Genomic DNA, 66,734 nt, shown 5'->3' with positions numbered 1-66,734 from the left:
CTTTAAGGCTGGCCCTTTAAGCTGGCCCCTTAAGGCTGGCCATCTAAGGCTGGCCCTTTAAGCTGGCCCTTTAAGGCTGGCCCTTTAAGGCTGGCCCTTTAAGACTGGCCTTTTAAGGCTGGCCCTTTAAGGCTGGCCCTTTAAGCTGGCACTCTAAGGCTGGCCCCTTTAAGCTGGCCCTTTAAGGCTGGCCCTTTAAGCTGGCCCTGTAAAGCTGGCCCTCTAAGGCTGGCCTTTTAAGCTGGCCCTTTAAGGCTGGCCCTTTAAGCTGGCCCTCTAAGGCTGGCCCTTTAAGGCTGGCCCTTTAAGGCTGGCCCTTTAAGCTGGCCCCTTAGGGCTGGCCCTCTAAGGCTGGCCCTTTAAGCTGGCCCTTTAAGGCTGGCCCTTTAAGCTGGCCCTTTAAGGCTGGCCCTTTAAGCTGGCCCTTTAAGGCTGGTCCTCTAAGGCTGGCCCTTTAAGACTGGCCCTTTAAGGCTGGCCCTTTAAGGCTGGCCCTTTAAGCTGGCCCCTTAAAGCTGGCCCTTTAAGCTGGCCCTCTAAGGCTGGCCCTTTAAGCTGGCCCTCTAAGGCTGGCCCTTTAAGGCTGGCCCTTTAAGGCTTGCCCTTTAAGGCTGGCCCTTTAAGCTGGCCCTTTAAGGCTGGCCCTTTAAGCTGGCCCTTTAAGGCTGGCCCTTTAAGGCTGGCCCTTTAAGCTGGCCCTTTAAGGCTGGCCCTTTAAGCTGGCCCTTTAAGGCTGGCCCTTTGAGGCTGGCCCTTTAAGCTGGCCCCTTAAGGCTGGCCCTTTAAGCTGGCCCTCTAAGGCTGGCCCTTTAAGCTGGCCCTCTAAGGCTGGCCCTTTAAGGCTTGCCCTTTAAGGCTGGCCCTTTAAGCTGGCCCCTTAAGGCTGGCCCTTTAAGCTGGCCCCTTAAGGCTGGCCCTTTAAGCTGGCCCTCTAAGGCTGGCCCTTTAAGCTGGCCCTTTAAGGCTGGCCCTTTAAGGCTGGCCCTTTAAGCTGGCCCTTTAAGGCTGGCCCTTTAAGCTGGCCCTTTAAGGCTGGCCCTTTAAGGCTGGCCCTTTAAGGCTTGCCCTTTAAGGCTGGCCCTTTAAGCTGGCCCCTTAAGGCTGGCCCTTTAAGCTGGCCCTTTAAGGCTGGCCCTTTAAGGCTGGCCCTTTAAGGCTGGCCCTTTAAGGCTGGCCCTTTAAGCTGGCCCCTTAAGGCTGGCCATCTAAGGCTGGCCCTTTAAGCTGGCCCTTTAAGGCTGGCCCTTTAAGCTGGCCCTTTAAGGCTGGCCCTTTAAGCTGGCCCTTTAAGGCTGGCCCTCTAAGGCTGGCCCTTTAAGGCTGGCCCTTTAAGCTGGCCCCTTAAGGCTGGCCATCTAAGGCTGGCCCTTTAAGCTGGCCCTTTAAGGCTGGCCCTTTAAGCTGGCCCTTTAAGGCTGGCCCTTTAAGCTGGCCCTTTAAGGCTGGCCCTCTAAGGCTGGCCCTTTAAGACTGGCCTTTTAAGGCTGGCCCTTTAAGGCTGGCCCTTTAAGCTGGCCCCTTAAGGCTGGCCCTTTAAGCTGGCCCTCTAAGGCTGGCCCTTTAAGCTGGCCCTCTAAGGCTGGCCCTTTAAGGCTGGCCCTTTAAGGCTTGCCCTTTAAGGCAGGCCCTCTAAGGCTGGCCCTTTAAGGCTTGCCCTTTAAGGCTGGCCCTTTAAGCTGGCCCCTTAAGGCTGGCCCTTTAAGCTGGCCCTCTAAGGCTGGCCCTTTAAGCTGGCCCTTTAAGGCTGGCCCTTTAAGCTGGCCCTTTAAAGCTGGCCCTCTAAGGCTGGCCTTTTAAGCTGGCCCTTTAAGGTTGGCCCTTTAAGCTGGCCCTCTAAGGCTGGCCCTTTAAGGCTGGCCCTTTAAGGCTGGCCCTTTAAGCTGGCCCCTTAGGGCTGGCCCTCTAAGGCTGGCCCTTTAAGCTGGCCCTTTAAGGCTGGCCCTGTAAGCTGGCCCTTTAAGGCTGGCCCTTTAAGGCTGGCCCTTTAAGCTGGCCCTTTAAGGCTGGCCCTTTAAGGCTGGCCCTTTAAGCTGGCCCTTTAAGGCTGGCCCTTTAAGCTGGCCCTTTAAAGCTGGCCCTTTAAGGCTGGCCCTTTAAGGCTGGCCCTTTAAGCTGGCCCCTTAAGGCTGGCCATCTAAGGCTGGCCCTTTAAGCTGGCCCTTTAAGGCTGGCCCTTTAAGCTGGCCCTTTAAGGCTGGCCCTCTAAGGCTGGCCCTTTAAGACTGGCCCTTTAAGGCTGGCCCTTTAAGCTGGCCCCTTAAGGCTGGCCCTTTAAGCTGGCCCTCTAAGGCTGGCCCTTTAAGCTGGCCCTCTAAGGCTGGCCCTTTAAGCTGGCCATCTAAGGCTGGCCCTTTAAGGCTGGCCCTTTAAGGCTGGCCCTTTAAGGCTGGCCCTTTAAGCTGGCCCCTTAAGGCTGGCCCTCTAAGGCTGGCCCTTTAAGGCTGGCCCTTTAAGGCTGGCCCTTTAAGCTGGCCCCTTAAGGCTGGCCCTTTAAGCTGGCCCTCTAAGGCTGGCCCTTTAAGCTGGCCCTCTAAGGCTGGCCCTTTAAGGCTTGCCCTTTAAGGCTGGCCCTTTAAGCTGGCCCCTTAAGGCTGGCCCTTTAAGCTGGCCCTTTAAGGCTGGCCCTTTCAGGCTGGCCCTTTAAGGCTGGCCCTTTAAGGCTGGCCCTTTAAGGCTGGCCCTTTAAGCTGGCCCCTTAAGGCTGGCCCTTTAAGCTGGCCCCTTAAGGCTGGCCATCTAAGGCTGGCCCTTTAAGCTGGCCCTTTAAGGCTGGCCCTTTAAGCTGGCCCTTTAAGGCTGGCCCTTTAAGCTGGCCCTTTAAGGCTGGCCCTCTAAGGCTGGCCCTTTAAGCTGGCCCTTTAAGGCTGGCCCTTTAAGCTGGCCCTTTAAGGCTGGCCCTTTAAGGCTGGCCCTTTGAGGCTGGCCCTTTAAGCTGGCCCCTTAAGGCTGGCCCTTTAAGCTGGCCCTCTAAGGCTGGCCCTTTAAGCTGGCCCTCTAAGGCTGGCCCTCTAAGGCTGGCCCTTTAAGGCTTGCCCTTTAAGGCTGGCCCTTTAAGCTGGCCCCTTAAGGCTGGCCCTTTAAGCTGGCCCTTTAAGCTGGCCCTTTAAGGCTGGCCCTTTAAGGCTGGCCCTTTAAGGCTGGCCCTATAAGCTGGCCCTTTAAGGCTGGCCCTTTAAGGCCGGCCCTTTAAGCTGGCCCTTTAAGGCTGGCCCTTTAAGCTGGCCCTTTAAGGCTGGCCCTTTAAGGCTGGCCCTTTAAGCTGGCCCCTTAAGGCTGGCCCTTTAAGCAGGCCCTCTAAGGCTGGCCCTTTAAGCTGGCCCTCTAAGGCTGGCCCTTTAAGGCTTGCCCTTTAAGGCTGGCCCTTTAAGCTGGCCCCTTAAGGCTGGCCCTTTAAGCTGGCCCTTTAAGGCTGGCCCTTTAAGGCTGGCCCTTTAAGCTGGCCCTTTAAAGCTGGCCCTTTAAGGCTGGCCCTTTAATGCTGGCCCTTTAAGCTGGCCCCTTAAGGCTGGCCCTTTAAGCTGGCCCTCTAAGGCTGGCCCTTTAAGCTGGCCCTCTAAGGCTGGCCCTTTAAGGCTTGCCCTTTAAGGCTGGCCCTTTAAGCTGGCCCCTTAAGGCTGGCCCTTTAAGCTGGCCCTTTAAGGCTGGCCCTTTAAGGCTGGCCCTTTAAGGCTGGCCCTTTAAGGCTGGCCCTTTAAGGCTGGCCCTTTAAGGCTGGCCCTTTAAGCTGGCCCCTTAAGGCTGGCCATCTAAGGCTGGCCCTTTAAGCTGGCCCCTTAAGGCTGGCCCTTTAAGCTGGCCCTCTAAGGCTGGCCCTTTAAGCTGGCCCTCTAAGGCTGGCCCTTTAAGGCTTGCCCTTTAAGGCTGGCCCTTTAAGCTGGCCCTTTAAGGCTGGCCCTTTAAGCTGGCCCTTTAAGGCTGGCCCTTTAAGGCTGGCCCTTTAAGCTGGCCCTTTAAGGCTGGCCCTTTAAGCTGGCCCTTTAAGGCTGGCCCTTTGAGGCTGGCCCTTTAAGCTGGCCCCTTAAGGCTGGCCCTTTAAGCTGGCCCTCTAAGGCTGGCCCTTTAAGCTGGCCCTCTAAGGCTGGCCCTTTAAGGCTTGCCCTTTAAGGCTGGCCCTTTAAGCTGGCCCCTTAAGGCTGGCCCTTTAAGCAGGTCCTCTACGGCTGGCCCTTTAAGCTGGCCCTCTAAGGCTGGCCCTTTAAGGCTTGCCCTTTAAGGCTGGCCCTTTAAGGCTGGCCCTTTAAGCTGGCCCTTTAAGGCTGGCCCTTTAAGCTGGCCCTTTAAGGCTGGCCCTCTAAGGCTGGCCCTTTAAGACTGGCCCTTTAAGGCTGGCCCTTTAAGGCTGGCCCTTTAAGCTGGCCCTTTAAGGCTGGCCCTTTAAGCTGGCCCTTTAAGGCTGGCCCTTTAAGGCTGGCCCTTTAAGGCTTGCCCTTTAAGGCTGGCCCTTTAAGCTGGCCCTTTAAGGCTGGCCCTTTAAGCTGGCCCTTTAAGGCTGGCCCTTTAAGGCTGGCCCTTTAAGCTGGCCCTTTAAGGCTGGCCCTTTAAGCTGGCCCTTTAAGGCTGGCCCTTTAAGGCTGGCCCTTTGAGGCTGGCCCTTTAAGGCTGGCCCTTTAAGCTGGCCCCTTAAGGCTGGCCCTTTAAGCTGGCCCTCTAAGGCTGGCCCTTTAAGCTGGCCCTCTAAGGCTGGCCCTTTAAGCTGGCCCTTTAAGCTGGCCCTTTAAGGCTGGCCCTTTAAGGCTGGCCCTTTAAGGCTGGCCCTTTAAGCTGGCCCCTTAAGGCTGGCCATCTAAGGCTGGCCCTTTAAGCTGGCCCTTTAAGGCTGGCCTTTTAAGCTGGCCCTTTAAGGCTGGCCCTTTAAGCTGGCCCTTTAAGGCTGGCCCTTTAAGCTGGCCCTTTAAGGCTGGCCCTTTAAGCTGGCCCTTTAAGGCTGGCCCTTTAAGCTGGCCCTTTAAGGCTGGCCCTTTAAGGCTGGCCCTTTGAGGCTGGCCCTTTAAGCTGGCCCTTTAAGGCTGGCCCTTTAAGGCTGGCCCTTTAAGATGGCCCTTTAAGGCTGGCCCTTTAAGCTGGCCCTTTAAGGCTGGCCCTTTAAGGCTGGCCCTTTAAGCTGGCCCTTTAAGCTGGCCCTTTAAGGCTGGCCCTTTAAGGCCGGCCCTTTAAGCTGGCCCTTTAAGGCTGGCCCTTTAAGCTGGCCCTTTAAGGCTGGCCCTTTAAGCTGGCCCTTTAAGGCTGGCCCTTTAAGCTGGCCCTTTAAGCTGGCCCTTTAAGGCTGGCCCTTTAAGGCTGGCCCTTTAAGGCTGGCCCTTTAAGGCTGGCCCTTTAAGCTGGCCCCTTAAGGCTGGCCATCTAAGGCTGGCCCTTTAAGCTGGCCCTTTAAGGCTGGCCTTTTAAGCTGGCCCTTTAAGGCTGGCCCTTTAAGCTGGCCCTTTAAGGCTGGCCCTTTAAGGCTGGCCCTTTAAGCTGGCCCTTTAAGGCTGGCCCTTTAAGCTGGCCCTTTAAGGCTGGCCCTTTAAGGCTGGCCCTTTGAGGCTGGCCCTTTAAGCTGGCCCCTTAAGGCTGGCCCTTTAAGCTGGCCCTCTAAGGCTGGCCCTTTAAGCTGGCCCTCTAAGGCTGGCCCTCTAAGGCTGGCCCTTTAAGGCTTGCCCTTTAAGGCTGGACCTTTAAGCTGTCCCCTTAAGGCTGGCCCTTTAAGCTGGCCCTCTAAGGCTGGCCCTTTAAGCTGGCCCTTTAAGGCTGGCCCTTTAAGCTGGCCCTGTAAAGCTGGCCCTCTAAGGCTGGCCCTTTAAGCTGGCCCATTAAGGCTGGCCCTTTAAGCTGGCCCTCTAAGGCTGGCCCTTTAAGGCTGGCCCTTTAAGCTGGCCCCTTAAGGCTTGCCCTCTAAGGCTGGCCCTTTAAGATGGCCCTTTAAGGCTGGCCCTTTAAGCTGGCCCTTTAAGGCTGGCCCTTTAAGGCCGGCCCTTTAAGCTGGCCCTTTAAGGCTGGCCCTTTAAGCTGGCCCTTTAAGGCTGGCCCTTTAAGCTGGCCCTTTAAGGCTGGCCCTTTAAGGCTGGCCCTTTAAGCTGGCCCCTTAAGGCTGGCCCTTTAAGCAGGTCCTCTACTGCTGGCCCTTTAAGCTGGCCCTCTAAGGCTGGCCCTTTAAGGCTTGCCCTTTAAGGCTGGCCCTTTAAGCTGGCCCCTTAAGGCTGGCCCTTTAAGCTGGCCCTCTAAGGCTGGCCCTTTAAGCTGGCCCTTTAAGGCTGGCCCTTTAAGCTGGCCCTTTAAAGCTGGCCCTCTAAGGCTGGCCCTTTAAGACTGGCCCTTTAAGGCTGGCCCTTTAAGGCTGGCCCTTTAAGCTGGCCCCTTAAGGCTTGCCCTTTAAGCTGGCCCTCTAAGGCTGGCCCTTTAAGCTGGCCATCTAAGGCTGGCCCTTTAAGGCTGGCCCTTTAAGCTGGCCCCTTAAGGCTGGCCCTCTAAGGCTGGCCCTTTAAGCTGGCCCTCTAAGGCTGGCCCTTTAAGGCTGGCCCTTTAAGCTGGCCCCTTAAGGCTGGCCCTCTAAGGCTGGCCCTTTAAGCTGGCCCTTTAAGGCTGGCCCTTTATGCTGGCCCTTTAAGGCTGGCCCTTTAAGGCCGGCCCTTTAAGCTGGCCCTTTAAGGCTGGCCCTTTAAGCTGGCCCTTTAAGGCTGGCCCTCTAAGGCTGGCCCTTTAAAGCTGGCCCTTTAAGGCTGGCCCTCTAAGGCTGGCCCTTTAAGGCTGGCCCTTTAAGGCTGGCCCTTTAAGGCTGGCCCTTTAAGACTGGCCCTTTAAGGCTGGCCCTTTAAGGCTGGCCCTTTAAGCTGGCCCCTTAAGGCTGGCCCTTTAAGCTGGCCCTCTAAGGCTGGCCCTTTAAGCTGGCCCTCTAATGCTGGCCCTTTAAGGCTGGCCCTTTAAGGCTTGCCCTTTAAGGCTGGCCCTTTAAGCTGGCCCTTTAAGGCTGGCCCTTTAAGCTGGCCCTTTAAGGCTGGCCCTTTAAGGCTGGCCCTTTAAGCTGGCCCTTTAAGGCTGGCCCTTTAAGGCTGGCCCTTTAAGCTGGCCCTTTAAGGCTGGCCCTTTAAGCTGGCCCTTTAAGGCTGGCCCTTTAAGGCTGGCCCTTTGAGGCTGGCCCTTTAAGCTGGCCCTCTAAGGCTGGCCCTTTAAGCTGGCCCTCTAAGGCTGGCCCTTTAAGCTGGCCCTCTAAGGCTGGCCCTCTAAGGCTGGCCCTTTAAGGCTTGCCCTTTAAGGCTGGCCCTTTAAGCTGGCCCTTTAAGGCTGGCCCTTTAAGCTGGCCCTCTAAGGCTGGCCCTTTAAGCTGGCCCTTTAAGCTGGCCCTTTAAGGCTGGCCCTTTAAGGCTGGCCCTTTAAGCTGGTCCCTTAAGGCTGGCCCTTTAAGCTGGCCCTCTAAGGCTGGCACTTTAAGCTGGCCCTCTAAGGCTGGCCCTTTAAGGCTGGCCCTTTAAGCTGGCCCTTTAAGGCTGGCCCTTTAAGCTGGCCCTTTAAGGCTGGCCCTTTAAGGCTGGCCCTTTAAGCTGGCCCTTTAAGGCTGGCCCTTTAAGCTGGCCCTTTAAGGCTGGCCCTTTAAGGCTGGCCCTTTGAGGCTGGCCCTTTAAGCTGGCCCCTTAAGGCTGGCCCTTTAAGCTGGCCCTCTAAGGCTGGCCCTTTAAGCTGGCCCTCTAAGGCTGGCATTCTAAGGCTGGCCCTTTAAGGCTTGCCCTTTAAGGCTGGACCTTTAAGCTGGCCCCTTAAGGCTGGCCCTTTAAGCTGGCCCTTTAAGGCTTGCCCTTTAAGGCTGGCCCTTTAAGCTGGCCCTTTAAGGCTGGCCCTTTAAGCTGGCCCTTTAAGGCTGGCCCTTTAAGGCTGGCCCTTTGAGGCTGGCCCTTTAAGCTGGCCCCTTAAGGCTGGCCCTTTAAGCTGGCCCTCTAAGGCTGGCCCTTTAAGCTGGCCCTCTAAGGCTGGCCCTCTAAGGCTGGCCCTTTAAGGCTTGCCCTTTAAGGCTGGACCTTTACGCTGTCCCCTTAAGGCTGGCCCTTTAAGCTGGCCCTCTAAGGCTGGCCCTTTAAGCTGGCCCTTTAAGGCTGGCCCTTTAAGCTGGCCCTGTAAAGCTGGCCCTCTAAGGCTGGCCCTTTAAGCTGGCCCATTAAGGCTGGCCCTTTAAGCTGGCCCTCTAAGGCTGGCCCTTTAAGGCTGGCCCTTTAAGCTGGCCCCTTAAGGCTTGCCCTCTAAGGCTGGCCCTTTAAGATGGCCCTTTAAGGCTGGCCCTTTAAGCTGGCCCTTTAAGGCTGGCCCTTTAAGGCCGGCCCTTTAAGCTGGCCCTTTAAGGCTGGCCCTTTAAGCTGGCCCTTTAAGGCTGGCCCTTTAAGGCTGGCCCTTTAAGGCTGGCCCTTTAAGCTGGCCCCTTAAGGCTGGCCCTTTAAGCAGGTCCTCTACTGCTGGCCCTTTAAGCTGGCCCTCTAAGGCTGGCCCTTTAAGGCTTGCCCTTTAAGGCTGGCCCTTTAAGCTGGCCCCTTAAGGCTGGCCCTTTAAGCTGGCCCTCTAAGGCTGGCCCTTTAAGCTGGCCCTTTAAGGCTGGCCCTTTAAGCTGGCCCTTTAAAGCTGGCCCTCTAAGGCTGGCCCTTTAAGACTGGCCCTTTAAGGCTGGCCCTTTAAGGCTGGCCCTTTAAGCTGGCCCCTTAAGGCTTGCCCTTTAAGCTGGCCCTCTAAGGCTGGCCCTTTAAGCTGGCCATCTAAGGCTGGCCCTTTAAGGCTGGCCCTTTAAGCTGGCCCCTTAAGGCTGGCCCTCTAAGGCTGGCCCTTTAAGCTGGCCCTCTAAGGCTGGCCCTTTAAGGCTGGCCCTTTAAGCTGGCCCCTTAAGGCTGGCCCTCTAAGGCTGGCCCTTTAAGCTGGCCCTTTAAGGCTGGCCCTTTATGCTGGCCCTTTAAGGCTGGCCCTTTAAGGCCGGCCCTTTAAGCTGGCCCTTTAAGGCTGGCCCTTTAAGCTGGCCCTTTAAGGCTGGCCCTCTAAGGCTGGCCCTTTAAAGCTGGCCCTTTAAGGCTGGCCCTCTAAGGCTGGCCCTTTAAGGCTGGCCCTTTAAGGCTGGCCCTTTAAGGCTGGCCCTTTAAGACTGGCCCTTTAAGGCTGGCCCTTTAAGGCTGGCCCTTTAAGCTGGCCCCTTAAGGCTGGCCCTTTAAGCTGGCCCTCTAAGGCTGGCCCTTTAAGCTGGCCCTCTAATGCTGGCCCTTTAAGGCTGGCCCTTTAAGGCTTGCCCTTTAAGGCTGGCCCTTTAAGCTGGCCCTTTAAGGCTGGCCCTTTAAGCTGGCCCTTTAAGGCTGGCCCTTTAAGGCTGGCCCTTTAAGCTGGCCCTTTAAGGCTGGCCCTTTAAGGCTGGCCCTTTAAGCTGGCCCTTTAAGGCTGGCCCTTTAAGCTGGCCCTTTAAGGCTGGCCCTTTAAGGCTGGCCCTTTGAGGCTGGCCCTTTAAGCTGGCCCTCTAAGGCTGGCCCTTTAAGCTGGCCCTCTAAGGCTGGCCCTTTAAGCTGGCCCTCTAAGGCTGGCCCTCTAAGGCTGGCCCTTTAAGGCTTGCCCTTTAAGGCTGGCCCTTTAAGCTGGCCCTTTAAGGCTGGCCCTTTAAGCTGGCCCTCTAAGGCTGGCCCTTTAAGCTGGCCCTTTAAGCTGGCCCTTTAAGGCTGGCCCTTTAAGGCTGGCCCTTTAAGCTGGTCCCTTAAGGCTGGCCCTTTAAGCTGGCCCTCTAAGGCTGGCCCTTTAAGCTGGCCCTCTAAGGCTGGCCCTTTAAGGCTGGCCCTTTAAGCTGGCCCTTTAAGGCTGGCCCTTTAAGCTGGCCCTTTAAGGCTGGCCCTTTAAGGCTGGCCCTTTAAGCTGGCCCTTTAAGGCTGGCCCTTTAAGCTGGCCCTTTAAGGCTGGCCCTTTAAGGCTGGCCCTTTGAGGCTGGCCCTTTAAGCTGGCCCCTTAAGGCTGGCCCTTTAAGCTGGCCCTCTAAGGCTGGCCCTTTAAGCTGGCCCTCTAAGGCTGGCATTCTAAGGCTGGCCCTTTAAGGCTTGCCCTTTAAGGCTGGACCTTTAAGCTGGCCCCTTAAGGCTGGCCCTTTAAGCTGGCCCTTTAAGGCTGGCCCTTTAAGCTGGCCCTTTAAGGCTGGCCCTCTAAGGCTGGCCCTTTAAGACTGGCCCTTTAAGGCTGGCCCTTTAAGCTGGTCCCTTAAGGCTGGCCCTTTAAGCTGGCCCTCTAAGGCTGGCCCTTTAAGCTGGCCCTCTAAGGCTGGCCCTTTAAGGCTGGCCCTTTAAGCTGGCCCTTTAAGGCTGGCCCTTTAAGCTGGCCCTTTAAGGCTGGCCCTATAAGGCTGGCCCTTTAAGCTGGCCCCTTAAGGCTTGCCCTCTAAGGCTGGCCCTTTAACCTGGCCCTTTAAGGCTGGCCCTTTAAGGCTGGCCCTTTAAGCTGGCCCTTTAAAGCTGGCCCTCTAAGGCTGGCCCTTTAAGACTGGCCCTTTAAGGCTGGCCCTTTAAGGCTGGCCCTTTAAGCTGGCCCCTTAAGGCTTGCCCTTTAAGCTGGCCCTCTAAGGCTGGCCCTTTAAGCTGGCCATCTAAGGCTGGCCCTTTAAGGCTGGCCCTTTAAGCTGGCCCCTTAAGGCTGGCCCTCTAAGGCTGGCCCTTTAAGCTGGCCCTTTAAGGCTGGCCCTTTAAGGCCGGCCCTTTAAGCTGGCCCTTTAAGGCTGGCCCTTTAAGCTGGCCCTTTAAGGCTGGCCCTCTAAGGCTGGCCCTTTAAGACTGGCCCTTTAAAGCTGGCCCTTTAAGGCTGGCCCTCTAAGGCTGGCCCTTTAAGGCTGGCCCTTTAAGGCTGGCCCTTTAAGGCTGGCCCTCTAAGGCTGGCCCTTTAAGACTGGCCCTTTAAGGCTGGCCCTTTAAGCTGGCCCCTTAAGGCTGGCCCTTTAAGCTGGCCCTTTAAGGCTGGCCCTTTAAGCTGGCCCCTTAAGGCTGGCCCTTTAAGCTGGCCCTCTAAGGCTGGCCCTTTAAGGCTGGCCCTTTAAGGCTTGCCCTTTAAGGCTGGCCCTTTAAGCTGGCCCTTTAAAGCTGGCCCTTTAAGCTGGCCCTTTAAGGCTGGCCCTTTAAGGCCGGAACTTTAAGCTGGCCCTTTAAGGCTGGCCCTTTAAGCTGGCCCTTTAAGGCTGGCCCTCTAAGGCTGGCCCTTTAAGACTGGCCCTTTAAAGCTGGCCCTTTAAGGCTGGCCCTCTAAGGCTGGCCCTTTAAGGCTGGCCCTTTAAGGCTGGCCCTTTAAGGCTGGCCCTCTAAGGCTGGCCCTTTAAGACTGGCCCTTTAAGGCTGGCCCTTTAAGCTGGCCCCTTAAGGCTGGCCCTTTAAGCTGGCCCTTTAAGGCTGGCCCTTTAAGCTGGCCCCTTAAGGCTGGCCCTTTAAGCTGGCCCTCTAAGGCTGGCCCTTTAAGGCTGGCCCTTTAAGGCTTGCCCTTTAAGGCTGGCCCTTTAAGCTGGCCCTTTAAAGCTGGCCCTTTAAGCTGGCCCTTTAAGGCTGGCCCTTTAAGGCTGGCCCTTTAAGCTGGCCCTTTAAGGCTGGCCCTTTAAGCTGGCCCTTTAAGGCTGGCCCTTTGAGGCTGGCCCTTTAAGCTGGCCCCTTAAGGCTGGCCCTTTAAGCTGGCCCTCTAAGGCTGGCCCTTTAAGCTGGCCCTCTAAGGCTGGCCCTTTAAGGCTTGCCCTTTAAGGCTGGCCCTTTAAGCTGGCCCCTTAAGGCTGGCCCTTTAAGCTGGCCCTCTAAGGCTGGCCCTTTAAGCTGGCCCTTTAAGCTGGCCCCTTAAGGCTGGCCCTTTAAGGCCGGCCCTTTAAGCTGGCCCTTTAAGGCTGGCCCTTTAAGCTGGCCCTTTAAGGCTGGCCCTTTAAGCTGGCCCTTTAAGGCTGGCCCTTTAAGGCTGGCCCTTTAAGCTGGCCCCTTAAGGCTGGCCCTTTAAGCAGGCCCTCTAAGGCTGGCCCTTTAAGCTGGCCCTCTAAGGCTGGCCCTTTAAGGCTTGCCCTTTAAGGCTGGCCCTTTAAGCTGGCCCCTTAAGGCTGGCCCTTTAAGCTGGCCCTTTAAGGCTGGCCCTTTAAGGCTGGCCCTTTAAGCTGGCCCTTTAAAGCTGGCCCTTTAAGGCAGGCCCTTTAAGGCTGGCCCTTTAAGCCCTCCCCCTTAAGGCTGGCCCTTTAAGCTGGCCCTTTAAGCTGGCCCTTTAAGGCTGGTCCTCTAAGGCTGGCCCTTTAAGACTGGCCCTTTAAGGCTGGCCCTTTAAGGCTGGCCCTTTAAGCTGGCCCCTTAAGGCTGGCTGTTTAAGCTGGCCCTCTAAGGCTGGACCTTTAAGCTGGCCCTCTAAGGCTGGCCCTTTAAGGCTGGCCCTTTAAGGCTTGCCCTTTAAGGCTGGCCCTTTAAGCTGGCCCTTTAAGGCTGGCCCTTTAAGGCTGGCCCTTTAAGCTGGCCCTTTAAGGCTGGCCCTTTAAGCTGGCCCTTTAAGGCTGGCCCTTTGAGGCTGGCCCTTTAAGCTGGCCCCTTAAGGCTGGCCCTTTAAGCTGGCCCTCTAAGGCTGGCCCTCTAAGGCTGGCCCTTTAAGGCTTGCCCTTTAAGGCTGGCCCTTTAAGCTGGCCCCTTAAGGCTGGCCCTTTAAGCTGGCCCTCTAAGGCTGGCCCTTTAAGCTGGCCCTTTAAGCTGGCCCTTTAAGGCTGGCCCTTTAAGGCTGGCCCTTTAAGGCTGGCCCTTTAAGGCTGGCCCTTTAAGGCTGGCCCTTTAAGGCTGGCCCTTTAAGTTGGCCCCTTAAGGCTGGCCATCTAAGGCTGGCCCTTTAAGCTGGCCCTTTAAGGCTGGCCTTTTAAGCTGGCCCTTTAAGGCTGGCCCTTTAAGCTGGCCCTTTAAGGCTGGCCCTCTAAGGCTGGCCCTTTAAGACTGGCCCTTTAAGGCTGGCCCTTTAAGCTGGTCCCTTAAGGCTGGCCCTTTAAGGCTGGCCCTTTAAGGCTGGCCCCTTAAGGCTGGCCCTTTAAGCTGGCCCTCTAAGGCTGGCCCTTTAAGCTGGCCCTCTAAGGCTGGCCCTTTAAGGCTTGCCCTTTAAGGCTGGCCCTTTAAGCTGGCCCTTTAAGGCTGGCCCTTTAAGCTGGCCCTCTAAGGCTGGCCCTTTAAGGCTGGCCCTTTAAGGCTGGCCCTTTAAGGCTGGCCCTTTAAGCTGGCCCTTTAAAGCTGGCCCTTTAAGCTGGCCCTTTAAGGCTGGCCCTTTAAGGCTGGCCCTTTAAGCTGGCCCTTTAAGGCTGGCCCTTTAAGCTGGCCCTTTAAGGCTGGCCCTTTGAGGCTGGCCCTTTAAGCTGGCCCTTTAAGGCTGGCCCTTTGAGGCTGGCCCTTTAAGCTGGCCCCTTAAGGCTGGCCCTTTAAGCTGGCCCTCTAAGGCTGGCCCTTTAAGCTGGCCCTCTAAGGCTGGCCCTTTAAGGCTTGCCCTTTAAGGCTGGCCCTTTAAGGCTGGCCCTTTAAGCTGGCCCTTTAAGGCTGGCCCTTTAAGCTGGCCCTTTAAGGCTGGCCCTTTGAGGCTGGCCCTTTAAGCTGGCCCCTTAAGGCTGGCCCTTTAAGCTGGCCCTCTAAGGCTGGCCCTCTAAGGCTGGCCCTTTAAGGCTTGCCCTTTAAGGCTGGCCCTTTAAGCTGGCCCCTTAAGGCTGGCCCTTTAAGCTGGCCCTCTAAGGCTGGCCCTTTAAGCTGGCCCTTTAAGCTGGCCCTTTAAGGCTGGCCCTTTAAGGCTGGCCCTTTAAGGCTGGCCCTTTAAGGCTGGCCCTTTAAGGCTGGCCCTTTAAGGCTGGCCCTTTAAGTTGGCCCCTTAAGGCTGGCCATCTAAGGCTGGCCCTTTAAGCTGGCCCTTTAAGGCTGGCCTTTTAAGCTGGCCCTTTAAGGCTGGCCCTTTAAGCTGGCCCTTTAAGGCTGGCCCTCTAAGGCTGGCCCTTTAAGACTGGCCCTTTAAGGCTGGCCCTTTAAGCTGGTCCCTTAAGGCTGGCCCTTTAAGGCTGGCCCTTTAAGGCTGGCCCCTTAAGGCTGGCCCTTTAAGCTGGCCCTCTAAGGCTGGCCCTTTAAGCTGGCCCTCTAAGGCTGGCCCTTTAAGGCTTGCCCTTTAAGGCTGGCCCTTTAAGCTGGCCCTTTAAGGCTGGCCCTTTAAGCTGGCCCTCTAAGGCTGGCCCTTTAAGGCTGGCCCTTTAAGGCTGGCCCTTTAAGGCTGGCCCTTTAAGCTGGCCCTTTAAAGCTGGCCCTTTAAGCTGGCCCTTTAAGGCTGGCCCTTTAAGGCTGGCCCTTTAAGCTGGCCCTTTAAGGCTGGCCCTTTAAGCTGGCCCTTTAAGGCTGGCCCTTTGAGGCTGGCCCTTTAAGCTGGCCCTTTAAGGCTGGCCCTTTGAGGCTGGCCCTTTAAGCTGGCCCCTTAAGGCTGGCCCTTTAAGCTGGCCCTCTAAGGCTGGCCCTTTAAGCTGGCCCTCTAAGGCTGGCCCTTTAAGGCTTGCCCTTTAAGGCTGGCCCTTTAAGCTGGCCCCTTAAGGCTGGCCCTTTAAGCTGGCCCTCTAAGGCTGGCCCTTTAAGCTGGCCCTTTAAGCTGGCCCCTTAAGGCTGGCCCTTTAAGGCCGGCCCTTTAAGCTGGCCCTTTAAGGCTGGCCCTTTAAGCTGGCCCTTTAAGGCTGGCCCTTTAAGCTGGCCCTTTAAGGCTGGCCCTTCTAGGCTGGCCCTTTAAGCTGGCCCCTTAAGGCTGGCCCTTTAAGGCTGGCCCTTTAAGCTGGCCCTTTAAGGCTGGCCCTTTAAGCTGGCCCTCTAAGGCTGGCCCTTTAAGCTGGCCCTCTAAGGCTGGCCCTTTAAGGCTGGCCCTTTAAGCTGGCCCTTTAAGGCTGGCCCTCTAAGGCTGGCCCTTTAAGACTGGCCCTTTAAGGCTGGCTCTTTAAGGCTGGCCCTTTAAGCTGGCCCCTTAAGGCTGGCCCTTTAAGCTGGCCCTCTAAGGCTGGCCCTTTAAGCTGGCCCTTTAAGGCTGGCCCTTTAAGCTGGCCCTTTAAGGCTGGCCCTTTAAGCTGGCCCTTTAAGGCTGGCCCTTTAAGGCTTGCCCTTTAAGGCTGGCCCTTTAAGCTGGCCCTTTAAGGCTGGCCCTTTAAGCTGGCCCTTTAAGGCTGGCCCTTTAAGGCTGGCCCTTTAAGCTGGCCCTTTAAGGCTGGCCCTTTAAGCTGGCCCTTTAAGGCTGGCCCTTTAAGGCTGGCCCTTTGAGGCTGGCCCTTTAAGCTGGCCCTCTAAGGCTGGCCCTTTAAGCTGGCCCTCTAAGGCTGGCCCTTTAAGCTGGCCCTCTAAGGCTGGCCCTCTAAGGCTGGCCCTTTAAGCTGGCCCCTTAAGGCTGGCCCTTTAAGCTGGCCCTCTAAGGCTGGCCCTTTAAGCTGGCCCTCTAAGGCTGGCATTCTAAGGCTGGCCCTTTAAGGCTTGCCCTTTAAGGCTGGACCTTTAAGCTGGCCCCTTAAGGCTGGCCCTTTAAGCTGGCCCTTTAAGGCTGGCCCTTTAAGCTGGCCCTTTAAGGCTGGCCCTCTAAGGCTGGCCCTTTAAGACTGGCCCTTTAAGGCTGGCCCTTTAAGCTGGTCCCTTAAGGCTGGCCCTTTAAGCTGGCCCTCTAAGGCTGGCCCTTTAAGCTGGCCCTCTAAGGCTGGCCCTTTAAGGCTGGCCCTTTAAGCTGGCCCTTTAAGGCTGGCCCTTTAAGCTGGCCCTTTAAGGCTGGCCCTATAAGGCTGGCCCTTTAAGCTGGCCCCTTAAGGCTTGCCCTCTAAGGCTGGCCCTTTAACCTGGCCTTTTAAGGCTGGCCCTTTAAGGCTGGCCCTTTAAGCTGGCCCTTTAAAGCTGGCCCTCTAAGGCTGGCCCTTTAAGACTGGCCCTTTAAGGCTGGCCCTTTAAGGCTGGCCCTTTAAGCTGGCCCCTTAAGGCTTGCCCTTTAAGCTGGCCCTCTAAGGCTGGCCCTTTAAGCTGGCCATCTAAGGCTGGCCCTTTAAGGCTGGCCCTTTAAGCTGGCCCCTTAAGGCTGGCCCTCTAAGGCTGGCCCTTTAAGCTGGCCCTCTAAGGCTGGCCCTTTAAGGCTGGCCCTTTAAGCTGGCCCCTTAAGGCTGGCCCTCTAAGGCTGGCCCTTTAAGCTGGCCCTTTAAGGCTGGCCCTTTAAGGCCGGCCCTTTAAGCTGGCCCTTTAAGGCTGGCCCTTTAAGCTGGCCCTTTAAGGCTGGCCCTCTAAGGCTGGCCCTTTAAGACTGGCCCTTTAAAGCTGGCCCTTTAAGGCTGGCCCTCTAAGGCTGGCCCTTTAAGGCTGGCCCTTTAAGGCTGGCCCTTTAAGGCTGGCCCTCTAAGGCTGGCCCTTTAAGACTGGCCCTTTAAGGCTGGCCCTTTAAGGCTGGCCCTTTAAGCTGGCCCCTTAAGGCTGGCCCTTTAAGCTGGCCCTCTAAGGCTGGCCCTTTAAGCTGGCCCTCTAAGGCTGGCCCTTTAAGGCTGGCCCTTTAAGGCTTGCCCTTTAAGGCTGGCCCTTTAAGCTGGCCCTTTAAAGCTGGCCCTTTAAGCTGGCCCTTTAAGGCTGGCCCTTTAAGGCTGGCCCTTTAAGCTGGCCCTTTAAGGCTGGCCCTTTAAGCTGGCCCTTTAAGGCTGGCCCTTTGAGGCTGGCCCTTTAAGCTGGCCCCTTAAGGCTGGCCCTTTAAGCTGGCCCTCTAAGGCTGGCCCTTTAAGCTGGCCCTCTAAGGCTGGCCCTTTAAGGCTTGCCCTTTAAGGCTGGCCCTTTAAGCTGGCCCCTTAAGGCTGGCCCTTTAAGCTGGCCCTCTAAGGCTGGCCCTTTAAGCTGGCCCTTTAAGCTGGCCCCTTAAGGCTGGCCCTTTAAGGCCGGCCCTTTAAGCTGGCCCTTTAAGGCTGGCCCTTTAAGCTGGCCCTTTAAGGCTGGCCCTTTAAGCTGGCCCTTTAAGGCTGGCCCTTTAAGGCTGGCCCTTTAAGCTGGCCCCTTAAGGCTGGCCCTTTAAGCAGGCCCTCTAAGGCTGGCCCTTTAAGCTGGCCCTTTAAGCTGGCCCTCTAAGGCTGGCCCTTTAAGGCTTGCCCTTTAAGGCTGGCCCTTTAAGCTGGCCCCTTAAGGCTGGCCCTTTAAGCTGGCCCTTTAAGGCTGGCCCTTTAAGGCTGGCCCTTTAAGCTGGCCCTTTAAAGCTGGCCCTTTAAGGCAGGCCCTTTAAGGCTGGCCCTTTAAGCCCTCCCCCTTAAGGCTGGCCCTTTAAGCTGGCCCTTTAAGCTGGCCCTTTAAGGCTGGTCCTCTAAGGCTGGCCCTTTAAGACTGGCCCTTTAAGGCTGGCCCTTTAAGGCTGGCCCTTTAAGCTGGCCCCTTAAGGCTGGCTGTTTAAGCTGGCCCTCTAAGGCTGGCCCTTTAAGCTGGCCCTCTAAGGCTGGCCCTTTAAGGCTGGCCCTTTAAGGCTTGCCCTTTAAGGCTGGCCCTTTAAGCTTGCCCTTTAAGGCTGGCCCTTTAAGCTGGCCCTTTAAGGCTGGCCCTTTAAGGCTGGCCCTTTAAGCTGGCCCTTTAAGGCTGGCCCTTTAAGCTGGCCCCTTAAGGCTGGCCCTTTAAGCTGGCCCTCTAAGGCTGGCCCTTTAAGCTGGCCCTTTAAGGCTGGCCCTCTAAGGCTGGCCCTTTAAGACTGGCCCTTTAAGGCTGGCCCTTTAAGGCTGGCCCTTTAAGCTGGCCCCTTAAGGCTGGCCCTTTAAGCTGGCCCTCTAAGGCTGGCCCTTTAAGCTGGCCCTTTAAGGCTGGCCCTTTAAGCTGGCCCTTTAAGGCTGGCCCTTTAAGGTGGCCCTTTAAGGCTGGCCCTTTAAGGCTGGCCCTTTAAGGCTTGCCCTTTAAGGCTGGCCCTTTAAGCTGGCCCTTTAAGGCTGGCCCTTTAAGGCTGGCCCTTTAAGCTGGCCCTTTAAGGCTGGCCCTTTAAGCTGGCCCTTTAAGGCTGGCCCTTTGAGGCTGGCCCTTTAAGCTGGCCCCTTAAGGCTGGCCCTTTAAGCTGGCCCTCTAAGGCTGGCCCTTTAAGCTGGCCCTCTAAGGCTGGCCCTCTAAGGCTGGCCCTTTAAGGCTTGCCCTTTAAGGCTGGCCCTTTAAGCTGGCCCCTTAAGGCTGGCCCTTTAAGCTGGCCCTCTAAGGCTGGCCCTTTAAGCTGGCCCTTTAAGCTGGCCCTTTAAGGCTGGCCCTTTAAGGCTGGCCCTTTAAGGCTGGCCCTTTAAGGCTGGCCCTTTAAGGCTGGCCCTTTAAGTTGGCCCCTTAAGGCTGGCCATCTAAGGCTGGCCCTTTAAGCTGGCCCTTTAAGGCTGGCCTTTTAAGCTGGCCCTTTAAGGCTGGCCCTTTAAGCTGGCCCTTTAAGGCTGGCCCTCTAAGGCTGGCCCTTTAAGACTGGCCCTTTAAGGCTGGCCCTTTAAGCTGGTCCCTTAAGGCTGGCCCTTTAAGGCTGGCCCTTTAAGGCTGGCCCCTTAAGGCTGGCCCTTTAAGCTGGCCCTCTAAGGCTGGCCCTTTAAGCTGGCCCTCTAAGGCTGGCCCTTTAAGGCTTGCCCTTTAAGGCTGGCCCTTTAAGCTGGCCCCTTAAGGCTGGCCCTTTAAGCTGGCCCTCTAAGGCTGGCCCTTTAAGCTGGCCCTTTAAGCTTGCCCCTTAAGGCTGGCCCTTTAAGCTGGCCCTCTAAGGCTGGCCCTTTAAGGCTGGCCCTTTAAGGCTGGCCCTTTAAGGCTGGCCCTTTAAGCTGGCCCTTTAAAGCTGGCCCTTTAAGCTGGCCCTTTAAGGCTGGCCCTTTAAGGCTGGCCCTTTAAGCTGGCCCTTTAAGGCTGGCCCTTTAAGCTGGCCCTTTAAGGCTGGCCCTTTGAGGCTGGCCCTTTAAGCTGGCCCTTTAAGGCTGGCCCTTTGAGGCTGGCCCTTTAAGCTGGCCCCTTAAGGCTGGCCCTTTAAGCTGGCCCTCTAAGGCTGGCCCTTTAAGCTGGCCCTCTAAGGCTGGCCCTTTAAGGCTTGCCCTTTAAGGCTGGCCCTTTAAGCTGGCCCCTTAAGGCTGGCCCTTTAAGCTGGCCCTCTAAGGCTGGCCCTTTAAGCTGGCCCTTTAAGCTGGCCCCTTAAGGCTGGCCCTTTAAGGCCGGCCCTTTAAGCTGGCCCTTTAAGGCTGGCCCTTTAAGCTGGCCCTTTAAGGCTGGCCCTTTAAGCTGGCCCTTTAAGGCTGGCCCTTTAAGGCTGGCCCTTTAAGCCTGCCCCTTAAGGCTGGCCCTTTAAGCAGGCCCTCTAAGGCTGGCCCTTTAAGCTGGCCCTCTAAGGCTGGCCCTTTAAGGCTTGCCCTTTAAGGCTGGCCCTTTAAGCTGGCCCCTTAAGGCTGGCCCTTTAAGCTGGCCCTTTAAGGCTGGCCCTTTAAGGCTGGCCCTTTAAGCTGGCCCTTTAAAGCTGGCCCTTTAAGGCAGGCCCTTTAAGGCTGGCCCTTTAAGCCCTCCCCCTTAAGGCTGGCCCTTTAAGCTGGCCCTTTAAGCTGGCCCTTTAAGGCTGGTCCTCTAAGGCTGGCCCTTTAAGACTGGCCCTTTAAGGCTGGCCCTTTAAGGCTGGCCCTTTAAGCTGGCCCCTTAAGGCTGGCTGTTTAAGCTGGCCCTCTAAGGCTGGCCCTTTAAGCTGGCCCTCTAAGGCTGGCCCTTTAAGGCTGGCCCTTTAAGGCTTGCCCTTTAAGGCTGGCCCTTTAAGCTGGCCCTTTAAGGCTGGCCCTTTAAGCTGGCCCTTTAAGGCTGGCCCTTTAAGGCTGGCCCTTTAAGCTGGCCCTTTAAGGCTGGCCCTTTAAGCTGGCCCCTTAAGGCTGGCCCTTTAAGCTGGCCCTCTAAGGCTGGCCCTTTAAGCTGGCCCTTTAAGGCTGGCCCTCTAAGGCTGGCCCTTTAAGACTGGCCCTTTAAGGCTGGCCCTTTAAGGCTGGCCCTTTAAGCTGGCCTCTTAAAGCTTGCCCTTTAAGCTGGCCCTCTAAGGCTGGCCCTTTAAGCTGGCCCTTTAAGGCTGGCCCTTTAAGCTGGCCCTTTAAGGCTGGCCCTTTAAGGCTGGCCCTTTAAGCAGGCCCTTTAAGGCTGGCCCTTTAAGGCTGGCCCTTTAAGGCTTGCCCTTTAAGGCTGGCCCTTTAAGCTGGCCCTTTAAGGCTGGCCCTTTAAGGCTGGCCCTTTAAGCTGGCCCTTTAAGGCTGGCCCTTTAAGCTGGCCCTTTAAGGCTGGCCCTTTGAGGCTGGCCCTTTAAGCTGGCCCCTTAAGGCTGGCCCTTTAAGCTGGCCCTCTAAGGCTGGCCCTTTAAGCTGGCCCTCTAAGGCTGGCCCTCTAAGGCTGGCCCTTTAAGGCTTGCCCTTTAAGGCTGGCCCTTTAAGCTGGCCCCTTAAGGCTGGCCCTTTAAGCTGGCCCTCTAAGGCTGGCCCTTTAAGCTGGCCCTTTAAGCTGGCCCTTTAAGGCTGGCCCTTTAAGGCTGGCCCTTTAAGGCTGGCCCTTTAAGGCTGGCCCTTTAAGGCTGGCCCTTTAAGTTGGCCCCTTAAGGCTGGCCATCTAAGGCTGGCCCTTTAAGCTGGCCCTTTAAGGCTGGCCTTTTAAGCTGGCCCTTTAAGGCTGGCCCTTTAAGCTGGCCCTTTAAGGCTGGCCCTCTAAGGCTGGCCCTTTAAGACTGGCCCTTTAAGGCTGGCCCTTTAAGCTGGTCCCTTAAGGCTGGCCCTTTAAGGCTGGCCCTTTAAGGCTGGCCCCTTAAGGCTGGCCCTTTAAGCTGGCCCTCTAAGGCTGGCCCTTTAAGCTGGCCCTCTAAGGCTGGCCCTTTAAGGCTTGCCCTTTAAGGCTGGCCCTTTAAGCTGGCCCCTTAAGGCTGGCCCTTTAAGCTGGCCCTCTAAGGCTGGCCCTTTAAGCTGGCCCTTTAAGCTGGCCCCTTAAGGCTGGCCCTTTAAGCTGGCCCTCTAAGGCTGGCCCTTTAAGGCTGGCCCTTTAAGGCTGGCCCTTTAAGGCTGGCCCTTTAAGCTGGCCCTTTAAAGCTGGCCCTTTAAGCTGGCCCTTTAAGGCTGGCCCTTTAAGGCTGGCCCTTTAAGCTGGCCCTTTAAGGCTGGCCCTTTAAGCTGGCCCTTTAAGGCTGGCCCTTTGAGGCTGGCCCTTTAAGCTGGCCCTTTAAGGCTGGCCCTTTGAGGCTGGCCCTTTAAGCTGGCCCCTTAAGGCTGGCCCTTTAAGCTGGCCCTCTAAGGCTGGCCCTTTAAGCTGGCCCTCTAAGGCTGGCCCTTTAAGGCTTGCCCTTTAAGGCTGGCCCTTTAAGCTGGCCCCTTAAGGCTGGCCCTTTAAGCTGGCCCTCTAAGGCTGGCCCTTTAAGCTGGCCCTTTAAGCTGGCCCCTTAAGGCTGGCCCTTTAAGGCCGGCCCTTTAAGCTGGCCCTTTAAGGCTGGCCCTTTAAGCTGGCCCTTTAAGGCTGGCCCTTTAAGCTGGCCCTTTAAGGCTGGCCCTTTAAGGCTGGCCCTTTAAGCCTGCCCCTTAAGGCTGGCCCTTTAAGCAGGCCCTCTAAGGCTGGCCCTTTAAGCTGGCCCTCTAAGGCTGGCCCTTTAAGGCTTGCCCTTTAAGGCTGGCCCTTTAAGCTGGCCCCTTAAGGCTGGCCCTTTAAGCTGGCCCTTTAAGGCTGGCCCTTTAAGGCTGGCCCTTTAAGCTGGCCCTTTAAAGCTGGCCCTTTAAGGCAGGCCCTTTAAGGCTGGCCCTTTAAGCCCTCCCCCTTAAGGCTGGCCCTTTAAGCTGGCCCTTTAAGCTGGCCCTTTAAGGCTGGTCCTCTAAGGCTGGCCCTTTAAGACTGGCCCTTTAAGGCTGGCCCTTTAAGGCTGGCCCTTTAAGCTGGCCCCTTAAGGCTGGCTGTTTAAGCTGGCCCTCTAAGGCTGGCCCTTTAAGCTGGCCCTCTAAGGCTGGCCCTTTAAGGCTGGCCCTTTAAGGCTTGCCCTTTAAGGCTGGCCCTTTAAGCTGGCCCTTTAAGGCTGGCCCTTTAAGCTGGCCCTTTAAGGCTGGCCCTTTAAGGCTGGCCCTTTAAGCTGGCCCTTTAAGGCTGGCCCTTTAAGCTGGCCCCTTAAGGCTGGCCCTTTAAGCTGGCCCTCTAAGGCTGGCCCTTTAAGCTGGCCCTTTAAGGCTGGCCCTCTAAGGCTGGCCCTTTAAGACTGGCCCTTTAAGGCTGGCCCTTTAAGGCTGGCCCTTTAAGCTGGCCCCTTAAAGCTTGCCCTTTAAGCTGGCCCTCTAAGGCTGGCCCTTTAAGCTGGCCCTTTAAGGCTGGCCCTTTAAGCTGGCCCTTTAAGGCTGGCCCTTTAAGGCTGGCCCTTTAAGCAGGCCCTTTAAGGCTGGCCCTTTAAGGCTGGCCCTTTAAGGCTTGCCCTTTAAGGCTGGCCCTTTAAGCTGGCCCTTTAAGGCTGGCCCTTTAAGGCTGGCCCTTTAAGCTGGCCCTTTAAGGCTGGCCCTTTAAGCTGGCCCTTTAAGGCTGGCCCTTTGAGGCTGGCCCTTTAAGCTGGCCCCTTAAGGCTGGCCCTTTAAGCTGGCCCTCTAAGGCTGGCCCTTTAAGCTGGCCCTCTAAGGCTGGCCCTCTAAGGCTGGCCCTTTAAGGCTTGCCCTTTAAGGCTGGCCCTTTAAGCTGGCCCCTTAAGGCTGGCCCTTTAAGCTGGCCCTCTAAGGCTGGCCCTTTAAGCTGGCCCTTTAAGCTGGCCCTTTAAGGCTGGCCCTTTAAGGCTGGCCCTTTAAGGCTGGCCCTTTAAGGCTGGCCCTTTAAGGCTGGCCCTTTAAGTTGGCCCCTTAAGGCTGGCCATCTAAGGCTGGCCCTTTAAGCTGGCCCTTTAAGGCTGGCCTTTTAAGCTGGCCCTTTAAGGCTGGCCCTTTAAGCTGGCCCTTTAAGGCTGGCCCTCTAAGGCTGGCCCTTTAAGGCTGGCCCTTTAAGGCTGGCCCTTTAAGCTGGTCCCTTAAGGCTGGCCCTTTAAGGCTGGCCCTTTAAGGCTGGCCCCTTAAGGCTGGCCCTTTAAGCTGGCCCTCTAAGGCTGGCCCTTTAAGCTGGCCCTCTAAGGCTGGCCCTTTAAGGCTTGCCCTTTAAGGCTGGCCCTTTAAGCTGGCCCCTTAAGGCTGGCCCTTTAAGCTGGCCCTCTAAGGCTGGCCCTTTAAGCTGGCCCTTTAAGCTGGCCCCTTAAGGCTGGCCCTTTAAGCTGGCCCTCTAAGGCTGGCCCTTTAAGGCTGGCCCTTTAAGGCTGGCCCTTTAAGCTGGCCCTTTAAAGCTGGCCCTTTAAGCTGGCCCTTTAAGGCTGGCCCTTTAAGGCTGGCCCTTTAAGGCTGGCCCTTTAAGCTGGCCCTTTAAGGCTGGCCCTTTGAGGCTGGCCCTTTAAGCTGGCCCTTTAAGGCTGGCCCTTTGAGGCTGGCCCTTTAAGCTGGCCCCTTAAGGCTGGCCCTTTAAGCTGGCCCTCTAAGGCTGGCCCTTTAAGCTGGCCCTCTAAGGCTGGCCCTTTAAGGCTTGCCCTTTAAGGCTGGCCCTTTAAGCTGGCCCCTTAAGGCTGGCCCTTTAAGCTGGCCCTCTAAGGCTGGCCCTTTAAGCTGGCCCCTTAAGGCTGGCCCTTTAAGGCCGGCCCTTTAAGCTGGCCCTTTAAGGCTGGCCCTTTAAGCTGGCCCTTTAAGGCTGGCCCTTTAAGCTGGCCCTTTAAGGCTGGCCCTTTAAGGCTGGCCCTTTAAGCCTGCCCCTTAAGGCTGGCCCTTTAAGCAGGCCCTCTAAGGCTGGCCCTTTAAGCTGGCCCTCTAAGGCTGGCCCTTTAAGGCTTGCCCTTTAAGGCTGGCCCTTTAAGCTGGCCCCTTAAGGCTGGCCCTTTAAGCTGGCCCTTTAAGGCTGGCCCTTTAAGGCTGGCCCTTTAAGCTGGCCCTTTAAAGCTGGCCCTTTAAGGCAGGCCCTTTAAGGCTGGCCCTTTAAGCCCTCCCCCTTAAGGCTGGCCCTTTAAGCTGGCCCTTTAAGCTGGCCCTTTAAGGCTGGTCCTCTAAGGCTGGCCCTTTAAGACTGGCCCTTTAAGGCTGGCCCTTTAAGGCTGGCCCTTTAAGCTGGCCCCTTAAGGCTGGCTGTTTAAGCTGGCCCTCTAAGGCTGGCCCTTTAAGCTGGCCCTCTAAGGCTGGCCCTTTAAGGCTGGCCCTTTAAGGCTTGCCCTTTAAGGCTGGCCCTTTAAGCTGGCCCTTTAAGGCTGGCCCTTTAAGCTGGCCCTTTAAGGCTGGCCCTTTAAGGCTGGCCCTTTAAGCTGGCCCTTTAAGGCTGGCCCTTTAAGCTGGCCCCTTAAGGCTGGCCCTTTAAGCTGGCCCTCTAAGGCTGGCCCTTTAAGCTGGCCCTTTAAGGCTGGCCCTCTAAGGCTGGCCCTTTAAGACTGGCCCTTTAAGGCTGGCCCTTTAAGGCTGGCCCTTTAAGCTGGCCCCTTAAGGCTGGCCCTTTAAGCTGGCCCTCTAAGGCTGGCCCTTTAGGCTGGCCCTTTAAGCTGGCCCTTTAAGGCTGGCCCTTTAAGGCTGGCCCTTTAAGCTGGCCCTTTAAGGCTGGCCCTTTAAGGCTGGCCCTTTAAGCTGGCCCTTTAAGGCTGGCCCTTTAAGCTGTCCCTTTAAGGCTGGCCCTTTAAGGCTGGCCCTTTAAGCTGGCCCTTTAAGGCTGGCCCTTTAAGCTGGCCCTTTAAGCTGGCCCTTTAAGGCTGGCCCTTTAAGCTGGCCCCTTAAGGCTGGCCCTTTAAGCTGGCCCTGTAAAGCTGGCCCTCTAAGGCTGGCCCTTTAAGCTGGCCCCTTAAGGCTGGCCCTTTAAGCTGGCCCTCTAAGGCTGGCCCTTTAAGCTGGCCCTCTAAGGCTGGCCCTTTAAGGCTGGCCCTTTAAGGCTGGCCTTTTAAGGCTGGCCCTTTAAGTTGGCCCTTTATGGCTGGCCCTTTAAAGCTGGCCCTTTAAGGCTGGCCCTTTAAGCTGGCCCTCTAAGGCTGGCCCTCTAAGGCTGGCCCTTTAAGGCTGGCCCTTTAAGCTGGCGCTCTAAGGCTGGCCCTTTAAGGCTGGCCCTCTAAGGCTGGCCCTTTAAGGCTGGCCCTTTAAGGCTGGCCCTTTAAGGCTGGCCCTTTAAGCTGGCCCCTTAAGGCTGGCCCTTTAAGCTGGCCCTCTAAGGCTGGCCCTTTAAGCTGGCCATCTAAGGCTGGCCCTTTAAGCTGGCCCTTTAAGCTGGCCCCTTAAGGCTGGCCCTCTAAGGCTGGCCCTTTAAGCTGGCCCTTTAAGGCTGGCCCTTTAAGGCTGGCCCTTTAAGCTGGCCCCTTAAGGCTGGCCCTTTAAGCTGGCCCTCTAAGGCTGGCCCTTTAAGCTGGCCATCTAAGGCTGGCCCTTTAAGCTGGCCCTTTAAGCTGGCCCCTTAAGGCTGGCCCTCTAAGGCTGGCCCTTTAAGCTGGCCCTTTAAGGCTGGCCCTTTAAGCTGGCCCCTTAAGGCTGGCCCTCTAAGGCTGGCCCTTTAAGCTGGCCCTTTAAGGCTGGCCCTTTAAGGCTGGCCCTTTAAGCTGGCCCCTTAAGGCTGGCCCTTTAAGCTGGCCCTCTAAGGCTGGCCCTTTAAGCTGGCCATCTAAGGCTGGCCCTTTAAGCTGGCCCTTTAAGCTGGCCCCTTAAGGCTGGCCCTCTAAGGCTGGCCCTTTAAGCTGGCCCTTTAAGGCTGGCCCTTTAAGCTGGCCCTCTAAGGCTGGCCCTTTAAGCTGGCCCTTTAAGGCTGGCCCTTTAAGGCTGGCCCTTTAAGCTGGCCCTCTAAGGCTGGCCCTTTAAGCTGGCCCTTTAAGGCTGGCCCTTTAAGCTGGCCCTCTAAGGCTGGCCCTTTAAGGCTGGCCCTTTAAGCTGGCCCTTTAAGGCTGGCCCTTTAAGATGGCCCTTTAAGGCTGGCCCTTTAAGGCTGGCCCTTTAAGGCTGGCCCTTTAAGCTGGCCCTTTAAGGCTGGCCCTTTAAGGCTGGCCCTTTAAGCTGGCCCTTTAAGGCTGGCCCTTTAAGCTGGCCCTTTAAGGCTGGCCCTTTAAGGCTGGCCCTTTAAGGCTGGCCCTTTAAGCTGGCCCCTTAAGGCTGGCCCTTTAAGCTGGCCCTCTAAGGCTGGCCCTTTAAGCTGGCCCTCTAAGGCTGGCCCTCTAAGGCTGGCCCTTTAAGGCTTGCCCTTTAAGGCTGGCCCTCTAAGGCTGGCCCTTTAAGGTGGCCCTATAAGGCTGGCCCTTTAAGCTGGCCCTTTAAAGCTGACCCTCTAAGGCTGGCCCTTTAAGCTGGGCCTTTAAGGCTGGCCCTTTAAGGCTGGCCCTTTAAGGCTGGCTCTTTAAGCTGGCCCCTTAAGGCTGGCCCTTTAAGCAGGCCCTCTAAGGCTGGCCCTTTAAGCTGGCCCTCTAAGGCTGGCCCTTTAAGGCTTGCCCTTTAAGGCTGGCCCTTTAAGCTGGCCCCTTAAGGCTGGCCCTTTAAGCTGGCCCTTTAAGGCTGGCCCTTTAAGCTGGCCTTTTAAGCTGGCCCTTAAAGCTGGCCCTTTAAGGCTGGCCCTCTAAGGCTGGCCCTTTAAGGCTGGCCCTTTAAGGCTGGCCCTCTAAGGCTGGCCGTCTAAGGCTGGCCCTTTAAGGCTGGCCTTCTAAGGCTGGCCCTTTAAGGCTGGCCCTCTAAGGCTGGCCCTTTAAGGCTGGCCCTCTAAGGCTGGCCTTTTAGGCTGGCCCTTAAAGCTGGCCTTTTAAGCTGGCCCTTAAAGCTGGCCCTTTAAGGCTGGCCCTTTAAGCTGGGCCTTTAAGGCTGGCCCTGTAAGGCTGGCCCTTTAAGCTGGGCCTTTAAGGCTGGCCCTCTAAGGCTGGCCCTTTAAGGCTGGCCCTCTAAGGCTGGCCCTTTAAGGCTGGCCCTCTAAGGCTGGCCTTTTAGGCTGGCCTTTTAAGCTGGCCCTTAAAGCTGGCCCTTTAAGGCTGGCCCTTTAAGCTGGGCCTTTAAGGCTGGCCCTCTAAGGCTGGCCCTTTAAGGCTGGCCCTTTAAGCTGGGCCTTTAAGGCTGGCCCTTTAAGCTGGGCCTTTAAGGCTGGCCCTCTAAGGCTGGCCCTTTAAGGCTGGCCCTCTAAGGCTGGCCCTTTCAGGCCAGAAACATGTAGCAACATGTCAGTCCACTTTACAAAATTTACCGGTAAATAATCCAACACTTATACATCCAATTCAAGATGGCCATCCTTCATAGTTGCAGTAAAAGTTCACTATTGGCATTCATCCCACTCTACTGTCTAGCAATGTGTTTAGCAGTTGAAATATGCATGTGCTGGAAATGGTGTGTTCCTAACGTCCGAGTGTACTCGGAAGATGAAAACTTGAGCTTCGTTGTCCTTCACATTGTCCCGGAACACATTGGGAGCGTTGTCTCCGTCAAAGGCAATATTAGCGACATCTGGTGGAAGAAGGAAGGCAAAGCAATCTCGCTACAACGAGTGAAAGACAGATCGCCATTACAAACAAAAATGCTTTAATTAGTTCATGTCATTAACAGTTCAATTGCTTGGTGGTCATTATATGCACAAGTTAGCGCCAAAATAACCAGTCCGTTTCAATGCGCGCTGTGACATAAGATGCTCATGACGTCAGCGGTCACGTGATGAAATGGTCACCATTTGGAAGCAGTGTGACTCAGGAAGACTTGACACACTTCGAGGCTTCGGGCTCATTTCACCATCTCTACTAAAAACAAATAGTTGATGGAAAAGCAGAAATCATGAAAATAATGCGTGTAACATCTATTCGCCTTCTTACAGTGTGCATGTTCATCGTTTCGTCGCATGCTTGAGCTTCATGGCCAATTTTTACACGGATTTACGCACCACATTTCCCAAAACGGTGGAAACTTTGGGTCTTGGGAGTTAACTCGGAGTTATGAGGGTGTTAGCGGAGCAATGCTGTCACCTAGTGGCGTTATGGCAGTACTGCAGTGATTTCAAATTGTCACTTTGTTCCAACGATTGAGGGAAGGTTGTCATGTAGCTATGATACCTATTAAGTATCCTCCCTGCTGCGTTAGGAACCTTGGGGGCTGGTCTACAATTGGGTGTGGAGGGGGTGAGGGGTTTCCTTGGGGCTACTCCTTTGCCCTCGGCATGGTTCTGGCTCGGTCACCCTTCTATTTTAACCGCACTAGATACAGGCACGGGACCCACCATAGCCCAGCTGTCCTCCACCTTGAACTACTTGACCAACCCATATATTCATACCGTATATAAACCACATAGAGGCCAGCCCTTTGGAGTGGGTCTCTTTAGTTGACTTATTTTTTATTGCATAATATACACAATGCCATTTCATCACACACATGGGTGAGGCGGGCTTGGCTGGGGTTCCAAGCAGCAATTGAAGACAAGGACAATCCTCCATGTCCAAAGCAGGGATGTCAGAGAGCGGGCGGCAGCAAAGATACGTCCAACACTTTAAGGCTGGCCCTTTAAGCTGGCCCTTTAAGGCTGGCCCTTTAAGGCTGGCCCTTTAAGCTGGCCCTTTAAGGCTGGCCCTTTAAGCTGGCCCTTTAAGGCTGGCCCTTTGAGGCTGGCCCTTTAAGCTGGCCCCTTAAGGCTGGCCCTTTAAGCTGGCCCTCTAAGGCTGGCCCTTTAAGCTGGCCCTCTAAGGCTGGCCCTCTAAGGCTGGCCCTTTAAGGCTTGCCCTTTAAGGCTGGCCCTTTAAGCTGGCCCCTTAAGGCTGGCCCTTTAAGCTGGCCCTCTAAGGCTGGCCCTTTAAGCTGGCCCTTTAAGCTGGCCCTTTAAGGCTGGCCCTTTAAGGCTGGCCCTTTAAGGCTGGCCCTTTAAGGCTGGCCCTTTAAGGCTGGCCCTTTAAGCTGGCCCTTTAAGGCTGGCCCTTTAAGCTGGCCCTTTAAGGCTGGCCCTTTAAGCTGGCCCTTTAAGGCTGGCCCTTTAAGGCTGGCCCTTTAAGCCTGCCCCTTAAGGCTGGCCCTTTAAGCAGGCCCTCTAAGGCTGGCCCTTTAAGCTGGCCCTCTAAGGCTGGCCCTTTAAGGCTTGCCCTTTAAGGCTGGCCCTTTAAGCTGGCCCCTTAAGGCTGGCCCTTTAAGCTGGCCCTTTAAGGCTGGCCCTTTAAGGCTGGCCCTTTAAGCTGGCCCTTTAAAGCTGGCCCTTTAAGGCAGGCCCTTTAAGGCTGGCCCTTTAAGCCCTCCCCCTTAAGGCTGGCCCTTTAAGCTGGCCCTTTAAGCTGGCCCTTTAAGGCTGGTCCTCTAAGGCTGGCCCTTTAAGACTGGCCCTTTAAGGCTGGCCCTTTAAGGCTGGCCCTTTAAGCTGGCCCCTTAAGGCTGGCTGTTTAAGCTGGCCCTCTAAGGCTGGCCCTTTAAGCTGGCCCTCTAAGGCTGGCCCTTTAAGGCTGGCCCTTTAAGGCTTGCCCTTTAAGGCTGGCCCTTTAAGCTGGCCCTTTAAGGCTGGCCCTTTAAGCTGGCCCTTTAAGGCTGGCCCTTTAAGGCTGGCCCTTTAAGCTGGCCCTTTAAGGCTGGCCCTTTAAGCTGGCCCCTTAAGGCTGGCCCTTTAAGCTGGCCCTCTAAGGCTGGCCCTTTAAGCTGGCCCTTTAAGGCTGGCCCTCTAAGGCTGGCCCTTTAAGACTGGCCCTTTAAGGCTGGCCCTTTAAGGCTGGCCCTTTAAGCTGGCCCCTTAAAGCTTGCCCTTTAAGCTGGCCCTCTAAGGCTGGCCCTTTAAGCTGGCCCTTTAAGGCTGGCCCTTTAAGCTGGCCCTTTAAGGCTGGCCCTTTAAGGCTGGCCCTTTAAGCAGGCCCTTTAAGGCTGGCCCTTTAAGGCTGGCCCTTTAAGGCTTGCCCTTTAAGGCTGGCCCTTTAAGCTGGCCCTTTAAGGCTGGCCCTTTAAGGCTGGCCCTTTAAGCTGGCCCTTTAAGGCTGGCCCTTTAAGCTGGCCCTTTAAGGCTGGCCCTTTGAGGCTGGCCCTTTAAGCTGGCCCCTTAAGGCTGGCCCTTTAAGCTGGCCCTCTAAGGCTGGCCCTTTAAGCTGGCCCTCTAAGGCTGGCCCTCTAAGGCTGGCCCTTTAAGGCTTGCCCTTTAAGGCTGGCCCTTTAAGCTGGCCCCTTAAGGCTGGCCCTTTAAGCTGGCCCTCTAAGGCTGGCCCTTTAAGCTGGCCCTTTAAGCTGGCCCTTTAAGGCTGGCCCTTTAAGGCTGGCCCTTTAAGGCTGGCCCTTTAAGGCTGGCCCTTTAAGGCTGGCCCTTTAAGTTGGCCCCTTAAGGCTGGCCATCTAAGGCTGGCCCTTTAAGCTGGCCCTTTAAGGCTGGCCTTTTAAGCTGGCCCTTTAAGGCTGGCCCTTTAAGCTGGCCCTTTAAGGCTGGCCCTCTAAGGCTGGCCCTTTAAGGCTGGCCCTTTAAGGCTGGCCCTTTAAGCTGGTCCCTTAAGGCTGGCCCTTTAAGGCTGGCCCTTTAAGGCTGGCCCCTTAAGGCTGGCCCTTTAAGCTGGCCCTCTAAGGCTGGCCCTTTAAGCTGGCCCTCTAAGGCTGGCCCTTTAAGGCTTGCCCTTTAAGGCTGGCCCTTTAAGCTGGCCCCTTAAGGCTGGCCCTTTAAGCTGGCCCTCTAAGGCTGGCCCTTTAAGCTGGCCCTTTAAGCTGGCCCCTTAAGGCTGGCCCTTTAAGCTGGCCCTCTAAGGCTGGCCCTTTAAGGCTGGCCCTTTAAGGCTGGCCCTTTAAGCTGGCCCTTTAAAGCTGGCCCTTTAAGCTGGCCCTTTAAGGCTGGCCCTTTAAGGCTGGCCCTTTAAGGCTGGCCCTTTAAGCTGGCCCTTTAAGGCTGGCCCTTTGAGGCTGGCCCTTTAAGCTGGCCCTTTAAGGCTGGCCCTTTGAGGCTGGCCCTTTAAGCTGGCCCCTTAAGGCTGGCCCTTTAAGCTGGCCCTCTAAGGCTGGCCCTTTAAGCTGGCCCTCTAAGGCTGGCCCTTTAAGGCTTGCCCTTTAAGGCTGGCCCTTTAAGCTGGCCCCTTAAGGCTGGCCCTTTAAGCTGGCCCTCTAAGGCTGGCCCTTTAAGCTGGCCCCTTAAGGCTGGCCCTTTAAGGCCGGCCCTTTAAGCTGGCCCTTTAAGGCTGGCCCTTTAAGCTGGCCCTTTAAGGCTGGCCCTTTAAGCTGGCCCTTTAAGGCTGGCCCTTTAAGGCTGGCCCTTTAAGCCTGCCCCTTAAGGCTGGCCCTTTAAGCAGGCCCTCTAAGGCTGGCCCTTTAAGCTGGCCCTCTAAGGCTGGCCCTTTAAGGCTTGCCCTTTAAGGCTGGCCCTTTAAGCTGGCCCCTTAAGGCTGGCCCTTTAAGCTGGCCCTTTAAGGCTGGCCCTTTAAGGCTGGCCCTTTAAGCTGGCCCTTTAAAGCTGGCCCTTTAAGGCAGGCCCTTTAAGGCTGGCCCTTTAAGCCCTCCCCCTTAAGGCTGGCCCTTTAAGCTGGCCCTTTAAGCTGGCCCTTTAAGGCTGGTCCTCTAAGGCTGGCCCTTTAAGACTGGCCCTTTAAGGCTGGCCCTTTAAGGCTGGCCCTTTAAGCTGGCCCCTTAAGGCTGGCTGTTTAAGCTGGCCCTCTAAGGCTGGCCCTTTAAGCTGGCCCTCTAAGGCTGGCCCTTTAAGGCTGGCCCTTTAAGGCTTGCCCTTTAAGGCTGGCCCTTTAAGCTGGCCCTTTAAGGCTGGCCCTTTAAGCTGGCCCTTTAAGGCTGGCCCTTTAAGGCTGGCCCTTTAAGCTGGCCCTTTAAGGCTGGCCCTTTAAGCTGGCCCCTTAAGGCTGGCCCTTTAAGCTGGCCCTCTAAGGCTGGCCCTTTAAGCTGGCCCTTTAAGGCTGGCCCTCTAAGGCTGGCCCTTTAAGACTGGCCCTTTAAGGCTGGCCCTTTAAGGCTGGCCCTTTAAGCTGGCCCCTTAAGGCTGGCCCTTTAAGCTGGCCCTCTAAGGCTGGCCCTTTAGGCTGGCCCTTTAAGCTGGCCCTTTAAGGCTGGCCCTTTAAGGCTGGCCCTTTAAGCTGGCCCTTTAAGGCTGGCCCTTTAAGGCTGGCCCTTTAAGCTGGCCCTTTAAGGCTGGCCCTTTAAGCTGTCCCTTTAAGGCTGGCCCTTTAAGGCTGGCCCTTTAAGCTGGCCCTTTAAGGCTGGCCCTTTAAGCTGGCCCTTTAAGCTGGCCCTTTAAGGCTGGCCCTTTAAGCTGGCCCCTTAAGGCTGGCCCTTTAAGCTGGCCCTGTAAAGCTGGCCCTCTAAGGCTGGCCCTTTAAGCTGGCCCCTTAAGGCTGGCCCTTTAAGCTGGCCCTCTAAGGCTGGCCCTTTAAGCTGGCCCTCTAAGGCTGGCCCTTTAAGGCTGGCCCTTTAAGGCTGGCCTTTTAAGGCTGGCCCTTTAAGTTGGCCCTTTATGGCTGGCCCTTTAAAGCTGGCCCTTTAAGGCTGGCCCTTTAAGCTGGCCCTCTAAGGCTGGCCCTCTAAGGCTGGCCCTTTAAGGCTGGCCCTTTAAGCTGGCGCTCTAAGGCTGGCCCTTTAAGGCTGGCCCTCTAAGGCTGGCCCCTTAAGGCTGGCTGTTTAAGCTGGCCCTCTAAGGCTGGCCCTTTAAGCTGGCCCTCTAAGGCTGGCCCTTTAAGGCTGGCCCTTTAAGGCTTGCCCTTTAAGGCTGGCCCTTTAAGCTGGCCCTTTAAGGCTGGCCCTTTAAGCTGGCCCTTTAAGGCTGGCCCTTTAAGGCTGGCCCTTTAAGCTGGCCCTTTAAGGCTGGCCCTTTAAGCTGGCCCCTTAAGGCTGGCCCTTTAAGCTGGCCCTCTAAGGCTGGCCCTTTAAGCTGGCCCTTTAAGGCTGGCCCTCTAAGGCTGGCCCTTTAAGACTGGCCCTTTAAGGCTGGCCCTTTAAGGCTGGCCCTTTAAGCTGGCCCCTTAAAGCTTGCCCTTTAAGCTGGCCCTCTAAGGCTGGCCCTTTAAGCTGGCCCTTTAAGGCTGGCCCTTTAAGCTGGCCCTTTAAGGCTGGCCCTTTAAGGCTGGCCCTTTAAGCAGGCCCTTTAAGGCTGGCCCTTTAAGGCTGGCCCTTTAAGGCTTGCCCTTTAAGGCTGGCCCTTTAAGCTGGCCCTTTAAGGCTGGCCCTTTAAGGCTGGCCCTTTAAGCTGGCCCTTTAAGGCTGGCCCTTTAAGCTGGCCCTTTAAGGCTGGCCCTTTGAGGCTGGCCCTTTAAGCTGGCCCCTTAAGGCTGGCCCTTTAAGCTGGCCCTCTAAGGCTGGCCCTTTAAGCTGGCCCTCTAAGGCTGGCCCTCTAAGGCTGGCCCTTTAAGGCTTGCCCTTTAAGGCTGGCCCTTTAAGCTGGCCCCTTAAGGCTGGCCCTTTAAGCTGGCCCTCTAAGGCTGGCCCTTTAAGCTGGCCCTCTAAGGCTGGCCCTTTAAGTTGGCCCCTTAAGGCTGGCCATCTAAGGCTGGCCCTTTAAGCTGGCCCTTTAAGGCTGGCCTTTTAAGCTGGCCCTTTAAGGCTGGCCCTTTAAGCTGGCCCTTTAAGGCTGGCCCTCTAAGGCTGGCCCTTTAAGACTGGCCCTTTAAGGCTGGCCCTTTAAGCTGGTCCCTTAAGGCTGGCCCTTTAAGGCTGGCCCTTTAAGGCTGGCCCCTTAAGGCTGGCCCTTTAAGCTGGCCCTCTAAGGCTGGCCCTTTAAGGCTTGCCCTTTAAGGCTGGCCCTTTAAGCTGGCCCCTTTAGGCTGGCCCTTTAAGCTGGCCCTCTAAGGCTGGCCTTTTAAGCTGGCCCTTTAAGCTGGCCCCTTAAGGCTGGCCCTTTAAGCTGGCCCTCTAAGGCTGGCCCTTTAAGGCTGGCCCTTTAAGGCTGGCCCTTTAAGCTGGCCCTTTAAAGCTGGCCCTTTAAGCTGGCCCTTTAAGGCTGGCCCTTTAAGGCTGGCCCTTTAAGCTGGCCCTTTAAGGCTGGCCCTTTAAGCTGGCCCTTTAAGGCTGGCCCTTTGAGGCTGGCCCTTTAAGCTGGCCCTTTAAGGCTGGCCCTTTGAGGCTGGCCCTTTAAGCTGGCCCCTTAAGGCTGGCCCTTTAAGCTGGCCCTCTAAGGCTGGCCCTTTAAGCTGGCCCTCTAAGGCTGGCCCTTTAAGGCTTGCCCTTTAAGGCTGGCCCTTTAAGCTGGCCCCTTAAGGCTGGCCCTTTAAGCTGGCCCTCTAAGGCTGGCCCTTTAAGCTGGCCCTTTAAACTGGCCCCTTAAGGCTGGCCCTTTAAGGCCGGCCCTTTAAGCTGGCCCTTTAAGGCTGGCCCTTTAAGCTGGCCCTTTAAGGCTGGCCCTTTAAGCTGGCCCTTTAAGGCTGGCCCTTTAAGGCTGGCCCTTTAAGCCTGCCCCTTAAGGCTGGCCCTTTAAGCAGGCCCTCTAAGGCTGGCCCTTTAAGCTGGCCCTCTAAGGCTGGCCCTTTAAGGCTTGCCCTTTAAGGCTGGCCCTTTAAGCTGGCCCCTTAAGGCTGGCCCCTTAAGCTGGCCCTTTAAGGCTGGCCCTTTAAGGCTGGCCCTTTAAGCTGGCCCTTTAAAGCTGGCCCTTTAAGGCAGGCCCTTTAAGGCTGGCCCTTTAAGCCCTCCCCCTTAAGGCTGGCCCTTTAAGCTGGCCCTTTAAGCTGGCCCTTTAAGGCTGGTCCTCTAAGGCTGGCCCTTTAAGACTGGCCCTTTAAGGCTGGCCCTTTAAGCTGGCCCCTTAAGGCTGGCTGTTTAAGCTGGCCCTCTAAGGCTGGCCCTTTAAGCTGGCCCTCTAAGGCTGGCCCTTTAAGGCTGGCCCTTTAAGGCTTGCCCTTTAAGGCTGGCCCTTTAAGCTGGCCCTTTAAGGCTGGCCCTTTAAGCTGGCCCTTTAAGGCTGGCCCTTTAAGGCTGGCCCTTTAAGCTGGCCCTTTAAGGCTGGCCCTTTAAGCTGGCCCCTTAAGGCTGGCCCTTTAAGCTGGCCCTCTAAGGCTGGCCCTTTAAGCTGGCCCTTTAAGGCTGGCCCTCTAAGGCTGGCCCTTTAAGACTGGCCCTTTAAGGCTGGCCCTTTAAGGCTGGCCCTTTAAGCTGGCCCCTTAAGGCTGGCCCTTTAAGCTGGCCCTCTAAGGCTGGCCCTTTAGGCTGGCCCTTTAAGCTGGCCCTTTAAGGCTGGCCCTTTAAGGCTGGCCCTTTAAGCTGGCCCTTTAAGGCTGGCCCTTTAAGGCTGGCCCTTTAAGCTGGCCCTTTAAGGCTGGCCCTTTAAGCTGGCCCTTTAAGCTGGCCCTTTAAGGCTGGCCCTTTAAGCTGGCCCCTTAAGGCTGGCCCTTTAAGCTGGCCCTGTAAAGCTGGCCCTCTAAGGCTGGCCCTTTAAGCTGGCCCCTTAAGGCTGGCCCTTTAAGCTGGCCCTCTAAGGCTGGCCCTTTAAGCTGGCCCTCTAAGGCTGGCCCTTTAAGGCTGGCCCTTTAAGGCTGGCCCTTTAAGGCTGGCCCTTTAAGCTGGCCCTTTATGGCTGGCCCTTTAAAGCTGGCCCTTTAAGGCTGGCCCTTTAAGGCTGGCCCTTTAAGCTGGCCCTCTAAGGCTGGCCCTCTAAGGCTGGCCCTTTAAGGCTGGCCCTTTAAGCTGGCGCTCTAAGGCTGGCCCTTTAAGGCTGGCCCTCTAAGGCTGGCCCTTTAAGGCTGGCCCTTTAAGGCTGGCCCTTTAAGGCTGGCCCTTTAAGCTGGCCCCTTAAGGCTGGCCCTTTAAGCTGGCCCTCTAAGGCTGGCCCTTTAAGCTGGCCATCTAAGGCTGGCCCTTTAAGCTGGCCCTTTAAGCTGGCCCCTTAAGGCTGGCCCTCTAAGGCTGGCCCTTTAAGCTGGCCCTTTAAGGCTGGCCCTTTAAGGCTGGCCCTTTAAGCTGGCCCCTTAAGGCTGGCCCTTTAAGCTGGCCCTCTAAGGCTGGCCCTTTAAGCTGGCCATCTAAGGCTGGCCCTTTAAGCTGGCCCTTTAAGCTGGCCCCTTAAGGCTGGCCCTCTAAGGCTGGCCCTTTAAGCTGGCCCTTTAAGGCTGGCCCTTTAAGCTGGCCCTCTAAGGCTGGCCCTTTAAGCTGGCCCTTTAAGGCTGGCCCTTTAAGCTGGCCCTCTAAGGCTGGCCCTTTAAGCTGGCCCTTTAAGGCTGGCCCTTTAAGCTGGCCCTCTAAGGCTGGCCCTTTAAGGCTGGCCCTTTAAGCTGGCCCTTTAAGGCTGGCCCTTTAAGCTGGCCCTTTAAGGCTGGCCCTTTAAGGCTGGCCCTTTAAGGCTGGCCCTTTAAGCTGGCCCTTTAAGGCTGGCCCTCTAAGGCTGGCCCTTTAGGACTGGCCCTTTAAGGCTGGCCCTTTAAGGCTGGCCCTTTAAGCTGGCCCCTTAAGGCTGGCCCTTTAAGCTGGCCCTCTAAGGCTGGCCCTTTAAGCTGGCCCTCTAAGGCTGGCCCTTTAAGGCTGGCCCTTTAAGGCTTGCCCTTTAAGGCTGGCCCTTTAAGCTGGCCCTTTAAGGCTGGCCCTTTAAGCTGGCCCTTTAAGGCTGGCCCTTTAAGGCTTGCCCTTTAAGGCTGGCCCTTTAAGCTGGCCCTTTAAGGCTGGCCCTTTAAGCTGGCCCTTTAAGGCTGGCCCTTTAAGGCTGGCCCTTTAAGCTGGCCCTTTAAGGCTGGCCCTTTAAGCTGGCCCTTTAAGGCTGGCCCTTTAAGGCTGGCCCTTTAAGCTGGCCCCTTAAGGCTGGCCCTTTAAGCTGGCCCTCTAAGGCTGGCCCTTTAAGCTGGCCCTCTAAGGCTGGCCCTCTAAGGCTGGCCCTTTAAGGCTTGCCCTTTAAGGCTGGCCCTCTAAGGCTGGCCCTTTAAGCTGGCCCTATAAGGCTGGCCCTTTAAGCTGGCCCTTTAAAGCTGACCCTCTAAGGCTGGCCCTTTAAGCTGGCCCTTTAAGGCTGGCCCTTTAAGCTGGGCCTTTAAGGCTGGCCCTCTAAGGCTGGCCCTTTAAGGCTGGCCCTCTAAGGCTGGCCCTTTAAGGCTGGCCCTTTAAGCTGGGCCTTTAAGGCTGGCCCTCTAAGGCTGGCCCTTTAAGGCTGGCCCTCTAAGGCTGGCCCTTTAAAGCTGACCCTCTAAGGCTGGCCCTTTAAGCTGGGCCTTTAAGGCTGGCCCTTTAAGGCTGGCCCTTTAAGGCTGGCCCTCTAAGGCTGGCCCTTTCAGGCCAGAAACATGTAGCAACATGTCAGTCCACTTTACAAAATTTACCGGTAAATAATCCAACACTTATACATCCAATTCAAGATGGCCATCCTTCATAGTTGCAGTAAAAGTTCACTATTGGCATTCATCCCACTCTACTGTCTAGCAATGTGTTTAGCAGTTGAAATATGCATGTGCTGGAAATGGTGTGTTCCTAACGTCCGAGTGTACTCGGAAGATGAAAACTTGAGCTTTGTTGTCCTTCACATTGTCCCGGAACACATTGGGAGCGTTGTCTCCGTCAAAGGCAATATTAGCGACATCTGGTGGAAGAAGGAAGGCAAAGCAATCTCGCTACAACGAGTGAAAGACAGATCGCCATTACAAACAAAAATGCTTTAATTAGTTCATGTCATTAACAGTTCAATTGCTTGGTGGTCATTATATGCACAAGTTAGCGCCAAAATAACCAGTCCGTTTCAATGCGCGCTGTGACATAAGATGCTCATGACGTCAGCGGTCACGTGATGAAATGGTCACCATTTGGAAGCAGTGTGACTCAGGAAGACTTGACACACTTCGAGGCTTCGGGCTCATTTCACCATCTCTACTAAAAACAAATAGTTGATGGAAAAGCAGAAATCATGAAAATAATGCGTGTAACATCTATTCGCCTTCTTACAGTGTGCATGTTCATCGTTTCGTCGCATGCTTGAGCTTCATGGCCAATTTTTACACGGATTTACGCACCACATTTCCCAAAACGGTGGAAACTTTGGGTCTTGGGAGTTAACTCGGAGTTATGAGGGTGTTAGCGGAGCAATGCTGTCACCTAGTGGCGTTATGGCAGTACTGCAGTGATTTCAAATTGTCACTTTGTTCCAACGATTGAGGGAAGGTTGTCATGTAGCTATGATACCTATTAAGTATCCTCCCTGCTGCGTTAGGAACCTTGGGGGCTGGTCTACAATTGGGTGTGGAGGGGGTGAGGGGTTTCCTTGGGGCTACTCCTTTGCCCTCGGCATGGTTCTGGCTCGGTCACCCTTCTATTTTAACCGCACTAGATACAGGCACGGGACCCACCATAGCCCAGCTGTCCTCCACCTTGAACTACTTGACCAACCCATATATTCATACCGTATATAAACCACATAGAGGCCAGCCCTTTGGAGTGGGTCTCTTTAGTTGACTTATTTTTTATTGCATAATATACACAATGCCATTTCATCACACACATGGGTGAGGCGGGCTTGGCTGGGGTTCCAAGCAGCAATTGAAGACAAGGACAATCCTCCATGTCCAAAGCAGGGATGTCAGAGAGCGGGCGGCAGCAAAGATACGTCCAACAGTTGAGAGTCAGTGAAAGGGCTGCTGGAGTACACGACATCCTCGTCTGAGTTTGCAGCAGAGTCGTACAGCATGGGGTCCACGTCGAGATCCAAATGAGTCTCTAGGATGTCATCGCTCAGTCCTGAACCAACCACAAGAAAGACAGAGGAAGCAAAGTGCACAGTACGGGTCAAAGGTCACAACAACTAACCTTACATGAGACGTCAACACACGTTTGTCTCCATGAAGGTACAGTGCATCCGGAAAGTATTCACAGCGCTTCACTTTTTCTACATTTTGTCATGTTACATTCATGTTTTGAATATATTAAAAATAGAAAACCAAAAAAATCACATTTACATAAGTATTCACAGATCTTTCTACAGCTCAATTGGAGTCCACCTGCAGTAAATTCAGTTGATTGGACATGATTTGGAAATACAATAACTGTCTATATAAGGTCCCACAGTTGACTGTGCATGTCAGAGCACAAACGCCAAGCATGAAGTCAAAAGAACTGTCTGTAGACCTGCGAGACAGGATTGTCTTGAGGCACAAATCTGGGGAAGGATACAGAAACATTTCTGCTGCTTTGAAGGTCCCAATGAGCACAGTGGCCCCCATTATTCGACTAGTCAGGATAGAAGGAAAAATGAATGCAGCAATATATAGAGATATCCTGGATGAAAATATTGTGGGACCTTATATAGACAGTTATTATATTTTCCAAATCATGTCCAATCAACTGAATTTACTGCAGGTGGACTCCAATTACGCTGTAGAAAGATCTCAAGGATGATCAGTGGAAAAAAGATGCACCTGAGCTCAATTTTGAGCTTCATGGCAAAGGCTGTGACTACTTATGTAAATGTGATTTTTTGTTTTCTATTTTTAATAAATTCAAAAAAGTAAAAAAAAAACTTTTTCACATTGTCATAATGGAGTATTTTGAGGTAAGAGATTAAATTAATACAATTGGGAATGAGGCTGTAACTTGACAAAATGTGGAAAAAGTGAAGCGCTGTGAATACTTTCCGGATGTACTGTATGTGCCCTGGGATTGGCTGGCCACCGGTCCAGGGTGTACCCCGCCTCTCGCCCCAAATCAGGCTCCAGCATACCCCCACCCTAGTGAGGATAAGAGACATAGAAAATGAATGAATAACTAAACCATGTTGGTGTCATTCAACAGCTGTACTGTAATCTTACCTTGTCTAAGCTGTTGGGACCAAATTCTTGAGCGTCAACATCCTTCAGTATTCTGTTAAATGGATGGAGAATGCTGCACATGTAATTCATGTGGCAGCCAGAATATCTGTATTCATTAGTGCAGTCCAAAAAAGGAAAAGCAAGGCGATGGGGGCAGAAGGCATACCATGGAGCAGTCCAGAGACAAAAGAACTCCCAAAAACAGCTGGAGGAGGTCGCGGTCCACTGGGCAGTACACTGAAAAAAAATTTGGAGTGCCATTTACTTGAGAAAAGCTAGGTAACAATTTGCACGCACAATTCCCAAGCAACTTTTCCTTGGGAAATACTCTGGTCAAATTTACTTTTTTTGAATGAAAAAGGTACTCTTTGCTAGTAAATTTGACCCCAAACTACCTTTGAATCTACTTCAAAATCCATATAAATGTACTCGCTTTTCAGGATTGTTTAACTAGTTTTCCCTGACTTTATTTGAATATGATTGTGTAGTATTTTTTAAGATGGCCTTCTTTGAATGAAATGATCTTAACACATCTTCTACAAAACATTATTTCAAACCAGAACAGCTTCACTGCATTTGTACTAAAGCTGTATTTACTTCCAGATGACGGTGCACAAAAACGCAACACAGCCACAGGTTGAGGTACCTGTGAAATTAATTCAACATTTCATAACTAAACCAAAGACCTGGGATTTATTCCCTTAATTGGGAATCGTATTATTAGAATGATTATTTTTTGACTTCCACTTTCCTCATGCAGGTATGGACTTCCCACACTAGTGTGCCAGTCGCCTCCTTCTGGACTTTTGGTGTCTACTATACACTCAATTGGAGTCCACCTGCAGTAAATTCAGTTGATTGGACATGATTTGGAAATATAATAACCTTTTTCACATTGTCATAATGGAGTATTTTGAGCTAAGAGATTAAATTAATACAATTGGGAATGAGGCTGTAACTTGACAAAATGTGGAAAAAGTGAAGCGCTGTGAATACTTTCCGGATGCGCTGTATGTGCCCTGGGATTGGCTGGCCACCGGTCCAGGGTGTACCCCGCCTCTCGCCCCAAATCAGGCTCCAGCATACCCCCACCCTAGTGAGGATAAGAGACATAGAAAATGAATGAATAACTAAACCATGTTGGTGTCATTCAACAGCTGTACTGTAATCTTACCTTGTCTAAGCTGTTGGGACCAAATTCTTGAGCGTCAACATCCTTCAGTATTCTGTTAAATGGATGGTCAAATTTATATCTGGCCCTAACGAGCCCTAGCCAGCCCTAAAGAGCCCTGGCCCCAACTCGCCCTAGCCAGCCCTGGCCCCAACTCGCCCTAGCCCCAACTCGCCCTAGCCAGCCCTGGCCCCAACTCGCCCTAGCCAGCCCTGGCCCCAACTCGCCCTAGCCAGCCCTAACTCGGCCCTAAAACCCTCCTCCAACCATAGCCCTAAAACCCTAACCCAAACATTCAAACGAGATCTATGTTGACTACTTACCCAACGGCGCAGCGCAGACTACTCATGTTTCCTTCGGTTAGCTGGTCCGTTGATACCACCATTCTCTGCCAGTCTGTCTTCTTCCTCTTTTGTTTCAACGCTCCAAGGCGTATTACTGCCCTCCACAGGTTGGGCACAAGTGTAAGAAGGCTGGGGGGGCTGGGGCGAGGGAGTGGGGGGCTGGGGTGTGGGACGGGGGAGGCTGGGCCTAAATGTAGAAGGCTGGGGGGCTCGGGGACTGGGGTGTGGAAGGCTGGGCCCAAATGAGGAAGGCAGGGGGTGAGGGAGGGGGGAGGCTGCTATTTCTACTTGCTATGTACTGCCAACTAGGGGTCACTTTAAAGTAATGCTATTCTACTCGGTAAATACCACCATCTCGTGGTCACTTTAATGGACTGCTGCTTCCAACAATGCAATCTCAATGGGCGACGTTTTTCGCCAGTAACTCCCCAACGAAAGGTCGTATAAACATAGAACCGACTTCTGCCTACACAAATTCAGCTGCAAGCTTTCCGTTGAGACCCCCAAGCCAAACAAACTTGGGTGCCCTCATTCCATCCCAAGACCTGCAAAACATCCTTACCGCCAAAGGACAAAACCCCTGAGACTCCAGCGCTACCCCCTGGGTCAGCACCCAGCGCAAACGCACGAGGAAAGAGAAAAACCTTGACCAAGGTCAGCCACCGGGAGAGGAATCCGGCGATTACGGTGACCAGCTGTCCCTGCTCTTGGATCTGATGGCGCGAGGGGAATCGGTTCCCCCCACTCCCCCACCAACCCGGGCCACAGAGGCCCTTCGGCGTTGGGAGTCAGAATTCGCTTTCTGTTGAGAACCCTAAGAAATTGAAAAATAGAATCCAGGAATATGAACCTGTAAAACCTGTAAAACCTCATCCCAAGACCTGCAAAACATGCTTACCGCCGAAGGACAAAACCCCTGAGACTCCAGCGCTACCGCACGAGTAAAGAGAAAAACCTCGACCAAGGTCAGCCACCGGGAGAGGAATCCGACCATTACGGTGACCAGCTGTCCCTGCTCTTGGATCTGATGGCGCGAGGGGAATTGGTTCCCCCCACTCCCCCACCAACCCGGGCCACAGAGGCCCTTCGGCGTTGGGAGTCAGAATTCGCTTTCCGTTGAGAACCCTAAGAAATTGAAACCTGTGAAACCTGTGAAACCTGTGAAACCTGTGAAACCTGTGAAACCTGTAAAACCTGTAAAACCTGTAAAACCTGTAAAACCTGTAAAACCTGTAAAACCTGTAAAACCTGTAAAACCTGTAAAACCTGTAAAACCTGTAAAACCTTATCCCAAGACCTGCAAAACATCCTTACCGCCGAAGGACAAAACCCCTGAGACTCCAGCGCTACCGCACGAGTAAAGAGAAAAACCTCGACCAAGGTCAGCCACCGGGAGAGGAATCCGACGATTACGGTGACCAGCTGTCCCTGCTCTTGGATCTGATGGCGCGAGGGGAATCGGTTCCCCCCACTCCCCCACCAACCCAGGCCACAGAGGCCCTTCGGCATTGGGAGTCAGAATTCGCTTTCCGTTGAGAACCCTAGAGAAATTGAAAAATAGAATCCAGGAATATGAACCTGAATATGAACCGACATTGCTTCAAACAATATTATGTGTGTTAGCCTGTTAAACTATTCAATCTGCAACATTTTACACACACACTGAATGTTGAACCTGAATTTGCCAACAAATAGTTTAACGTCTGTCACCCCCTTGTGACAGCTCTTAGTTTTCCTCAGTTCCTCGTTCATGCCCTTGTTTTGTATTTCCTTCCTGTGTTGCTCTGCTGTGTTTTCAGTTGATGTCCATTATCTCCCGCACCTGTTTCTCATTATTTGTGATGCCTATTTGGTTCAGGTGCGCGCTCCTTTCTTTGTTGGGTCATTGATGTTGTTTTCTCTGTTGAACATGCTAGTGCGTTGGTCTGCTGCATAGTATCAACAATAAATGCCTTTTTACCTGCTATTGGGTCCTCATCTCTGCATCCTGGGGTCGTGCCGTAAAGCTCCCAAGCCGGAACGTGACAACCTCTCTGTGCTAACCACAAAAAAGAAAAATAATTATCTAACCAGATCATTTAACTTTGAGACAGACAACATGTGGTGCTAAAGTTAGCTTTCTGCTTGTTTAAAGCATCGGCAGCTTACCGGAGCAAAGGTAGCTTAACACACAGCCAGTGCAATCCTAGCCTCAAGAGGCTGACACTGCACTTCCTGCAAGCCCTCCAAAATGCACGCCAGGTCCTCAACAACCAACCCCGCTGCAAATTAAAACAACCATGGCTGCGGTCACATGATGCACCGTCACCGGTACACGCCCAGTAATTTTATGCCTACCTTTCACATACGCTGCTGATGGCACGACAGACCAGAGCCCGCCACCGGAGCGCGCCAACACAGCCTCGACAGGTGAACAGCAAGGAACAATGAGCGCCCCGGTGACGCCAAGACCCATCAATAACCCTGGCACCGCCTCGCAATCGAGCCCCAACAGCTGATGCCAATTCAGGTGGAAGCGCAACAACGCTCAACCTACCAAAAATGCTGCACATGTAATTCATGTGGCAGCAAGAATATCTGTATTCATTAGTGCAGTTCATTAGTGGAGTGGAGTATTTTGAGGTAAGAGATTAAATTAATACAATTTGGAATGAGGCTGTAACTTGACAAAATGTGGAAAAAGTGAAGCGCTGTGAATACTTTCCGGATGCACTGTATGTGCCCTGGGATTGGCTGGCCACCGGTCCAGGGTGTACCCCGCCTCTCGCCCCAAATCAGGCTCCAGCATACCCCAACCCTAGTGAGGATAAGACATAGAAAAGAGTTTCTACCGGAGTGTCCACCAAACTTGACCTAAGAACCCAATGTAGCATGAAAACCAAATAAGACCTGAGACTAGTGTGCTTGGATATACGCAGCGCTCACTTTTGCATCACATCTGCCTCCCGTTTCTGCTGCTCAGTCGAGCGGTCGGAGTCTTTGGAAGTGAATTTAGCCTCATGATCACCACGAGGACATTTGCTCGGAATCAGCATCTGCAACAATTGCATGTGAAGTCTGGTGCGAGTTAAGACTAGAATGAGAGATCGCCTACCTTGAGTTCAGCTCGAAGAAGAATCTGACTCTCTGGGGAGGCGCCATCCAGATGGAACCACTGATCCAGGACCAGTTCTGGTTCCGAGAGCAGCTCTCTGATTGGGACGACTAAGGAACCCATGGGCAACGTCCAGCTGTGAGAGAGCTGGAGAAACAAAGTGTAAAGGTAGTAATACAAGTCAAGTTTGTTGATATCACATGGTGGAAATACTAAAAATAATATTGTTAACTTACCTTGACAACAACATTCTCTTCTCTAGGGTCATGAACCAGGAAGCAGAACGCCTCATTCCACTGAGGTGATGTCGTGCGATCACACACCTACAGCAAAGATGGACGTGTTAGTCCCGGATGCCAATACCCTGGTTATTATTTGGCTAGTTGCCACGCTTAGTAGTCTCACAGTAGTTTTGTGGGATGTTTTTCCAAGAAGCATATCCGCTCCCACTTTTGGCTCTTTTCCACTCTTTTCCACCTGTTGACACGCCACATGGGTCATAATAAAACACAGATCATGCCTCCTCAGTACCTCCTCGACTCACTTACTGGTAAACCATCTGCTTGTTCGATGAAGACAAACAAAAGTCCCACAGATGGAACGGCTTTGTTCTGGTAGGACTGCCTGGAGTAGAACTTGAGAATCTGAAGAGAATGGTTCGATATTAGTATTTTTTATAGTTGAATGAAGCATTAGTACGCTTTTTCTTCTTCTGGAAGCACCCCCCTTATCCAGTTGGTCTGCCTCCGAGGCTGTTGGAAGCCATTCCAGGATCAGGTGAACGCGACCTGACTTGACATCACTGAGCGTGTACTGATACACTGATACATAAAACACACACAATCCTTTGAATGCTTGAACAATTCAATGACAATAATATAAGCCGTTTCCATACCTGATCCGTGTACTGAGAATCAATTATGTCCTTCAGTTTGACCTTCAGCCTGCATGTTGAGAAACATGACAATTATTTCAACCACTTGATAATGGAATGGATTTCTTTTCTCTAATTCATGTTTATTTTTATTTATTTACACTGCAATATTTGATATTTATACATATATATTTAATATCATTTGCGTTCTACATGAATGTTCTAAATGATTCCAACCATATCAAATTCTACAACCTGTCTTTAATATACTGTAAGTGTGTGACATAATTTTTCTTGTGAATCGGACAATAAAGTGTAGATAAAGGAGGATGGCGGTGCTCTTCTCAATACTGGCATCGCTGCGCTGGAGGTAGTAAGCAGTATTATCAAGCAGTTGCAGTATGTGACAGTATCGATAATAACAACACTACTAATGTGTACTGGAAGCAGTACCTTCCCATAAAGTCATCCTTCATGTCCATGTCTTTATCAAACACCTCCAGATGTAACCTGATGGAGCAACAAAACTCATCATTTATCATCTGGTACATGTATTCATAATGTGACGAGTTGCTACTTTACTGTGGCCAGCAAGCTTTCTACAAATGGATTAAGGATTAAATATTCTAAAACAAAAGATGCAGATTGGGCATTGATACTTTTATGTTGAAAGAACTCAATTGTACATCAATAACTCCTGTAACCACAAATCTCACTCTCTCAATTTCTGCGGCAGTTTTTCCTTGTGTATGGAAGGCATCAGCTGTCATTCAATATATAAGAACGTAGATCCTTGTCCGTTTCCAATTTCAAACCAATCTTCGACTTGAAAAAAGGTTTTGACACTGTAAAGCATAGAATAACCTAAACCATGTTGGTGTCATTCAACAGCTGTACTGTAATCTTACCTTGTCTAAGCTGTTGGGACCAAATTCTTGAGCGTCAACATCCTTCAGTATTCTGTTAAATGGATGGAGAATGCTGCACATGTAATTCATGTGGCAGCCAGAATATCTGTATTCATTAGTGCAGTCCAAAAAAGGAAAAGCAAGGCGATGGGGGCAGAAGGCATACCATGGAGCAGTCCAGAGACAAAAGAACTCCCAAAAACAGCTGGAGGAGGTCGCGGTCCACTGGGCAGTACACTGAAAAAAAATTTGGAGTGCCATTTACTTGAGAAAAGCTAGGTAACAATTTGCACGCACAATTCCCAAGCAACTTTTCCTTGGGAAATACTCTGGTCAAATTTACTTTTTTTGAATGAAAGAGGTACTCTTTGCTAGTAAATTTGACCCCAAACTACCTTTGAATCTACTTCAAAATCCATATAAATGTACTCGCTTTTCAGGATTGTTTAACTAGTTTTCCCTGACTTTATTTGGAGCAATTTATAAGTAATATTTACATGATTTAAGCTACCACCTACACCACTTTTCTAATATGATTGTGTAGTATTTTTTTTAAGATGGCCTTCTTTGAATGAAATGATCTTAACACATCTTCTACAAAACATTATTTCAAACCAGAACAGCTTCACTGCATTTGTACTAAAGCTGTATTTACTTCCAGATGACGGTGCACAAAAACGCAACACAGCCACAGGTTGAGGTACCTGTGAAATTAATTCAACATTTCATAACTAAACCAAAGACCTGGGATTTATTCCCTTAATTGGGAATCGTATTATTAGAATGATTATTTTTGACTTCCACTTTCCTCATGCAGGTATGGACTTCCCACACTAGTGTGCCAGTCGCCTCCTTCTGGACTTTTGGTGTCTACTATACACTCAATTGGAGTCCACCTGCAGTAAATTCAGTTGATTGGACATGATTTGGAAATATAATAACCTTTTTCACATTGTCATAATGGAGTATTTTGAGGTAAGAGATTAAATTAATACAATTTGGAATGAGGCTGTAACTTGACAAAATGTGGAAAAAGTGAAGCGCTGTGAATACTTTCCGGATGCGCTGTATGTGCCCTGGGATTGGCTGGCCACCGGTCCAGGGTGTACCCCGCCTCTCGCCCCAAATCAGGCTCCAGCATACCCCCACCCTAGTGAGGATAAGAGACATAGAAAATGAATGAATAACTAAACCATGTTGGTGTCATTCAACAGCTGTACTGTAATCTTACCTTGTCTAAGCTGTTGGGACCAAATTCTTGAGCGTCAACATCCTTCAGTATTCTGTTAAATGGATGGTCAAATTTATATCTGGCCCTAACGAGCCCTAGCCAGCCCTAAAGAGCCCTGGCCCCAACTCGCCCTAGCCAGCCCTGGCCCCAACTCGCCCTAGCCAGCCCTGGCCCCAACTCGCCCTAGCCCCAACTCGCCCTAGCCAGCCCTGGCCCCAACTCGCCCTAACTCGCCCTAGCCAGCCCTAAAGAGCCCTGGCCCCAACTCGCCCTAGCCAGCCCTAACTCGGCCCTAAAACCCTCCTCCAACCATAGCCCTAAAACCCTAACCCAAACATTCAAACGAGATCTATGTTGACTACTTACCCAACGGCGCAGCGCAGACTACTCATGTTTCCTTCGGTTAGCTGGTCCGTTGATACCACCATTCTCTGCCAGTCTGTCTTCTTCCTCTTTTGTTTCAACGCTCCAAGGCGTATTACTGCCCTCCACAGGTTGGGCACAAGTGTAAGAAGGCTGGGGGGGCTGGGGCGAGGGAGTGGGGGGCTGGGGTGTGGGACGGGTGAGGCTGGGCCTAAATGTAGAAGGCTGGGGGGCTCGGGGACTGGGGTGTGGAAGGCTGGGCCCAAATGAGGAAGGCAGGGGGTGAGGGAGGGGGGAGGCTGCTATTTCTACTTGCTATGTACTGCCAACTAGGGGTCACTTTAAAGTAATGCTATTCTACTCGGTAAATACCACCATCTCGTGGTCACTTTAATGGACTGCTGCTTCCAACAATGCAATCTCAATGGGCGACGTTTTTCGCCAGTAACTCCCCAACGAAAGGTCGTATAAACATAGAACCGACTTCTGCCTACACAAATTCAGCTGCAAGCTTTCCGTTGAGACCCCCAAGCCAAACAAACTTGGGTGCCCTCATTCCATCCCAAGACCTGCAAAACATCCTTACCGCCAAAGGACAAAACCCCTGAGACTCCAGCGCTACCCCCTGGGTCAGCACCCAGCGCAAACGCACGAGGAAAGAGAAAAACCTTGACCAAGGTCAGCCACCGGGAGAGGAATCCGGCGATTACGGTGACCAGCTGTCCCTGCTCTTGGATCTGATGGCGCGAGGGGAATCGGTTCCCCCCACTCCCCCACCAACCCGGGCCACAGAGGCCCTTCGGCGTTGGGAGTCAGAATTCGCTTTCTGTTGAGAACCCTAAGAAATTGAAAAATAGAATCCAGGAATATGAACCTGTAAAACCTGTAAAACCTCATCCCAAGACCTGCAAAACATGCTTACCGCCGAAGGACAAAACCCCTGAGACTCCAGCGCTACCGCACGAGTAAAGAGAAAAACCTCGACCAAGGTCAGCCACCGGGAGAGGAATCCGACCATTACGGTGACCAGCTGTCCCTGCTCTTGGATCTGATGGCGCGAGGGGAATTGGTTCCCCCCACTCCCCCACCAACCCGGGCCACAGAGGCCCTTCGGCGTTGGGAGTCAGAATTCGCTTTCCGTTGAGAACCCTAAGAAAGTGAAACCTGTGAAACCTGTGAAACCTGTGAAAACCTGTGAAAACCTGTGAAAACCTGTGAAAACCTGTGAAAACCTGTGAAAACCTGTGAAAACCTGTGAAAACCTGTGAAAACCTGTAAAACCTGTAAAACCTGTAAATCCTTATCCCAAGACCTGCAAAACATCCTTACCGCCGAAGGACAAAACCCCTGAGACTCCAGCGCTACCGCACGAGTAAAGAGAAAAACCTCGACCAAGGTCAGCCACCGGGAGAGGAATCCGACGATTACGGTGACCAGCTGTCCCTGCTCTTGGATCTGATGGCGCGAGGGGAATCGGTTCCCCCCACTCCCCCACCAACCCAGGCCACAGAGGCCCTTCGGCGTTGGGAGTCAGAATTCGCTTTCCGTTGAGAACCCTAGAGAAATTGAAAAATAGAATCCAGGAATATGAACCTGTAAAACCACCCGCACAAAACGAAGATCCGCCACCGACAAACCCTGACATCCAAGGATTGGAACAAGATTTGGAGGAACCCTCCACCTCTGGGAACCCTCCACCTCTGGGACGCCGGAAGGCCATCCATCCCAACCACTTCTCTTCGTTCTCGGCTCGATCCAACAGTTGCCGGGGCCTGCCTGGATGCCGGTATCCAAACAGAACCAGAGGTATCCTCATCCCAAGACCTGCAAGACCTGCAAAACATCCTTACCGCCGAAGGACAAAACCCCTGAGACTCCAGCGCTACCCCCTGGGTCAGCACCCAGCGCAAACGCACGAGGAAAGAGAAAAACCTCGACCAAGGTCAGCCACCGGGAGAGGAATCCGACGATTACGGTGACCAGCTGTCCCTGCTCTTGGATCAGATGGCGCGAGGGGAATCGGTTACCCCCCGGTCCCCTACCAACTCGGACCACATAGGCCCTTTGCTGTTGGGAGTCAGAATTTGCTTGACGACGCCCCACTACTTACGCCACCAAGGGAGTCACCTGCGGAAAAAGGCCAATGGGAAGATATACTGGCGGACATCAGCTTCGACAGTTCTATGTCCGGCTCAATCGGCGGGAGCCAAAAGCAACTGGTCCAGCGTCATCGGCACACCACCAGGAAAATGGTTGATTGGCAACTTGCCGTGCGGAAGAGATTCGTCATCCTGGGAGATTCCAGTTTCCACCAAATGACTTCCCAGACCTGCAGGTGGACAGCTTTCCGGGGGACACCTTCAGGAATGCCAAGGATCTTCTTGCCAACGCAATCGTTCCCACAAAGGTGGAAAAACTGGTGTTGTCCTTCGGGATCAACAGAAGAACCTGGAAGCACAAACACCCCACCTTTGCTAACTTGTGACTATTGTCAGGAGAAGACAGCATGAACATTTCAGTGCATCCTAACCCTTCCATTGGTTAAGACGGGGAGAAGAACCCAGAGTTGAAGCTGCAGATACTGTTTTTGCCCCACAGGCCTGGTGTGAGTGGAGAGCGCTAGCAAGGCTGGCCTTCATCCAGCCTGTAGAAGACAGCACAAACACTTCAGTTCATCCTAACCCCTGACTCCAACCCCGGACCCTAACCCTGGTTGTCAACGGGGGATCATCACTTGTGGTTAATACAAAAATATATATAATTATATTATATATTTATAGATATATAAATACAAAAATAGGGGTCACTGTAATCTACTGCTGTTTCTACTTGGTATGTACCGCCAACTAGTGGTCATCATGCACGTCACATGGCCTACTACAATTTGAGCTTGCAAGTGCAGTAATATCAGAACTGAAAATGACAGATGAGCACAAACTGACAACATGTACATTGTGCAAATGTGGCAAACTAATACATTTCAATGACTCGCGTGGCAAAGAACACTTTCTGGCAGTGTGATCTGGACAATTCTAAATGGGACAGGAAGACAATGGTTGAGAGAAGTTAACAAGGGACACTTCCTATAATTATTGTTTTTGCACAGGTAAATGCTTTGTGGTCAACATTCACCCACCAACTGTAAAATACAATTTCAGGTCAAATTCACAATTTTAGCACAAACTATATACTAGCTATGACTGTACAGCCAGCATAGATGTTCAACAATGGGTGACTTTTTCTCTCCTAAGACTCCTAACTCTCTTCTAAGTTATGACATATGCACTCACACACATCAACTGATGAGATGATAATTAAACTCATTGAATCCCTGAAAGCAACACATCAAGCTGTTGAGTAACACTATCATAAACAAGACCAAAAAAAATGTCCCTACTTAAATGACTGGGGTCAATATCTGGCACCATAGTACTACTGCACCTTTGTTTATTTAACTAACTAAACCAGGTTTAACTAACTATAAACGTTAGCTAAACCATTTGTTAGCTAGAAGGTTAGCCAAAACACTTGTTAGCTAGAACATTAGCACAGTTCAAACAGGCACTTTTGCAAATTTACCATTGGCTTAGCTCACAATACGTCTGTGGTAATGTTGGTTTAATACGAGAATATTACATGATAGAGATAAAGACATGCTACTCACCAGTGACGAAAGCGCACTGCTGCCGTCGGCGGGGTTTGAAAGAAATTCAAAATAAAAGCGCGCGCGCTAAAAATGTACAATAACGTCATACCATTTGTCAACAACATTCCAGCACATGAGGAGCAAATTGCCAGCACATGTCAACAACAACAAAATATAATCATTCACAAAAACAGGACTGGGGCTGCTCTTGGATCAGCTCACCTTGTACAGTATCTACAGTTAATGTCTATAGATACCGTGTTATTAGGAAAATATAGCCAGCCGAAAGCATGTTGATTGTGAGTATGCTCAAAGACAATGTCACTAGAAAAGTCTGATGCAAGACTCCCTTGGTGCACTCTACTTTTATGGCGTTCAATGAAGAGTAGACATTTGTGCTAACTCTAGCACCATGTGTTGTGTCTATTTAAAAGTTAAATGATCTGGTTAGATAATTATTTTATATACTATACCTCTGTCTCGTTCTTTTTTAAGTGTGATCTTATGTGACTGAGGAGTACAGACTGAAAATGGTTGCTCAGATGTGCATAAAGGACACTAAAAAGTCACAATTAAGTATGATATCTTGACAGGTGACTACTCAGTGCACCAAGTGTCTGAAATGTGCACATGCAATCATCATGGAGGCATGGGAGGGGGCTCATTTTTGAAAAGTGGTTGTGCTGCAATCTACAGTGTTTAAATAGATGTTCTAGTGGTAAAAAAAAAAGCTGAACAGAACTTACAGTGCCGAGTCACGTTCGTTGCAGCAACCTGAAAACACATACACAAAATATTAGACAGGGCACCACTTTTGAAGTTTAAACCTCTGTCAGAGCTAGCAAAGTACAACAGAACACACCGACATTGCTTCAAACAATATTATGTGTGTTAGCCTGTTAAACTATTCAATCTGCAACATTTTACACACACACACTGAATGTTGAACCTGAATTTGCCAACAAATAGTTTAACGTCTGTCACCCCCTTGTGACAGCTCTTAGTTTTCCTCAGTTCCTCGTTCATGCCCTTGTTTTGTATTTCCTTCCTGTGTTGCTCTGCTGTGTTTTCAGTTGATGTCCATTATCTCCCGCACCTGTTTCTCATTATTTGTGATGCCTATTTGGTTCAGGTGCGCGCTCCTTTCTTTGTTGGGTCATTGATGTTGTTTTCTCTGTTGAACATGCTAGTGCGTTGGTCTGCTGCATAGTATCAACAATAAATGCCTTTTTACCTGCTATTGGGTCCTCATCTCTGCATCCTGGGGTCGTGCCGTAAAGCTCCCAAGCCGGAACGTGACAACCTCTCTGTGCTAACCACAAAAAAGAAAAATAATTATCTAACCAGATCATTTAACTTTGAGACAGACAACATGTGGTGCTAAAGTTAGCTTTCTGCTTGTTTAAAGCATCGGCAGCTTACCGGAGCAAAGGTAGCTTAACACACAGCCAGTGCAATCCTAGCCTCAAGAGGCTGACACTGCACTTCCTGCAAGCCCTCCAAAATGCACGCCAGGTCCTCAACAACCAACCCCGCTGCAAATTAAAACAACCATGGCTGCGGTCACATGATGCACCGTCACCGGTACACGCCCAGTAATTTTATGCCTACCTTTCACATACGCTGCTGATGGCACGACAGACCAGAGCCCGCCACCGGAGCGCGCCAACACAGCCTCGACAGGTGAACAGCAAGGAACAATGAGCGCCCCGGTGACGCCAAGACCCATCAATAACCCTGGCACCGCCTCGCAATCGAGCCCCAACAGCTGATGCCAATTCAGGTGGAAGCGCAACAACGCTCAACCTACCAAAAATGCTGCACATGTAATTCATGTGGCAGCAAGAATATCTGTATTCATTAGTGCAGTTCATTAGTGGAGTGGAGTATTTTGAGGTAAGAGATTAAATTAATACAATTTGGAATGAGGCTGTAACTTGACAAAATGTGGAAAAAGTGAAGCGCTGTGAATACTTTCCGGATGCACTGTATGTGCCCTGGGATTGGCTGGCCACCGGTCCAGGGTGTACCCCGCCTCTCGCCCCAAATCAGGCTCCAGCATACCCCAACCCTAGTGAGGATAAGACATAGAAAAGAGTTTCTACCGGAGTGTCCACCAAACTTGACCTAAGAACCCAATGTAGCATGAAAACCAAATAAGACCTGAGACTAGTGTGCTTGGATATACGCAGCGCTCACTTTTGCATCACATCTGCCTCCCGTTTCTGCTGCTCAGTCGAGCGGTCGGAGTCTTTGGAAGTGAATTTAGCCTCATGATCACCACGAGGACATTTGCTCGGAATCAGCATCTGCAACAATTGCATGTGAAGTCTGGTGCGAGTTAAGACTAGAATGAGAGATCGCCTACCTTGAGTTCAGCTCGAAGAAGAATCTGACTCTCTGGGGAGGCGCCATCCAGATGGAACCACTGATCCAGGACCAGTTCTGGTTCCGAGAGCAGCTCTCTGATTGGGACGACTAAGGAACCCATGGGCAACGTCCAGCTGTGAGAGAGCTGGAGAAACAAAGTGTAAAGGTAGTAATACAAGTCAAGTTTGTTGATATCACATGGTGGAAATACTAAAAATAATATTGTTAACTTACCTTGACAACAACATTCTCTTCTCTAGGGTCATGAACCAGGAAGCAGAACGCCTCATTCCACTGAGGTGATGTCGTGCGATCACACACCTACAGCAAAGATGGACGTGTTAGTCCCGGATGCCAATACCCTGGTTATTATTTGGCTAGTTGCCACGCTTAGTAGTCTCACAGTAGTTTTGTGGGATGTTTTTCCAAGAAGCATATCCGCTCCCACTTTTGGCTCTTTTCCACTCTTTTCCACCTGTTGACACGCCACATGGGTCATAATAAAACACAGATCATGCCTCCTCAGTACCTCCTCGACTCACTTACTGGTAAACCATCTGCTTGTTCGATGAAGACAAACAAAAGTCCCACAGATGGAACGGCTTTGTTCTGGTAGGACTGCCTGGAGTAGAACTTGAGAATCTGAAGAGAATGGTTCGATATTAGTATTTTTTATAGTTGAATGAAGCATTAGTACGCTTTTTCTTCTTCTGGAAGCACCCCCCTTATCCAGTTGGTCTGCCTCCGAGGCTGTTGGAAGCCATTCCAGGATCAGGTGAACGCGACCTGACTTGACATCACTGAGCGTGTACTGATACACTGATACATAAAACACACACAATCCTTTGAATGCTTGAACAATTCAATGACAATAATATAAGCCGTTTCCATACCTGATCCGTGTACTGAGAATCAATTATGTCCTTCAGTTTGACCTTCAGCCTGCATGTTGAGAAACATGACAATTATTTCAACCACTTGATAATGGAATGGATTTCTTTTCTCTAATTCATGTTTATTTTTATTTATTTACACTGCAATATTTGATATTTATACATATATATTTAATATCATTTGCGTTCTACATGAATGTTCTAAATGATTCCAACCATATCAAATTCTACAACCTGTCTTTAATATACTGTAAGTGTGTGACATAATTTTTCTTGTGAATCGGACAATAAAGTGTAGATAAAGGAGGATGGCGGTGCTCTTCTCAATACTGGCATCGCTGCGCTGGAGGTAGTAAGCAGTATTATCAAGCAGTTGCAGTATGTGACAGTATCGATAATAACAACACTACTAATGTGTACTGGAAGCAGTACCTTCCCATAAAGTCATCCTTCATGTCCATGTCTTTATCAAACACCTCCAGATGTAACCTGATGGAGCAACAAAACTCATCATTTATCATCTGGTACATGTATTCATAATGTGACGAGTTGCTACTTTACTGTGGCCAGCAAGCTTTCTACAAATGGATTAAGGATTAAATATTCTAAAACAAAAGATGCAGATTGGGCATTGATACTTTTATGTTGAAAGAACTCAATTGTACATCAATAACTCCTGTAACCACAAATCTCACTCTCTCAATTTCTGCGGCAGTTTTTCCTTGTGTATGGAAGGCATCAGCTGTCATTCAATATATAAGAACGTAGATCCTTGTCCGTTTCCAATTTCAAACCAATCTTCGACTTGAAAAAAGGTTTTGACACTGTAAAGCATAGAATAACCTAAACCATGTTGGTGTCATTCAACAGCTGTACTGTAATCTTACCTTGTCTAAGCTGTTGGGACCAAATTCTTGAGCGTCAACATCCTTCAGTATTCTGTTAAATGGATGGAGAATGCTGCACATGTAATTCATGTGGCAGCCAGAATATCTGTATTCATTAGTGCAGTCCAAAAAAGGAAAAGCAAGGCGATGGGGGCAGAAGGCATACCATGGAGCAGTCCAGAGACAAAAGAACTCCCAAAATCAGCTGGAGGAGGTCGCGGTCCACTGGGCAGTACACTGAAAAAAAATTTGGAGTGCCATTTACTTGAGCAAAGCTAGGTAACAATTTGCACGCACAATTCCCAAGCAACTTTTCCTTGGGAAATACTCTGGTCAAATTTACTTTTTTTGAATGAAAGAGGTACTCTTTGCTAGTAAATTTGACCCCAAACTACCTTTGAATCTACTTCAAAATCCATATAAATGTACTCGCTTTTCAGGATTGTTTAACTAGTTTTCCCTGACTTTATTTGGAGCAATTTATAAGTAATATTTACATGATTTAAGCTACCACCTACACCACTTTTCTAATATGATTGTGTAGTATTTTTTAAGATGGCCTTCTTTGAATGAAATGATCTTAACACATCTTCTACAAAACATTATTTCAAACCAGAACAGCTTCACTGCATTTGTACTAAAGCTGTATTTACTTCCAGATGACGGTGCACAAAAACGCAACACAGCCACAGGTTGAGGTACCTGTGAAATTAATTCAACATTTCATAACTAAACCAAAGACCTGGGATTTATTCCCTTAATTGGGAATCGTATTATTAGAATGATTATTTTTTGACTTCCACTTTCCTCATGCAGGTATGGACTTCCCACACTAGTGTGCCAGTCGCCTCCTTCTGGACTTTTGGTGTCTACTATACAGTCAATTGGAGTCCACCTGCAGTAAATTCAGTTGATTGGACATGATTTGGAAATATAATAACCTTTTTCACATTGTCATAATGGAGTATTTTGAGGTAAGAGATTAAATTAATACAATTTGGAATGAGGCTGTAACTTGACAAAATGTGGAAAAAGTGAAGCGCTGTGAATACTTTCCGGATGCGCTGTATGTGCCCTGGGATTGGCTGGCCACCGGTCCAGGGTGTACCCCGCCTCTCGCCCCAAATCAGGCTCCAGCATACCCCCACCCTAGTGAGGATAAGAGACATAGAAAATGAATGAATAACTAAACCATGTTGGTGTCATTCAACAGCTGTACTGTAATCTTACCTTGTCTAAGCTGTTGGGACCAAATTCTTGAGCGTCAACATCCTTCAGTATTCTGTTAAATGGATGGTCAAATTTATATCTGGCCCTAACGAGCCCTAGCCAGCCCTAAAGAGCCCTGGCCCCAACTCGCCCTAGCCAGCCCTGGCCCCAACTCGCCCTAGCCAGCCCTGGCCCCAACTCGCCCTAGCCCCAACTCGCCCTAGCCAGCCCTGGCCCCAACTCGCCCTAACTCGCCCTAGCCAGCCCTAAAGAGCCCTGGCCCCAACTCGCCCTAGCCAGCCCTAACTCGGCCCTAAAACCCTCCTCCAACCATAGCCCTAAAACCCTAACCCAAACATTCAAACGAGATCTATGTTGACTACTTACCCAACGGCGCAGCGCAGACTACTCATGTTTCCTTCGGTTAGCTGGTCCGTTGATACCACCATTCTCTGCCAGTCTGTCTTCCTCTTTTGTTTCAACGCTCCAAGGCGTATTACTGCCCTCCACAGGTTGGGCACAAGTGTAAGAAGGCTGGGGGGGCTGGGGCGAGGGAGTGGGGGGCTGGGGTGTGGGACGGGGGAGGCTGGGCCTAAATGTAGAAGGCTGGGGGGGCTCGGGGACTGGGGTGTGGAAGGCTGGGCCCAAATGAGGAAGGCAGGGGGTGAGGGAGGGGGGGGGCTGCTATTTCTACTTGCTATGTACTGCCAACTAGGGGTCACTTTAAAGTAATGCTATTCTACTCGGTAAATACCACCATCTCGTGGTCACTTTAATGGACTGCTGCTTCCAACAATGCAATCTCAATGGGCGACGTTTTTCGCCAGTAACTCCCCAACGAAAGGTCGTATAAACATAGAACCGACTTCTGCCTACACAAATTCAGCTGCAAGCTTTCCGTTGAGACCCCCAAGCCAAACAAACTTGGGTGCCCTCATTCCATCCCAAGACCTGCAAAACATCCTTACCGCCAAAGGACAAAACCCCTGAGACTCCAGCGCTACCCCCTGGGTCAGCACCCAGCGCAAACGCACGAGGAAAGAGAAAAACCTTGACCAAGGTCAGCCACCGGGAGAGGAATCCGGCGATTACGGTGACCAGCTGTCCCTGCTCTTGGATCTGATGGCGCGAGGGGAATCGGTTCCCCCCACCAACCCGGGCCACAGAGGCCCTTCGGCGTTGGGAGTCAGAATTCGCTTTCTGTTGAGAACCCTAAGAAATTGAAAAATAGAATCCAGGAATATGAACCTGTAAAACCTGTAAAACCTCATCCCAAGACCTGCAAAACATGCTTACCGCCGAAGGACAAAACCCCTGAGACTCCAGCGCTACCGCACGAGTAAAGAGAAAAACCTCGACCAAGGTCAGCCACCGGGAGAGGAATCCGACGATTACGGTGACCAGCTGTCCCTGCTCTTGGATCTGATGGCGCGAGGGGAATCGGTTCCCCCCACTCCCCCACCAACCCAGGCCACAGAGGCCCTTCGGCGTTGGGAGTCAGAATTCGCTTTCCGTTGAGAACCCTAAGAAATTGAAAAATAGAATCCAGGAATATGAACCCTGTGAACCCTGTAAAACCTGTAAAACCTGTAAAACCTGTAAAACCTGTAAAACCTGTAAAACCTGTAAAACCTGTAAAACCTGTAAAACCTGTAAATCCTTATCCCAAGACCTGCAAAACATCCTTACCACCGAAGGACAAAACCCCTGAGACTCCAGCGCTACCGCACGAGTAAAGAGAAAAACCTCGACCAAGGTCAGCCACCGGGAGAGGAATCCGACGATTACGGTGACCAGCTGTCCCTGCTCTTGGATCTGATGGCGCGAGGGGAATCGGTTCCCCCCACTCCCCCACCAACCCAGGCCACAGAGGCCCTTCGGCGTTGGGAGTCAGAATTCGCTTTCCGTTGAGAACCCTAAGAAATTGAAAAATAGAATCCAGGAATATGAACCCTGTGAACCCTGTAAAACCTGTAAAACCTGTAAATCCTCATCCCAAGACCTGCAAAACATCCTTACCGCCGAAGGACAAAACCCCTGAGACTCCAGCGCTACCGCACGAGGAAAGAGAAAAACCTCGACCAAGGTCAGCCACCGGGAGAGGAATCCGACGATTACGGTGACCAGCTGTCCCTGCTCTTGGATCTGATGGCGCGAGGGGAATCGGTTCCCCCCACTCCCCCACCAACCCAGGCCACAGAGGCCCTTCGGCATTGGGAGTCAGAATTCGCTTTCCGTTGAGAACCCTAGAGAAATTGAAAAATAGAATCCAGGAATATGAACCTGTAAAACCACCCGCACAAAACGAAGATCCGCCACCGACAAACCCTGACATCCAAGGATTGGAACAAGATTTGGAGGAACCCTCCACCTCTGGGAACCCTCCACCTCTGGGACGCCGGAAGGCCATCCATCCCAACCACTTCTCTTCGTTCTCGGCTCGATCCAACAGTTGCCGGGGCCTGCCTGGATGCCGGTATCCAAACAGAACCAGAGGTATCCTCATCCCAAGACCTGCAAGACCTGCAAAACATCCTTACCGCCGAAGGACAAAACCCCTGAGACTCCAGCGCTACCCCCTGGGTCAGCACCCAGCGCAAACGCACGAGGAAAGAGAAAAACCTCGACCAAGGTCAGCCACCGGGAGAGGAATCCGACGATTACGGTGACCAGCTGTCCCTGCTCTTGGATCAGATGGCGCGAGGGGAATCGGTTACCCCCCGGTCCCCTACCAACTCGGACCACATAGGCCCTTTGCTGTTGGGAGTCAGAATTTGCTTGACGACGCCCCACTACTTACGCCACCAAGGGAGTCACCTGCGGAAAAAGGCCAATGGGAAGATATACTGGCGGACATCAGCTTCGACAGCTCTATGTCCGGCTCAATCGGCGGGAGCCAAAAGCAACTGGTCCAGCGTCATCGGCACACCACCAGGAAAATGGTTGATTGGCAGACATAGAAAAGAGTTTCTACCGGAGTGTCCACCAAACTTGACCTAAGAACCCAATGTAGCATGAAAACCAAATAAGACCTGAGACTAGTGTGCTTGGATATACGCAGCGCTCACTTTTGCATCACATCTGCCTCCCGTTTCTGCTGCTCAGTCGAGCGGTCGGAGTCTTTGGAAGTGAATTTAGCCTCATGATCACCACGAGGACATTTGCTCGGAATCAGCATCTGCAACAATTGCATGTGAAGTCTGGTGCAAGTTAAGACTAGAATGAGAGATCGCCTACCTTGAGTTCAGCTCGAAGAAGAATCTGACTCTCTGGGGAGGCGCCATCCAGATGGAACCACTGATCCAGGACCAGTTCTGGTTCCGAGAGCAGCTCTCTGATTGGGACGACTAAGGAACCCATGGGCAACGTCCAGCTGTGAGAGAGCTGGAGAAACAAAGTGTAAAGGTAGTAATACAAGTCAAGTTTGTTGATATCACATGGTGGAAATACTAAAAATAATATTGTTAACTTACCTTGACAACAACATTCTCTTCTCTAGGGTCATGAACCAGGAAGCAGAACGCCTCATTCCACTGAGGTGATGTCGTGCGATCACACACCTACAGCAAAGATGGACGTGTTAGTCCCGGATGCCAATACCCTGGTTATTATTTGGCTAGTTGCCACGCTTAGTAGTCTCACAGTAGTTTTGTGGGATGTTTTTCCAAGAAGCATATCCGCTCCCACTTTTGGCTCTTTTCCACTCTTTTCCACCTGTTGACACGCCACATGGGTCATAATAAAACACAGATCATGCCTCCTCAGTACCTCCTCGACTCACTTACTGGTAAACCATCTGCTTGTTCGATGAAGACAAACAAAAGTCCCACAGATGGAACGGCTTTGTTCTGGTAGGACTGCCTGGAGTAGAACTTGAGAATCTGAAGAGAATGGTTCGATATTAGTATTTTTTATAGTTGAATGAAGCATTAGTACGCTTTTTCTTCTTCTGGAAGCACCCCCCTTATCCAGTTGGTCTGCCTCCGAGGCTGTTGGAAGCCATTCCAGGATCAGGTGAACGCGACCTGACTTGACATCACTGAGCGTGTACTGATACACTGATACATAAAACACACACAATCCTTTGAATGCTTGAACAATTCAATGACAATAATATAAGCCGTTTCCATACCTGATCCGTGTACTGAGAATCAATTATGTCCTTCAGTTTGACCTTCAGCCTGCATGTTGAGAAACATGACAATTATTTCAACCACTTGATAATGGAATGGATTTCTTTTCTCTAATTCATGTTTATTTTTATTTATTTACACTGCAATATTTGATATTTATACATATATATTTAATATCATTTGCGTTCTACATGAATGTTCTAAATGATTCCAACCATATCAAATTCTACAACCTGTCTTTAATATACTGTAAGTGTGTGACATAATTTTTCTTGTGAATCGGACAATAAAGTGTAGATAAAGGAGGATGGCGGTGCTCTTCTCAATACTGATACATTGATACTTTTATGTTGAAAGAACTCAATTGTACATCAATAACTCCTGTAACCACAAATCTCACTCTCTCAATTTCTGCGGCAGTTTTTCCTTGTGTATGGAAGGCATCAGCTGTCATTCAATATATAAGAACGTAGATCCTTGTCCGTTTCCAATTTCAAACCAATCTTCGACTTGAAAAAAGGTTTTGACACTGTAAAGCATAGAATAACCTAAACCATGTTGGTGTCATTCAACAGCTGTACTGTAATCTTACCTTGTCTAAGCTGTTGGGACCAAATTCTTGAGCGTCAACATCCTTCAGTATTCTGTTAAATGGATGGAGAATGCTGCACATGTAATTCATGTGGCAGCCAGAATATCTGTATTCATTAGTGCAGTCCAAAAAAGGAAAAGCAAGGCGATGGGGGCGAAGGCATACCATGGAGCAGTCCAGAGACAAAAGAACTCCCAAAAACAGCTGGAGGAGGTCGCGGTCCACTGGGCAGTGCTCTGAAAAAAAATTTGGAGTGCCATTTACTTGAGAAAAGCTAGGTAACAATTTGCACGCACAATTCCCAAGCAACTTTTCCTTGGGAAATACTCTGGTCAAATTTACTTTTTTTGAATGAAAGAGGTACTCTTTGCTAGTAAATTTGACCCCAAACTACCTTTGAATCTACTTCAAAATCCATATAAATGTACTCGCTTTTCAGGATTGTTTAACTAGTTTTCCCTGACTTTATTTGGAGCAATTTATAAGTAATATTTACATGATTTAAGCTACCACCTACACCACTTTTCTAATATGATTGTGTAGTATTTTTTAAGATGGCCTTCTTTGAATGAAATGATCTTAACACATCTTCTACAAAACATTTCAAACCAGAACAGCTTCACTGCATTTACTTCCAGATGGCTGTGCACAAAAACACAACACAGCCACAGGTTGAGGCACCTGTGAAATCAATTCAACATTTCATAACTAAACCAAAGACCTGGGATTTATTCCCTTAATTGGGAATCGTATTATTAGAATGATTATTTTTTGACTTCCACTTTCCTCATGCAGGTATGGACTTCCCACACTAGTGTGCCAGTCGCCTCCTTCTGGACGTTTGGTGTCTACTATACACTCAATTGGAGTCCACCTGCAGTAAATTCTGTTGATTGGACATGATTTGGAAATACAATAACTGTCTATATAAGGTCCCACAGTTGACTGTGCATGTCAGAGCACAAACACCAAGCATGAAGTCAAAAGAACTGTCTGTAGACCTGCGAGACAGGATTGTCTTGAGGCACAAATCTGGGGAAGGATACAGAAACATTTCTGCTGCTTTGAAGGTCCCAATGAGCACAGTGGCCTCCATCCCTACAGTGAAGCATGGTGGTGGCAGCATCATGCTGTGGGGATGTTTTTCAGCAGCAGGAACTGGCAGACTAGTCAGGATAGAAGGAAAAATGAATGCAACAATATATAGAGATATCCTGGATGAAAATATTGCTGCATTCATTTTTCCTTCTATCCTGGCTAGTCGAATAATGGGGACCACTGTGCTCATTGGGACCTTCAAAGCAGCAGAAATGTTTCTGTATCCTTCCCCAGATTTGTGCCTCAAGACAATCCTGTCTCGCAGGTCTACAGACAGTTCTTTTGACTTCATGCTTGCCGTTTGTGCTCCGACATGCACAGTCAACTGTGGGACCTTATATAGACAGTTATTATATTTCCAAATCATGTCCAATCAACTGAATTTACTGCAGGTGGACTCCAATTACGCTGTAGAAAGATCTCAAGGATGATCAGTGGAAAAAAGATGCACCTGAGCTCAATTTTGAGCTTCATGGCAAAGGCTGTGAATACTTATGTAAATATGATTTTTTTGTTTTCTATTTTTAATAAATTCAAAAAAGTAAAAAAAAAAACGTTTTCACATTGTCATAATGGAGTATTTTGTGTAGAATTTTGAGGTAAGAGATTAAATTAATACAATTTGGAATGAGGCTGTAACTTGACAAAATGTGGAAAAAGTGAAGCGCTGTGAATACTTTCCGGATGCACTGTATGTGCCCTGGGATTGGCTGGCCACCGGTCCAGGGTGTACCCCGCCTCTCGCCCCAAATCAGGCTCCAGCATACCCCCACCCTAGTGAGGATAAGAGACATAGAAAATGAATGAATAACTAAACCATGTTGGTGTCATTCAACAGCTGTACTGTAATCTTACCTTGTCTAAGCTGTTGGGACCAAATTCTTGAGCGTCAACATCCTTCAGTATTCTGTTAAATGGATGGAGAATGCTGCACATGTAATTCATGTGGCAGCCAGAATATCTGTATTCATTAGTGCAGTCCAAAAAAGGAAAAGCAAGGCGATGGGGGCAGAAGGCATACCATGGAGCAGTCCAGAGACAAAAGAACTCCCAAAAACAGCTGGAGGAGGTCGCGGTCCACTGGGCAGTACACTGAAAAAAAATTTGGAGTGCCATTTACTTGAGAAAAGCTAGGTAACAATTTGCACGCACAATTCCCAAGCAACTTTTCCTTGGGAAATACTCTGGTCAAATTTACTTTTTTTGAATGAAAAAGGTACTCTTTGCTAGTAAATTTGACCCCAAACTACCTTTGAATCTACTTCAAAATCCATATAAATGTACTCGCTTTTCAGGATTGTTTAACTAGTTTTCCCTGACTTTATTTGGAGCCAATCGTAAGTAATATTTACATGATTTAAGCTACCACCTACACCACTTTTCTAATATGATTGTGTAGTATTTTTTTAAGATGGCCTTCTTTGAATGAAATGATCTTAACACATCTTCTACAAAACATTATTTCAAACCAGAACAGCTTCACTGCATTTGTAGTAAAGCTGTATTTACTTCCAGATGACGGTGCACAAAAACAACACAGCCACAGGTTGAGGCACCTGTGAAATTAATTCAACATTTCATAACTAAACCAAAGACCTGGGATTTTATTCCCTTAATTGGGAATCGTATTGTTAGAATGATTATTTTTTGACTTCCACTTTCCTCATGCAGGTATGGACTTCCCACACTAGTGTGCCAGTCGCCTCCTTCTGGACGTTTGGTGTCTACTATACACTCAATTGGAGTCCACCTGCAGTAAATTCTGTTGATTGGACATGATTTGGAAATACAATAACTGTCTATATAAGGTCCCACAGTTGACTGTGCATGTCAGAGCACAAACACCAAGCATGAAGTCAAAAGAACTGTCTGTAGACCTGCGAGACAGGATTGTCTTGAGGCACAAATCTGGGGAAGGATACAGAAACATTTCTGCTGCTTTGAAGGTCCCAATGAGCACAGTGGCCCCCATTATTCGACTAGTCAGGATAGAAGGAAAAATGAATGCAGCAATATTTTCATCCAGGATATCTCTATATATTGTTGCATTCATTTTTCCTTCTATCCTGACTAGTCTGCCAGTTCCTGCTGCTGAAAAACATCCCCACAGCATGATGCTGCCACCACCATGCTTCACTGTAGGGATGGAGGCCACTGTGCTCATTGAGACCTTCAAAGCAGCAGAAATGTTTCTGTATCCTTCCCCAGATTTGTGCCTCAAGACAATCCTGTCTCGCAGGTCTACAGACAGTTCTCCTGAGCTCAATTTTGAGCTTCATGGCAAAGGCTGTGAATACTTATGTAAATGTGATTTTTTTGTTTTCTATTTTTAATAAATTCAAAAAAAAACTTTTTCACATTGTCATAATGGAGTATTTTGAGGTAAGAGATTAAATTAATACAATTGGGAATGAGGCTGTAACTTGACAAAATGTGGAAAAAGTGAAGCGCTGTGAATACTTTCCGGATGCACTGTATGTGCCCTGGGATTGGCTGGCCCCCGGTCCAGGGTGTACCCCGCCTCTCGCCCCAAATCAGGCTCCAGCATACCCCCACCCTAGTGAGGATAAGAGACATAGAAAATGAATGAATAACTAAACCATGTTGGTGTCATTCAACAGCTGTACTGTAATCTTACCTTGTCTAAGCTGTTGGGACCAAATTCTTGAGCGTCAACATCCTTCAGTATTCTGTTAAATGGATGGAGAAATCATTTCAATTATGGCAACTACAAAATCTAAAATCATCACAATGGTTAGTAGTCCAAACGACAAAGCTGCTTGACAATATTTGTTGGGGTTTTTTTGTTTTGTTTTTTTAAACAAAACACTCAAAATCAACTTAGTTCTTAACCCTAAGATGCATGAGTGACTGGACCCTACACTCTTCCATAAGAGTCCATCTTTCTTGAAATGTATAAAAGGTAAGTTAAAAATTTGAATGGTATTATATTAAAAACATGTTTTTTTCGGAATAACTGGAATATGAAATGATAAAAAAAATCATTATGAAGATATTTCAAGAAAACAACCTGACTGGGTCATTTTTGACCCACTTATGCATCTATGGGTTAATACAAATTTTTCATCTGTGTCTTGAAACCTAACCTAAACAAAACTCTTTGTTTCCTCACAACGGGATATCGTTGAGGAACTCCATTATCCAACTCATTAAATCAATAAAACTTAAAAGGCTAAACTGCCATTTCCAGATTCAAATAACCATATACATATTGTAACGTTACCTTCTGTAGGGGTTGGCCACCTTGACCCCGGCGGCGGCCTCTCTGTGGCGCGTCCTTCACCCCAGGTGTCTAGAGATGGTGTATGTGTATAGGTGAAATTAAAGTTCCAAAATTCACTTCCATGGAATACTTGTCACAAACAAAAACTCCCGCTCCCCGACGGTATCCACAAGACTCAGGTCGCTAGCATACTTCAACAAATGTTTAAGCTACACGCGGTTCCCATGGCTTAGAGGACACTGCTGCTGCCAAAATAATAACATAACATATATAAAAGGGACGAATCCTTACACATTTAATAAACATAAAAATCTCCTGTTCTGCAACCGGCTAGCTGGCTGGCAGAACAGCTGGCAGCTAGCTGGCTAACAGCTTAGCTAGCTGGCAGGCTAAAGGTAAGCTAATGCTAACGTCGCGTATGTCACATTATGACACTGACGTAAACATTGAACAGGAACAGGAAAGGTGACAGAAAACAAGTCAGATAAGCATATGACCTACCCATATGGCTCCACATCGATGAATTTCCTTGTTAAACGACTGTCCACGTCGTCTTCCATCGTCTTCCCGTGAAAACATGGCGCCCTCGAACTTCGCCTTGGGAAGTCTGAGCTCAAACGATCCTCTGACGCATGCGCAGAATGGCATGGCACAAGGTGGCCATGTTCACTGTTAGTAGCTGCTGCAATCAATTACAGGTGTGACCGGTGGACCAGCCTCCTGCCAGAGAAGGGAGTTCTGTAAAACAAAAAAAGGAGGGAAAGCGCAGTCAATATGCTTTCAAACTATATAGAATTCAGCCTGCTGTCTGCTTTAGTTTTTTGAATATGAGCCTCTGACGTTGAAGGCCATGTGCTACTTAAGCTAGCTCAATGTATGCCGTTTAAAGGTCACTTAAAGCCTTTTCACAATTATAATGTTTTAATAGCGTGTACAAAGAGTACAGAGAGTTTGCATACTTACTACTCACACTTTATTGCGTGTGAGTGCAGGTGCGTAAGAAGCAGGTTGCCCTCAGGCCGTCCCTCTTTTATTTGAAACCTCTCGATAGCGTGCCGGGCGGGGCTTCCGGCCGTCCGTGCTTCATCTGTTTCCGGAAAGTGCGTCATGTTTCAGGCCAAGCGTGGCCCTTTAAGAAAGATGTGTGCTGTAGTTCTGCGTTTTTGGCAC

The 66,734-nt window shown here is 51.4% G+C and overlaps 1 protein-coding gene and 4 long non-coding RNA genes across 6 annotated transcripts; all 5 read right to left on the bottom strand.

The window, feature by feature from the left end:
• Positions 1 to 37,350: 37,350 nt before the first annotated feature.
• LOC144901748 (uncharacterized) lies at positions 37,351 to 39,285 on the bottom strand. Its single transcript, XR_013629839.1, has 2 exons — positions 38,510 to 39,285; positions 37,351 to 38,440 (listed from the first exon to the last, which is right to left on the bottom strand). It is a non-coding gene; the product is annotated as an uncharacterized LOC144901748 (long non-coding RNA).
• Positions 39,286 to 39,332: 47 nt separating this feature from the next.
• Positions 39,333 to 41,985, bottom strand: LOC144901774 (uncharacterized). Of its 2 annotated transcripts, none has more exons than XR_013629862.1 (6): positions 41,002 to 41,985; positions 40,682 to 40,733; positions 40,504 to 40,600; positions 39,674 to 39,744; positions 39,508 to 39,559; positions 39,333 to 39,426 (listed from the first exon to the last, which is right to left on the bottom strand). It is a non-coding gene; the product is annotated as an uncharacterized LOC144901774 (long non-coding RNA). The 2 variants fall into 2 exon arrangements; XR_013629861.1 differs by having other exon boundaries at positions 39,339 to 39,426; positions 39,508 to 39,580.
• A 2,474-nt stretch (positions 41,986 to 44,459) lies between these two features.
• Positions 44,460 to 48,480, bottom strand: LOC144901796 (extended synaptotagmin-1-like). Its single transcript, XM_078796835.1, has 9 exons — positions 47,496 to 48,480; positions 46,952 to 47,181; positions 46,065 to 46,135; positions 45,899 to 45,971; positions 45,444 to 45,500; positions 45,012 to 45,060; positions 44,665 to 44,760; positions 44,522 to 44,593; positions 44,460 to 44,480 (listed from the first exon to the last, which is right to left on the bottom strand). Exons 5-9 carry the CDS (start codon positions 45,470 to 45,472, stop codon positions 44,460 to 44,462), a joined length of 267 nt encoding a protein of 88 aa, XP_078652961.1. The 5' UTR covers positions 45,473 to 45,500; positions 45,899 to 45,971; positions 46,065 to 46,135; positions 46,952 to 47,181; positions 47,496 to 48,480.
• A 399-nt stretch (positions 48,481 to 48,879) lies between these two features.
• LOC144901737 (uncharacterized) lies at positions 48,880 to 52,441 on the bottom strand. The gene is made up of 3 exons (XR_013629823.1): positions 52,373 to 52,441; positions 50,023 to 51,912; positions 48,880 to 49,940 (listed from the first exon to the last, which is right to left on the bottom strand). It is a non-coding gene; the product is annotated as an uncharacterized LOC144901737 (long non-coding RNA).
• Positions 52,442 to 64,856: 12,415 nt separating this feature from the next.
• Positions 64,857 to 66,119, bottom strand: LOC144901788 (uncharacterized). Its single transcript, XR_013629898.1, has 4 exons — positions 66,066 to 66,119; positions 65,565 to 65,633; positions 64,959 to 65,010; positions 64,857 to 64,877 (listed from the first exon to the last, which is right to left on the bottom strand). It is a non-coding gene; the product is annotated as an uncharacterized LOC144901788 (long non-coding RNA).
• Positions 66,120 to 66,734: the final 615 nt, after the last annotated feature.

Source organism: Doryrhamphus excisus, linkage group LG15 (genome assembly GCF_037039965.1).
Source record: "Doryrhamphus excisus strain RoL-2023G ecotype Guam linkage group LG15, RoL_Dexc_Guam_v1.1, whole genome shotgun sequence".
Taxonomy (NCBI): domain Eukaryota; kingdom Metazoa; phylum Chordata; class Actinopteri; order Syngnathiformes; family Syngnathidae; genus Doryrhamphus; species Doryrhamphus excisus.
Note: the sequence above shows the minus strand (reverse complement) of the source record. Positions and strands in the feature narration are given on the sequence as shown.

Coding starts and splice junctions, on each gene's coding strand:
- LOC144901796 (XM_078796835.1), bottom strand. CDS start 45,472: ATGGACATGAAGGATGACTTTATGGGAAG. Junction 45,061..45,443: donor AAGGATGACTTTATGGGAAG/GTACTGCTTCCA, acceptor CTCAACATGCAG/GCTGAAGGTCAAACTGAAGG. Junction 44,481..44,521: donor AAACATCCCACAAAACTACT/GTGAGACTACTA, acceptor AATAATAACCAG/GGTATTGGCATCCGGGACTA.